The sequence below is a fragment of the Phacochoerus africanus genome, chromosome 5 (genome assembly GCF_016906955.1).
Source record: "Phacochoerus africanus isolate WHEZ1 chromosome 5, ROS_Pafr_v1, whole genome shotgun sequence".
Lineage (NCBI taxonomy): Eukaryota > Metazoa > Chordata > Mammalia > Artiodactyla > Suidae > Phacochoerus > Phacochoerus africanus.
The window spans coordinates 91,321,935-91,378,857 of NC_062548.1; the positions used below are offsets into that span (position 1 = coordinate 91,321,935).

Below are 56,923 nucleotides of genomic sequence, written 5' to 3' on the forward strand. Positions count from 1 at the left end.
AAACATCCTTATAAATATACCCTTCTTTCCTTTGTATAGTCATTCCTGTAGGATAGCTACCAAGGAATCAAATTGTAGGGTAAAAATGCATGTGCATCTATAATTTGGATTCTGTCAAGTTGCCCTTCCAAAGAGTTGTACCTATTTATACTCCCACAACATGTTACCTACCTCCCCCCTATCCTTACCAGCATTTCATATGGACACACAACTTTTGGCCCAACTTGGGTGAAAACCTGCATCTTGTCCTTAATTTATAATTATTTGACATTGTCTACACATTTTTTGGGTATTCTTTGAGTTTCCTGTTCATGCCCTTTGCCCATTTTCCTATTAATTTGAATGACTTTATTTTATTGATTTGTATGAATCCTTTACATAGAACTTTTAATATATTTATATGTTAGGGAATATATTAATATTTTATTGGATGCTACAAATATTTTCTCTCCTATTTATCCTTTAACTTTATTAGAGCTATATTTTTGGCCATATTAATATTTAACATTCTGCAGAAATTGACACAACCTGTAAATCAACTATCTTTTAATTTTTAAAAATACTTAACATTCTTTTGTAGAAAAATCTGATCTGTTCCTTCTGGCTTCTGGGCTTGGGGTCTTGTTTGGGATATTTTAAAAGTTCTGATAAGGTCACTTGAAAGCCTTGAGGAAAAGTCTTAAAAGTCTGGCTGACTAATGTCATAAAAAGATAGCCAGTGTTTACTTAATACTTTGCTAGATATTCTATTATGTATGGAAGCAAAATTTTTTTAAAAAGTTTTTTTTTTTTTTTTCAGTAAGATTAACAAATGTATTTTACAGATCAGGGAAGAAAATGAAGGGTAGAAAGCTGCACTGAGCCTTCTGTGCACTACAAACATGCAAGGGAGGGAGGCAAGCAGGGAATGGAAAGGGTGTCTTGACATGTGTGTTTCATCATTTGTTCTGGAGCCACAGTTTAGCATTGGTTTATCCTGTCTTTATTCGCATTTGAAAAGAAAAGAAAGGGTATTAGAAATCTGTCAAGTGCTCTGTGTTTGAAAAGTTACCATTATTTTCAAGGCCAGGCTTATCCCAGTTTTCTCTAACATGTGTTTTGGATAATGTGTATGACATTCCTCTAAAGGGACAAAAATGGGTAACTGGTTGATATTTAAGTTCTTTAAATGGAAACAAACAATGCTGTTATTTTGGGAGAAATTAGTTGTTCTCTGAGAAATTTAGGGCATATCTATTGGTTCTCTAAGCATTGTTTTTTTCTTTACTTAAAATCCTTATGCTCCTTTTGCCATGAGATGGTTTTTCTTTTTACTTGCCATTCCATTAATGACCAAAGGAACTGTGAATGTCCCAGCAATTATTAAAGATCATTTCTTAACCAGATAATGCAAACTTAATTACTTAAAATACCTTGTTTTAAATAGGACTCCCAGTACATGGGTATATAATTGCTTGAAACATCTCATAATAGAATGAGAAAAAAGAAAAAAAGAAAAGATGTTCATTTTCAGCATTTTAAGATCCCATCTGTAAGAATTAAACAGTGTGGAGCAAGAAATGCTCAGACAGAACTATACAACCAGTTACTATGGAGAGTATAAGAAAAGAGCACGGCAAGAGGCCTGTTGCATAGTAAAATGCAAGGTGAGATAATTGGAGAAGCAAAAGAGCCAATATGTAAAACAAATTTTTTATTGAAATATAGTTGATTCACAATGTTATGCTAGTTTCAGGTATATAGCAAATGATAGGTATATAGCAAAGTGGTTCAATTATACATATATGTGTATAAATACATATATTTTACATTCTCTACCTTTATAGGTTATTACAAAATAGAGTTCCCTGTGCTGTAGAGTAGGTCCTTGTTGGTTATCTATTTTATATATAATAGTGTGTATATTTTAATCCTAATATATCCCTTCTTCCTTTCCCCTTTAGTAACCGTAAGTTTGTTTTCTATGTCTCTAAGTTTATTTCTGTTTTATAAATAAGTTCATTTATATAATTTTTTTAGATTCCACATATAAGTGATATCATATGATATTTGTCTTTCTCTGTCTGGCTTACCTCAGTATCATAATCTCTAGGTCCATCCATTTTAACCTGATACTTCTGATGTCAGATGTCTATAAGCCATTGCCTTGGCAGTGGGCATTAAAGTGAACTTGCTGTCTGACATCCTCTTGGGCACTCCTGAGACTTGATATGGAGACTTGATGGCAGGAATGGAAGGATGAAGGATAGACATTGTCCAAGAGAAAGAGACTATCAGGAAGATAAATATATGAGTAGAAACTAAAAAACTGAGGACAGTGCCATTCTGGAGAATATGTGGGTACAGACAAGGGGAGAGAAGGTCAGAAGCAGAGGTGGGCAACACCCACCCAACTTAATGGGTAACTTTAACTACTCAGCCATTATACTAAGTCTCCTTTAGCCCACAGACATCCGTGTAGGCCATAGATGCCATGCTAAGGAGTTCTGTTTTCATTCAGTGGAGAGCCACCTATATTTTTGAGAGAAAGGTGGCCTGTTGGGGGCTGTATTTTAAGAAGACAAATTCTACTAAGGTGGAGATTAGTTTCTGAATAGGGGCGGCAGCAGTGGAAATCCTAGAAGTACTGATAGAGCACATATTGTATGCCAGGCAGGCGACACAGCAGGCCCTGGAGGTGCAGAGTGTAGAGACAAATAAACATCAAGTACCTGTTCCAAAGTGACACGCAAACTGGAAACTGGGATGTACAGGAAGGAACAGTTTGTTCTGCCGGGAGTAGGTGAAGGGGTTGCTTAAAGAGGGTGATATCTGAGCTAGGCCTTGGCGGGATTAAAAAAAATGTTACAAACGTGGGGGAGGTGTGAAGGCGTGGGCAGTCTGGGCAGAAGGAGCAATATGGGGTACAGGCACAGAAGCATGAACACACCTGGATATCCTGGAAAGAGTGAGTAGCTCCAGGTGTGAGCACAGGGCATTGGGTGGGGGCGTGGTTGGTTAGAGGGAGGCTGCCTGGCTGTGACGACCTTCTGGCAGCAGTGGGGAGCTTGTAGGTTTCCAGCTGAGACTCATCAGACTCAGAGGGGTCTGCAAAGAGCAAATCCAGCCGAAGTACAGAGAATGCCCAGGGTATGAGAAGCTACAGGCAGGCAGGTCAGTTGGGGACCATTGCCTGTGGATGAGTGAATGATGAGTCCTGAGCTCAGTAAAGCAGAGGCAGTGGAAATAGGAAACAGGAAACAGATGGATGAAAGAGAACTCATTGACTAACCGGAGATGGAATGTGAAAGTCTCTAGCCCATTGGGTAACCTATGATGCCATTAACTGAAAGGCAGAAATAAGGGATGGGGAACTTGGCAGGCAGGGATGAGTCTGATTTGGAACATAATGAGTGTTCCAATTATCTACTGCAGTGCAGTAAATGACCCCAAACTTAGTGGCCAGTGATAATGATCATTTTATTATACACAGTGGGCATGGCACATCTCTGCTCCCCAATCTGAGACCTCCTCTGGAAAGATGGGGATGACTTGGATGGCAGGGACTGGGAAAGCTGGAGTGGCAGGAGCCCCTCCCAAGATGTTTTTCACTCATCTATCTGGCACCTTGTAAGAGAAAACTGGAAGGCTGGGCTCAGCCCAGGAAGGGTAGGAATACCTGCGAGGGGCCTTCCCTGCATGGCAGCCTCAGGGAAGTCAAACTCTTTACATGGTGGCTCAGTGGACTATGGCCGTTTGTGACCTAGCCTTGGAAATCTGATGTCATCATTTCAGCCTTGGTCTATTGGTCTAAGCAGTCACAAGTCCACTTAGATTCAAGAGGAGGGGACACAGACTCCTCCTCTCAGTAAAAATATCAAAAAATTCAGGTCTTGTTTTAAAACCAGCACAATAAGTTTGAGAGGATAAAAATAAGAGCACATATATAAGACATTATTAGACTCCACAGATCACAGCAACTGAGGAAATACTAGGTTAAGGAGGAAGCCTTGAAGCTGAAGATGCACATGGAAGTTTCCCACATTATAATGTTATTGCTAAGATAAGAGGGCAGGCTTGGAATCCAACTGCGTGGGTGTGACCACCAGCTCCATTGCATAGTAACAGTTCAGCCAGAGGCGGGTTGCTTAATATCTCTGAGCCCTGTTTTCCTTATCTGTTACCCCATTTTAATAGATATAATAACAGTAACCTACTTCAAAGAGTTGGTGAGGATTCCATTAAGACGTGTGAAGTTCATGGAACAGTACCAGGTGCACAGCACCCTCAAACATGTTAGCAGCTCTTATTGTTTACCAAGCATGCTACATGCATTATCTCATTCGTTCCTCACTGTGACAGACTGATGTAGCTCTTCGTATTATCATCCTAGAGCAGATGAAGGAATGAGAGGTTAGGTGACATTCTCAAGGTCACACAGCTGGCAAGTGACTGAGCTGGAACTCGGAAACCTGCTTTCCTGCTTCCCTAGACTCAGCTTTTCCCATGGCAGCCAGCACAGCTGCTCCCCAGGCAGGAGGCTGCTTGGGCCCACACCCGTGCCCACCCACAGTGTGGGATTAGCTTCCTGGCAAAGCCACTGTATTTCTGGCACTGATGTTGTCCTCCCAAGAGACACCAACATGGCTGCCTCAGCCCTCACCCACCACCAGCATGTCTGAAATTTACTAGAGGCAAGAAGCAGACAACTGTGAAAGCAGGTGTGACTCCTGCAGGCCCCCAGCCTCTCTGCTCAAAATTTCCAGACTGTTGCATTTGCTCTGGAAGGAAGGTGGGGAGGGGTTGAGCCCTTTCCCCAGAGCCAGTAGGAACGTGGGATTGGACACATCAGTGCACCCTCTGCTCCCTTCAGAGCCAGGGCCAGAGCAGATGCCAGGCCCGGATGTTTCCACCCCCTTTCCCAGCCTAGATGGCTGTGGGGCTTTGAGGGTGTGAAAGAAGACAGGCTTAACTTTCCCCTAAAAACCCAACAGAAGCCAGACCCTAGTGAAGGCTGTCAGCCCCTAGGCCCTGCTGCATGGCACCTCTCACTCCATGGGGGCTCTGGCCCAGTTTAGTATTTTTCTCAATCACAACCCTCCCTGTTTTCCTATTTGGGAGGCTCAAAATCCAACAAGGAAATGTTCAGAACAGTGATGGATTTTCTTTCTTCCTCCTTGAATGGCCAAAACATGGATACATCTGTGAGAAAATGTATCTCTCCACCCATCAGAGACCATGAAACTATCTGAAAAGGAATAACAGTGTCTGCTGCTCTGTGTTAAAGGTCATCCTCTAGGCCCTGAGGAATTTTTCCTGAATTACAAAAGAGGCACAGATCAAATGCCTGTCATAACACACTTCAGAAAACAAGGAGCAATCCATTCATCTGAGGAATCTTTGAAAATCCTGCCTTGGGTGGAGTGACATTTGGGAACAATAAAAACAGTTCCCTTGGCAGGCAGCCCAGAGTGTGGCCAAAGCTGACCAGTAGACCGTCTCTCTGGGGATTGGGCCTCACCTCTTAAGGCTTCCAGGAAGTTCCCAAGAATGTCAGGAGCCCTGTCTGGTCTTGGTGGGTCCCAGCCCACCTTCCTCCCAGGCTTCCTCTCCACCCAGCCACAAGAGAAGAGGCCTTGAAAACAGAACTTTCTTCTTCTGAAGACCCACTGGGACTATTTCACCTTTCCCCACAGTTTAAGCTGACTAGGAGGACTCACCAGGCAGAACTACTAACAGAGTTGTGTCTTGCCAACAAGGTCTTTGGGTTCCAACCCCATTCAGATTCCGAGGAGTGGAATCCAGGATGGCAAAACCAAGAAACATCCCATCAGCTGTGCAGCAACAGGTCTCAGTTAATAAACTTGCTATTCATCTTTATAGGAGTTTATTTTTTTATTTTTTATTGTTTTTGTCTTTTTCTATTTCCAGAGCCGCTCCTGTGGCATATGGAGGTTCCCAGGCTAGGGGTCTAATCAGAGCTGTAGCCACCAGCCTACACCAGAGCCACAGCAACTCAGGATCCGAGCTGCGCCTGCGACCCACACCACAGCTCATGGCAACGCCGGATCCTTAACCCACTGAGCAAGGCCAGGGATCGAACCTGCAACCTCATGGTTCCTAGTCAGATTCACTAACTGCTGAGCCATGATGGGAACCCTAGGAGTTTATTTTTAAACAAAGCTTTAAAATAACTAATATTTTTACAAGAAATGGGCACTTTTAAAGAAATATGACAAGTACATTTTATAATTAATATCTCATGATTTCTACAAAATTTTAAAGAGGTAGTAGGGAATTTTACCTCCTTTCCCTCCTCCTTGTCTGAAAATGTACTTCTGACTTTTTTTTTTAATTGATAGCTGGCAGCACTGATATGTAATATCAGTTCTCTGTAGTACTTTTATTCCCATTAAAACAGCTTCACTATAACCAAGGAATTGTCCTAATTATTTAAATAACCATTTTAATTTGCCTATTAACATTTTCATAGAATCATGACTTCAAAGTATAGTTGATGTACAATGTTGTGTTAGTTTCTGATGTACAGCAAAGTGATTCAATTATACATATATACATATTCTTTTCTATTAGGATTCATTAGAGGATAGTGAATATAGTTCCCTGTGCTATACAGTAGGACCTTTTGGTTTATCCATCCTACATATAATATGAAAAACTGGGTTTCTAACCAAGGCAGATCTTGGAGCAGGTTATCGCATTTATACCAGCATCAATTTTCTAATCCATGGAGTGAGATTATATATTATATTTGGCTCTGCCGAAATCACAGGTGATTTTGAGGATGAAATTTGAAACAAAAATTGATTTGAAAGTGCTTTAAAATGTATAAAGCAACAGACAGATGTGGGATTTCATTATCACATCTTTGAAGTCATCATGGCTCAGCAGTTAGTGAATCTGACTAGGAACCATGAGGTTGCAGGTTCGATCCCTGGCCTTGCTCAGTGGGTTAAGGATCCGGCGTTGCCATGAGCTGTGGTGTGGGTCGCAGGCGCAGCTCGGATCCTGAGTTGCTGTGGCTCTGGTGTAGGCTGGTGGCCTAGGTCTGAGTCTGTCTTTATTTGGTGAGCCCTGTATATTTAATGTTTCTAAATTACATTTTAGAAAAGGCCTGGATTCCAGAGTTTTCTATAGGCTTAAGCACCGCATGTTGTCTTTTTTTGTAATAACAACTTTGTGGAGATATAATTCACATGCCATAAAAATTCACTGTTTTGAAGTGTAGAATTCAGTGCCATGCATTGATCCCCACTATCTAATTGCAGAACATTTTCATCACCTCAGAAAAACACCTCGTACCTTGCAGTCACTCCTCACTCTCTCCCTTTCACCTCCAACCCCTGGTAACCACTAATCTCCTTTTTGTGTCTACAGATTTGCCTATTTTGGACATTCCTATAAATAGAATCATACAACTTGTGGCATTTTGCACCTGGTTTCTTTCACAGCATACTATTTTCAACATTTGTCCATGTTGTAGCATATATCAGTACTTCATTTCTTTTTATGGCTGAAAAATCTTCCATTGTATGTATATACAGATGGTCCCCAACTTAAGGATTTTTTTAACTTTATTTGGTGTGAAAGCGATACATGTTCATTAGGAACCACTGGCCACATGATCATGAGGGTAAACAATGAACACAAGCATTCTGTACCCATATGACCATTCTTTTTTTCACTTTCAGTACAGTATTCAATAAATGGAATGAGATATTCAACACTTTAATTATAAGATAGGCTCTATATTGGATGATTTGGGCCAGTTAGAGGCTAATGTGCTGAGCACATTTAACGTAATCTAGGCTAAGCTATCATGTTCTGTAGGTTAGATATATTAACTGTATTTCTCCTTAAGATTTTTTCAACTCATGATTTGTTTATCAGGATGTAACCCCATTGTAAGTCAAGGAAGATCTGTACTGCATTTTGTTCATTCATACATTGGTGGACATTTTCATTGTTTCTGCTTTCTGCCTATTATAAATTATGCTGCTAGGAACATATGCGTACACATTTTTTTGTGTGAACACATGTTTTCTGTTTTCGTGAGTATATACCTGCGAGTGGGATTGCTGGGTTGTATGATAACTCTCAGGAGAACTGCCAAACTGTTTTTAAAATGGTTGTAGCATTTTGTAAACCTACCAGAAATGAATGAGGGCTCCAATTTCTCCACATCCTGCACAACACTTGTCTTCTTTTTGATTTCGCCATCCTTGTGGGTATGAAGTGGTTTTTCGTTGTGGGTTTTTTTTTTTTTTTGGTTGGTTGGTTGGTTTTTAAATTTGTTTGTTTTTGGGTTTTTTAGGACTGCACCTGCAGCATATGGAAGTTCCAAGACTAGGGGTTGAATAGGAGCTGTAGCTGCCGGCCTATACTACAGCACACAGCAACACCAGATCCTTAACCCACGAAGCGAGGCCAGGGATTGAACCTGCATCCTCATGGATACTGGGTGGGTTCTTGACTGCTGAGCCACAATGGGAACTCCCTCAGTGTGGTTTTGATATGCATTTTCTAATCCCTCAAGATATTAAGAATCTTTTCATTGGCCATTTACATAGCTTCCTTGGAGAAGTGTTTATTCAAATCCTTTGCTCATTTTAAAACTGGGTCTTTCTTATTGTTGAATTTATGAGTTGTTTATATGTTTTTGGATGAAAGTCTCTTCTATGATTTGCAAACTTTTTCTCCACTGTGTTGACTTCTTACTTTTTTGCTGGTGTTCTCATTTTAAATTTTAATTGACTGATTAGTCTATGTTTTCTTTTGTTTCTTGTGTTTTTGGTGTCATATCTAAGAAACCATTGCCTAATCCAACGTGATAAAGATTTATACTTATGTTTAATTTTTCAGAATTTTATAATTTTTGCTCTTACATTTAGGTCAGTGATCCATCCTGAGTTAATTTTTGTTAGATGTAAAGAAGGGGTCCAACTTTATTCTTTTGTCATTTTCTACTTATCTAGCACCATTTGTTGAAAAGAGTATTCTTTACCCTTTGAATTGTCTTGGCACCCTTCTTGAAAATCAACTGACCATAATGTATAAGTTTATCTCTGGAATCACAATTCTATTCCTTTGGTTTATATGTCTGTCCTTATGCTAGTATAACACTGACTTGATTTACTGTAGCTTTGTAGTAAGTTTTGAAACTAGGAAGTGTGACTACTCCATCTTTGTTCTTCTTTTTCAAGATTGTTTGGCTCTTCTGGGCCCATTGCACTTAACACCTAAATTTTAGGATCAACTTTGATTTCTGCAAAAAAGGGTACCCGGGATTTTGAAAGGTATTGTGCTGACTCTGTAAATCACTCTGGGAGATATTGCATTTTAACAATATCAATTGTTCCAATCCATAAATATGCACTGTCTTAACACTTATTTAGATCTTTAATTTTTTTTCAACAAAATTTTATACTTTTCAATTTAAAAGTCTTGCATTTTTTTGTTACATATTACTAAGTATTTTGTTCTTGTAGAGAGTGGGATGGGAATAGGGCAAGTGAAAACACCACAAAACTCACTGTTTTCACAGAGATTTAGTCATTTTTACTGAATAAATGCTCTTCCAATTGTTGTAAATTGTTAATTTGCAAAGTTTTGAAACAACCATTCTTGCCAGTGTTCTCACTTTTTTCATGGAGGAGTGGATTTTCTGAATTTTTTCTCTGACATACCAGAAATCAGAACTGTCTATTATCTATACCACTGTCTTATTTTAGTTATCTGCCTGGTCTCCAAGGACATTTGAGACATCAAGGCAGGTGACTCAAACAGAGAGGTATGACACAGAAGTTCATCAGGTCACCAGGCATCGTCATGGCCAACGAGGTTATATTAACAGATATATTGGGTTAAAGTTACCAATATGGAGGCCACAGGTAGGGTAGTGTCAAGGAATCATACTAGGAGTTGTTACTCAGTGAACTGAAAGTCAGAGAGCCATGAAGTGGCCAATAATCAGGTTTGTTTCTTGATAGAGGCTCAAACCAAGAGGAATATCATTACACCCCAAATCTAGGAGAGACAAATGCATCTCAAATGTCAACATTAATCAATTCATAGTTGTGACCTGGAGCTCGGTGTTGAGAAGACTCTAATCACGTGTGGCCTTAGTGCCAATCACTGAATCAATCAATCAGATCAACTAGAAAATAATGACCACTCAAATAGGGTGAAAGAGGAGATTAAAGGGATTATTTAGGGAACTGTGGACAGAGTTAAAGGAAGTTAATTAGGAGGGTCTTGTACTATAGGCCAGAAATAGTGATTACTGCTCTGAAGCCTGAACAACCTTCATTCAGCAGGATTGATTAAAGAAATGAGGGTTTTAGTGACTGATGTAGAGTGGTTTTGTTTTTTTTTGGGGGGGGGGCCGCACCTGTGGCATATGGAGGTTCCCAGGCTAGGGGTCTAATTGGAGCTATAGCTGCCAGCCACATCCATATCCACAGCCATGCCAGGTCCAAGCCATATCTGTGACCTACACCACAGCTCATAGCAATGCCAGATCCTTAACCCACTGAGTGAAGCTAGGGATCAGACCTACAACCTCATGGTTCCTAGTCAGATTCGTTTCTGCTGCGCCATGACAGGAACACCTAGAGTTCTTTTTTTGGCCACTTTTTGTACCATAACTGAGGTAGGTTGTAATAAAATCCATACTTTTCCTTAAAAATTTCAGAATCTCTTGATTGTAAATGCTTGGGTATTTTTTATAGCTGAACAAATGCAATTTATTATTAACTTCTATCAAACATTCCAACTCCATCTAATATATGAGAGATTCTAAATTACCAAGGAGCTGCCCTATAGATTTAATTATCTTGCTGAATCCTTACCACAAATAAATCAGCATTGCATTGTTTGAAAGCCCCCAAGACCACTCTCACTTCTGACACTAACTGCAAATTTGAGGGTACCCAAGATCCCCCTCAGGTTCTATAATTTGCTATGACCCACAGAACTCACTAGAAGCTCTTATACTCACAGTTATAGTTTACTACAGTGAAAAGATAGACATTAAAATTAGCAGAGACAAGAGGCACATAGGCCAGTGTCAGGAGAGATCTAAGCATGACCTTCCAGTCTTCCCAGTGGATTTGTGGACCCTGGTAGCTTCTCTTAGAAATGCATGATAGATACATGAGGTATTGCCAACTATGACCCTTACCTGAGTTTTTGTGTCCAGAGTTTTTGTTGAGGTTGGTTGTATAGTCATGGTTAACTGCCTGTATGGCTGACCTTAATTCTCCAGCCCCTTCAGAGGTCAAACTAATATTGCATGGTCCAAGACCTCCCACCATAAGTCATGTGTTGCATAGACCATCTGGTGTGTCTCCAGGTTCCCAAGTAAATAAAGACATCAGGCAGGATGTCCCAAGTATCAGAAGTTACGTCACAGGAGCCAAGGGCAGAGGCCAGCTCCTTAGACAAGTTTAATCCTTTACCACACAAGTATGTAGAGTTATAGAATTGTAATTTAAAAAACAGAATGGGGGATTCCTTCAAGCAGGCAGACATCTGATAGGGATTTTCCTATTGTCCTTGTAGCTCATTGATGTTTAGTGTATGTAAGAACTATTATACACAAAATTTTGCATTCTGGACATCCTGGGATATGTGAGGGAATTTCAAGGGACTTTTTACTTTACAGCTTAACTTATAAAAATATCTTGTCACTACACCTAATTCCCACTGCAATGAAATACATAAGCAGCTGCTGCTATAAAGAAATAAAAACAAAAGCAAACAAAAACACCCTAAATAAAGAAATTGTTTTTACAAAAGAATATAATCTGGAAATTCAAATTCTGTTACAGTTACAATTTACATTATAGCCATGAGCGAGTTCCTGTTGTGGCTCAGCAGGTTAGGAACCCAACTAGTATTCATGAGGATGCAGGTTTAATCCCTGGCCTCACTCAGTAGATTAAGGAGCTGGTGTTGCCATGAGCTGTGGTATAGGTCACAGATGCAGCTTAGATCTGGCATTGCTCTGGCTGTGATATAGCCTGTCACATCAGGTCTGATTTGACCCCTGGCCTGGGAACTTTGATTTGCTGCAGTAGTGGCCCTGAAAAGCAAAATAAATAAATAAAAAAAAAGATTCTAGCCATGAAAACTCCATGAGCTCATACATTTTTTTCAACTAATTTGCTTATAATTGTGAAACAAGGAGCTAAGAATTCTTGGGACCATTTTTGGGGTGTCTCCTGGTGCAAAATTGACTAAAGAATAAGGAAATTATGTGGTTACATAGGAGGAAAATATTAGTCATTCTCAATCTCCAGAATTAAAAAAGATAGTTGACCAAATCATTTAAAGATTTTATAACAAAGAAGTTAATATTACAAGTAGGTGAAAAGTAACGTATTTTCTCTCTGCCTCACAAAGTTCACTGTTGCAGAGATGTTCAGTGTGGTTATCCATCTTTGACTTTTGGTGGTATATAACAGCCTGGGGCTCTGCCTTTTTGGCTGAAATATTATAGGTCATCTTAATTTATCAGTCAAAAGCATTCTCTCTATAAATCTTAATAATTTAGCAATGAACTTCTGTGGTGAAAATAGGGTCCCCTCCCCCCTTTTTTACATTTTGATTTATAGCATGCCCTTTGCTAGGCCATGACTCTAAGAGAACAAGGATTCTCCCTAATGGTTACATGTAGCCTGTGGTCCTTACACCATGAATTCAAATACCCACAAAATATCCTTTTACCAATAAATATATTTTTTTGTATAACACACTGGTAATTAACCTTGCTAAGTTGATTTTTCAAAAAACAAAACCTTTGTTGCATGATAGATTAAGCCAATAGTTTCCAGACTTCAGAATTTCACAGACTAGGCAATTCTCAAAGATGGTTTTTGGGAATTTATATAATATAGAGTTGTCAAATGTTTTCTTTTGCCAAGTAAACATAATACAAGGGGGGAAAAATCCCCTAGAATCTAGTTTCAGAATTATTTTGCAAAAGAACATTTTTGTACTTAATATATGAGTTAGTCAATATGATTTACTAATTTGTCTACTTTTCTACTTACATCCTACTTTTTCTGTCCAGGTTCAATATCAGTATTTTAGAAGTAATTTCAGTGAGGGTCTATGAGTAACAAACTTCATTTCTGTAAGTGGTTAAAATCATGGAATCTGGGCAAAATGCCTGTGCTTGAATCCTCATTTGGCTACTGACTAGTTATGTGACCTTGGGCAAGTTACTTAACCTCCCTGTATATTAGTTTCATTATTTCTAATAAGGTAATGTTAATAATATATCAGGCTGTTGTTGTGGGGATTACTGAGTGAAAAATATATAAAGCACTTAGAACAGTGCCTTGTAAAATTGTATTATATTGCACTTGCTATATAATATTATTGCTATTATTATTAATCTGTAGATGTCTAAAAATGTCCATGTTTTGTCCTTAATCTTTTTTTTTTTTTTTTTTGCTTTTTAGGGCTGCGCTCACGACAGATGGAGGTTCCCAGGCTAGGGGTCAAATTGGAGCTGCAGCCACCAACCTATGCCACTGCCGTAGTAACGCCCAATCTGAGCCATATTTGTGACCAACACCATAGCTCACAGCAATGCCAGATCGCTGACCCACTGAGCAAGGCCAGGGATTGAACCTGCATCTTCACAGATACCGGTCGGGATCATTTCTGCTGAGCCACAGCAGGAATTCCCTGCCCTTATTCTTGAATTAGAGTTTAGTTAAGCATGGAATTCTATGTCGACCACAATTGCCTTCAGCATTTTCAAGATATTACCCCACTATCTTGCACCTATTGTTGTGGATGAGAAGTCCATTGCCATCATGATTGTCTTGCCTTTATAGGCAAGAATCTCTTTTCTCTATTTGCTATTAAAGCTTTTTCTCTTTACATCTGATGTTTTGTGGTTTCACTATTATGTGTCCATTTCATTTCATTTTTCTAGCACAAAATTGTTTGTTCCTTCAACTTGAAGGCTCTCATTTTTCTTCAATCCTAGAAAATTCTCAACCATTTTCTAGAATAAGGTCCTGCTGCAAGCGATACAAAGAAACAAGCAAAACCCAGAAAACCTCTAAGTTAGTGTGGCTTATACAAGATAGAAATTTCTTTCTCACATAAATTAGGTCTTCCAGGTAGTGTCTGATGGTGCCAGGGGTTCAGGGACTCTTCTATTTTATTCATCCACTATCCTCAGCAAGCACATTCTTTACTCAAACTTAAACTATAACATCTGCATTCCAGTTGCTAGGAAGGAAGAAGTACAGAGACGTGCCTACCTCCTCCCTATAAATACATTTCTGGCAGTTGTAACTGCTGTTTTAGTTACATCTCATACATAGTCATATGGTCAATCTAGATACATGGGAAGCTGACAAATACTGTCTTTAGTTGGGCAGCTGAATTCCCAGCTAAAACTGGGTGATTCTATGGATAAGGCAGAGGGGAAGGTCGGTTCCTGGGAACAAGTAGTAGTCTCAAGCATAGCCATTTTTATGATTGCAAATTTCTCTCACATATTCTCTATTATGTCTCTCTGAAACTCTTAGTAATGTTCTATTCTCTTTGCCTCTTTTTAATATATTGTTATTTTTGTGTTACTTTCTGTGAGAGTTCTTCAGCTCTTATTCCAATTTACTGATTTCCTTCCTTCCTTCCTTCCTTCCTTCCTTTCTTCCTTCCCTCCCTCTCTCCCTCCCTCCCTCCCTCCTTCCTTCCTTCCTTCCTTCCTTCCTTCCTTCCTTCCTTCCTTCCTTCCTTCCTTCCTTCCTTCCTTCCTTCCTTTCTTCACCATGCCTGCAGCGTATGGAAGTTTCCAGTCCAGGAATTGAATCTGAGCCTTAGCTGTGATCTACGCTACAGCTGTGGCCAGATCCTTTAACCCACTGCTCCAGGCAGGGGATCAAACCTGTGACTCCATAGCAACCCAAGCTGCTGCAGTCAAATCCCAAACCTAATGTACCACAGCAGGAACTTCAAATACCTTCTCTCTCTTTTTATTTTTGGCTGTACCCACAGCACATGGAAGTTTTAGGTTCAGTTTTTTTAGTATAGTTTTTATTCTCTTATGTCTCAAATCATTCAAGAGTACTTACTTCATAGTCTCTTTGCTCTGTATCTGTAATTCTTGGGGGATGAATTCTGCTAACTTCTTCCCATAGAAGACATAGATATATAGATACAGATATACAACATATACACACGTATGTATGTAGATATCTGTATATATGTATATGTGTGTGCGCACATATATGTGTATTTTTTCATCTCATCTTGGGTATTTCTATGTTTCATGGGTGTAGGATTATAAAGTTTATGATGGAGCAATTTTGTTTTGTCTCTGCCAGTATCCTTCACGTTTCCCTGGTTCAAACCAGTTTTTCTGTTGCTACCTCAGTTTGAGTTTCCTGCACTGTTCATGAATACACATTTGGCCCCTACTCTTGCGTATAGCTCAGTTTGGGAGGTATTTCATGTGGGTGGTAATCAGTCACTTTCTCCCCTAATTCTCAGGCTAATGGGAGGATATAGTCTAAAATACTTTTCACAGCACAAAAGCTATTCTGGAATCCTGGTTCTATGCTCAGCTCCAACTCCACTGCTCTTGGGATCTCAATTCCCCTTCCAGCTCAGCTCAGCTATTAAAATCCCAGGTCCTGGAGTTCCTGTAGCAGTTCAGCGGAAATGAACCCAACTAGTATCCACGAGGATGCAGGTTCAATGGTTCTATCCCTGGCCTCATTCAGTGGGTTAATGATCCGGTATTGCTGAGAGCTGTGGTGTAGGTTGAAGTCATGGCTCAGATCAAGCACTGCTGTGGCTGTGGCATAGGCTGGCCCCCAGCCTGGGAATTTCCATATGCCATAGTTCTAGCCCTTAAAAAAAAATTAAAAAAAAAAAAAGGAAAAAAAAAATCCCAGGTCCTACGATTCTAAGTTCATCTTCTTCTTCTTCTTTTTTTTTAGGCCACATGTGTGGCATATGGAAGTTCCCAGGCTAGGAGTAGAATTAGAGCTACAGCTGCTGGCCTAAACCACAGCCACAGCGACACCAGATCCAACCCACATCTTTGACCTACACCACAGCTCAGGCAATGTCGGATCATTAACTCAATGAGCAAGGCCAGGGATCAAACCCATATCTTCATGGATACTAGTCGGGCTCATTACCCCTGAGCCACAATGGGAACTTCTGTTCTTCTGATTCTACTTCTCCAGTTGCCTGTTTAGCCTCATCCCTTGCTCTCCAATTTTTAGTGTTCTCTTCATTTCTGACATTGAAGGATTTTAATTTATTTCTTGTTTCAGTGCTTAGTAGTATATTTCAAATGTTTTTATTACATTTTGCCAAGCATTTATCTTTGGTAGGAATGATGGGTGCTTTCCACATCAACTTAGTCCATCGTAGTGATAAAAGTCTGGCAAAGAGAGTTTTATTTTTTTTTATTTATTTATTTTTTTAATTATTTATTATTATTTTTTTTCCCACTGTACAGCAAGGGGGTCAGGTTATCCTTACATGTATACATTACAATTACATTTTTCCCCCAGCCTTTCTTCTGTTGCAACATGAGTATCTAGACAAAGTTCTCAATGCTATTCAGCAGGATCTCCTTGTAAATCTATTCTAAGTTGTGTCTGATAAGCCCAAGCTCCCGATCCCTCCCACTCCCTCCCCCTCCCATCAGGCAGCCACAAGTCTCTTCTCCAAGTCCATGATTTTCTTTTCTGAGGAGATGTTCATTTGTGCTGGATATTAGATTCCAGTTATAAGTGATATCATATGGTATTTGTCTTTGTCTTTCTGGCTCATTTCACTCAGTATGAGGTTCTCTAGCTCCATCCATGTTGCTGCAAATGGCATTATGTCATTCTTTTTTATGGCTGAGTAGTATTCCATTGTGTATATATACCACATCTTCCAAATCCGATCATCTGTGGATGGACATTTGGGTTGTTTCCATGTCTTGGCTATTGTGAATAGTGCTGCAATGAACATGCGGGTGCACGTGTCTCTTTTAAGTAGAGTTTTGTCCGGATAGATGCCCAAGAGTGGGATTGCGGGGTCATATGGAAGTTCTATGTATAGATTTCTAAGGTATCTCCAAACTGTTCTCCATAGTGGCTGTACCAGTTGACATTCCCACCAACAGTGTAGGAGGGTTCCCTTTTCTCCACAGCCCCTCCAGCACTTGTTAAAAGAGAGTTTTAAATTCCCCCAAAGCAGTAGAATGAAAATCTCAATGAAAGTGCTGAAATTATTTGCTTCCAGACTTCTTATCTTATCCTTGTTTATTCATTTGCAATGGGCCAGCATTACCCTGTGGTTTGACACTTGGGAATTAATGGGCAGAATACTGAGAAACTTAGGTTCAGGTCCTAGCTTTGTTGCTTGCTAATTGCAAACTTGGGGAAATGACTTAAGTTCTCTGAGCCTATGATTAGCCTTAAAATTGGCATATTATTATTTGCCCTGCTTCATAGGACTATTGTAAGGATCAGTTGAGATAATGGATTTGAAAATGTTTAAAAGCTTAAAACACATCATCCAAATTAATGGTATTATTAATAGTGATGTCAAAGGTTGAAAACTATAAACACATTCATTAAGATAGTTTTAAAATACTACACGAAGAATCCTGTGTCCTGGTAAAAGCTATCATTCTATGAAAATACCTAATAAGGAAACTATTTGGAAACAGTCAAATATTCTTGTGAACTTTAAGAGCAGCATTTGTACTTACAGGCAGTTATAACTTAAATAGACTATGGAGTTCATTGTGGAGAGATACACTGTTAGCAGTTAAAAAACAGAATTGAGGAGTTCCCGTCGTGGCACAGTGGTTAATGAATCCGACTAGGAACCATGAGGTTGCAGGTTCCATCCCTGGCCTTGCTCAATGGGTTAAGGATCCGGTGTTGCTGTGAGCTGTGGTGTAGGTCGCAGACACGGCTCAGATCCCGAGTTGCTGTGGCTCTGGCGTAGGCCGGTGGCTACAGCTCCGATTGGACCCCTAGCCTGGAAACCTCCATATGCCAAGGGAGCAGCCCAAGAAATGGCAAAAAAAAAAAAGGCAAAAAACCCCACCAAAAAACAGAATTGAAACTGGGAGTCATCATTGCATTTTGTTATTACGTGTTTTCTCAAACTCAATACTGAAAGTTAAATTACTATTTGAGAGGAAATATAAACTTTTTATTTAATGCAGAAATATGTCCTCATATTTGAAAATGTCAAGAACCACCAACCTAGCCTATGTAGTACTCCACTAACCAGGCTATTTGGCTCCAAAGCCTCCATCACTCACTAAAACATATTCTCTAAGACAGAAGGACTATACCAATGCTCAGTGATTATCAGTCAACTGTGTAGTCCATTGCAGAGTATCTGTGATTTACTAATGGTTAATGTACTAAGTTTGTAAATGATCCACTTAAAAGAAAATGAGAGATTGACTCGAGATGGCAGAGTAATCATACACTTCCACCACTTACTGTATACTCAATATCATAAAAATACATATAAGTATGTTTAGATAATAAAAGGCAGCTTAAAGTATTGGAAATCAGGGAAACTTCCTATCAGAAGAAATACTTTCAAATAAATTCTAAAAGATATTTTTGTTTGGCAGGGCAAAAATAAGTGAAATAAAAGCTCAACACGTGTACAGATGACTGCCATGGAGGTAAATCTGATCGAATTACCAGCTTTTAGGGTCCATGGATTTTAAGAAGTGGAAGGGCCCCTGGGGCATTTGTTGATGTGGAATCTTAGGGAACTGCATGTGGAACAAGCAGATCAGTTATCCCCTCCCTGTTCTGTGTGTGCTAAGTAATGGGCAGCTGTGGTGTGAACTGAATCATACACTGGCTCTGGAAAAGCAGGCCAGTGCCTAAGTAGCTAGTAACCCTCAGGATGATCAAAGAGCCCATCAGAAATCACCCTCAGATCCTATCTGATTATATATCCCAACTCTGTCCCAAAGTTAGGACACAGTAGACAGAAACAGCTTATACGAATAGAGATTTGGAAATACCATTATCAAAGAAGGGTGTCCTTGGAGTTCCCATCGTGGTGCAGTGGAAATGAATCCAACTAGGAAACATGGGGTGGCAGGTTCAATCCCTGGCCTCACTCAGTGGGTTAAGGATACGGCATTGCTGTGAGCTGTGGTGTAGGTCATAGATGCCACTCGGATCTGGCATTGCTGTGGCTGTGGTGTAGGCCGGTGGCAACAGCTCCAATTAGACCCCAGCCTGGGAACCTCCATATGCCGCAGGTGTGGCCCTAAAAAGACAAAAGACAAAAAAAAAAGTGTACAAAAAGGAATCACCAAACATTTGAGGAAAAAGCACAATACCAAGAAAGTGAGGCATCACACTAAACAAACAAAGCAAAAATTAATATAATTAAGAAAACAAAAGACTAAAAGCATAAGTATAACACGTTAAGAGATCGGATAAAAGAGGCTTTTGTATCCATAATATAGGAAAAGTCTTATGTATTAAGGAAGCATATATGGATCTCGCAAGTTTAAAATATAATTTAAAAAATTTAAATTAAATAGATGGCCTGGCATAACAATGGACATGGCCGAAAAGCAAATTAGTTAGTAGAAAGTGTCAGAGGATTCTCGTATTACTTCGTGGTAAAGTAATGAGAAGGATAATGAGAGAAGAGTTGAGACACAGAAGGCAGATCCAAGTGTTCATTCTGTTAGTAGTGGCTGTCTGAGAAGGAGAGAGGATGGAGGGGATGGACGTAACAGAAAAGGCTACAGAGTACAGTCTTCCAGACTGGAAGAAAGCCAGGAATCTCCTAATTGAAAGTGTTTTAATTCTGTTATCTCCAATTGTGAGGTTTTAGTTATTGTCTTTGTTGTACTGCTGTACTCCTGCTCAGTCTGATTTTCTTCTTTGTGTGATTTGTAATTTTTGCTTGTGACCTTGACTTTGTCAGGGACTTTTTTTCTGTGGATTGTGGAAATAGCTCTCCAGGGTGGGGGTGGGGGTTGCCTTTGCTTTTGTTAGGCACCTCAGTGGTATCACCAGTAGGATTATTTTTTTATGTTAATTTTGTGTCCAATGAGATGACTTCATGTAAACTCATATTCCAAACTGGAATGTGGTGCAACTTGAAGTTTTGCCTTTTTACAAAATAGTAAAATATAAAATAGATTTATTTACTATTTATAGCTTTAGGCAGAGGAAAACTTTCTTGCTGTCTACCAGTAAACTGAGTGGAGTTCTTCAAGTCTGGCTTGTACTAAAACACCAGCTATTCCAATGTTCTAGCTTTGTGAGATTTCTATTCCATCTCTCTACATTGTAGACCATAAGGTTCCATCTCTGTTACAATGTGAACTAAAATTCAAGTCTGTAGCCTTAAAAAAAAGTACACTTTTTTTTTTTTTTTTTGGTCTTTTGTCTTTTTAGGGCCACACCTGTGGCATATGGAAATTCCCAGGCCAGGGATCCAATCAGAGCTGTAGCCACTGGCCTACACCACAGCCACAGCAACGCTGGATCGAAGCTGCATCTGTGACCTACACCACAGCTCACAGCAACTCGGGATCCTTAACCCTCTGAATGGGGCCAGGGATCAAATCCGCAACCTCATGGTTCCTAGTCGGATTCGTTTCCGCTGCACCACCACGGGAACTCCAAAAAATATATACTTTTAAAAGAATCTTTTTCAAGTCCCTAGCCTGTAAGACCTCTCCCCAAATCTGCTAAAAGTTCTACTCACTTCCCCTAATGTACCAAAGCTTGCATTCTTACTGCTCCAATGATATAGCATATCTATACTACAGTAGATTATGCCACTGTTAAAATAATGAAAGAGTCCACAGATTAATTTATTTCAGAAACAGAAACAGACATACGGAGAAAACAAAATTATGGTTACCAAATGGGGAAAGGGGGCAGAGAGGGATAAATCAGGAGTTCGAGATTAGCAGATACAAACTATTATATATAAAATTGATAAAGAACAAGGTCCTGCTATGTTGAATAGGGAACTATATTCAATACCCTGTAATAAACCATAATGGAAAAGAATACGAAAAAGAATATGTGCATATATAGATGGCTGAATCACTTTGCTGTACACACAGAAACTAAACAACATTGTAAATCAAATATACTTCAATAAAAAAAATGATGAGGTTGTCTACTTGTGTTGACAAAGAAAGATCTTCAAGCAAGTTCTCTATTTGGGAAGTGAGGGCTTCTCTGTTTTGTGAGCTGGGCTATAAATTTGTTTATTGTTCCATTTTATTCAGCATTGCAGGGTGTTGGTAATGAAAGGGGTTCATTTTTTGCCTTAATCTGCCATGCTGTAAGAACCTGAGGTCCCCCAAACACAAATATTTAATAATGGCATCCATTTGTTTACAGTCTATTAAAATGTCTTTAGTGGAGAAATAAAGATACACCAGTAGTCTTACCAGTTCTACAGATAACGGTGTACAGCTGCTATGTTCTCATGGAAATTTGTTGGGCACGTGAATACTCTTTGGGGCAGCAGAGGAATATTTCACCTACTTCCACTGTGTGCAACATAGCACAGCTTAGAGTTGATACATTTTTGGCAAAGTGTACCAAATAGAATAACTGGTAGAATTAGCCATACTGCACTTTGATATGGTATGGTTGAGTTAGTGCTGGAAATAATTTAAGTGAAATAGAAAACAAGTTAGGAAATTTTTTGCAATTTAGGAGATATTTTTATATTCTAGGTACTCATGCCTTTAAATTGTGTGAGAGAAATGTGTTTAGTTTTCACACTCTTAATTGTATATAGAAGGGTTCAAAGGTTTAGACTAAGGAGGAAAATTCAAGTTTAGAGGAGAATATTATCCTTAAATTGAAATTTTAATTATAGTAATAGTGATATGATCACATTGATGATCAATGTGCATGATCTCATGCGAAATATCCTTATGAAGTGACTCTTATCCTAGTTTTATAGATCAGGAAACTGAACAGAGAGTTAAGTAATTTATCCAAGGTCACACAACTTAAATGTGGTGGAGCCAAAATTCCAACCCCAGTTTGATTCTAGCGCCAGGACTAATGACTTACCTAATGGGGCCTCTCCACTAAAAGTTTTATAATATTTGTTAATTACCTCCAGTGTTGTGCAAAACAAAGTTGTTATATGTATAAATATTAAGACCTAGAAATATGTCACATATCCATCACTCATTGGAGACCACACTTAAATTTTGGTGTATTTTATTGTCTTTTTTTCATTTTCCCATCTATGTAAATTGTAACTTTTTGAGATTATCGATAACAGAAAAAGCGAATGTGCAGGCCTGTATGATGATTCTGAAATTTCTCTACATTCCAAGGATTACGTTTTTTTATAAAGAAGGTGATTTACCCCGATTTATCCTGACATTTTCCTGGTGGATTTAAAGGGGCATGGCTGGTGAGAAGAGCATTTACTGCAGTTATTTGATAGGGGTCTGCAATCTTCTCCCGTCTCTCAGGACTCTTGGGGCATGCATTGGCTGCCTCTCTGACGTCTGTTTCTGATAAGTGAGTTTTAGTCTCTAACAACTCCTGGGAATTTTGTCGGCAGAGACCGGGTGAGATCATTTTGCTTTCCGCTGAGTTTCCTTTCTCTGTTTTTTTGGACCATTCTGATGAGCACAGCCCTGGAGCATTCAGTAATACCTCTGTTCTCTTAGGAACTATTGGCCTACTCCCTGGTTTTATCTCTGTCTGCACAAAAACTCCATGTCGCTGGAAAGGAAAACAAAGTTGATATTAACCAGGGCACATGGGTCTCTGGAAGATGCAGCTGTAAACTGAGTTTATGTATTAGCTCAAGTCCTGTTTGAGGCAGGCACTTATTTCTCTGCCTCCTCATTAGCTGTCACTTTAGTCCCAAACCAAGGACAACAGCATAGTAATTATTGGTGAACCTTTTAAACAAATTATGAACTAGGGTGCACCAAAAAATGAACAGGAAGGGAAAAACAAAGTCAAAGGAGCAGCTTCTCATTATCTTTCATTCTCAATTTTTCTATCATTTGGATTGTCTGACTATTCATATCAAATTTCATTTCTTGCTTTATAGGTTGCTATGGATACAAGGGAAACAACAGTTCATAGAGCTAAAGATTTCTGATTGTGTCACAAATGTCTCTTAGTTCCAACAACTAACAGTTGTTATGAAATGTTATTATTATTAGCTATAGTGAAATATGAAAACAAACATCTGTAGCTGGAAAAAAAAAAAACCTAGGAATTTCCATTGTGGCGCAGCGGAAACAAATCCGACTAGGAACCAAGAGGTTGCAGGTTCAATCCCTGGCCTAGCTCAGCTCCGGCATTTCCGTGAGCTGTGGTTTAGGAAGCAGACGTGGCTTGGATCTGGGGTTTCTGTGGCTGTGGTGTAGGCTGGCAGCTGTAGCTCCTATTCAACACCTAGCCTGGGAACCTCCATATGCTGCGGGTGCAGCCCTAAAAAAAAGGCGGGGCAAAAAACCTAGCAATTAAATATTACATTACTGTTTCAATTTATAAATCTTATATGTAGTCCCTGCCACACACATAAATAAGCATATAAAAATTTTTATCAAATGCTTGGTATTACCTTAAGTGGATGATTTTAATAATTTGGACCAAATTCCAAGGACTGTGATCCAAAATTATGACATCATTCTTTAGTTTTGACTATGACATGTGGTTAAGATTTTATCCTCCTAATAACCATGTTTGTTTAAATGAACTTTAAGATGATTATGACTTGAAAAGGCTTAGAGTTCCACTATAAATCTATCCTATCATAAAGTATTAAGTAACTGATTCTAAATATTTCTCACCTTTCCCCGGATGGGCTCATTGGGTGTTTTCCTGGCATCATATTGGTGTATAAAAGAGATGCGTTCTATAAAATTCTTTTGACATTCTGCTGATGTATCAAGAGAGGCAAGTGGAACTAAGGGGGAAAAAAAGAGATTTTGTAAGCCGGGGTAAATAGGAGATTTGCATATCTAAGTGTAATCAGTATTCATAACATTTATGCTATTTCATAAATGCTAATAAAACTAAATTATTTTAGTATGGAAGGTTACTTAAACATATATAAATTATAACATAATGAATTCATCATTCTTTCTCCATGAAAAGAACCAAATCAAAACAATCAAATTAGTTTCATATGTGGAACTGCTAATAGTTTTTAAAACTAATATTAATGCAATAACGACTTTTAAAAATCTCCTGTTAGATCTGCTTCTTGCACATAGTGTTAGGAAAAGCATAAGTATAATTCATTTGTCAATTTATTTTTTACTACTAGAAAGGCTCTGAGACATTGATGTGTAAATCATTCCCAGGTAACATTGACTGTTGAACTGGAAGACACAAGGGCTACTGCAGTCGTAGTTGAACACATAATTGTTTTCATTTCCCATTGACAGAGGCTCTGAAAATTTGCAAGAGTATTAAACCCTCTATAAATCACTTTTAGGAGTTCTCATTGTGGCTCAGTGGGTTAAGAACATGGCATAGTGTCCATGGGGATGTAGGTTCGATCCCTGGCCTCGCTCGGTGTTAAGGATCCATCATTGTGGCAAGCTGCAGCATATGTCACAGATGTGGTTCAGTTTCTGGTTCCAATGTTGCTGTGGCTCTGGCATTGGCTGGCAGCTGTAGCTATAATTCAACCTCTAGCCTGGGAACTTCCATGTGCCACGGGTGCAGCCGTAAAAAGAAAAACATAAAATTTAAAAATCACTTTTAAATAATCTTTCAATCTGTGTGGTAGGTACATAGGGGTTCATTATATTTGTCTCTGTGTTTAAAATTTGTAATACTTTTTAAAACTCATTTTATTTTTGCTTTTAGCACACAAATTTATGTAAGGAGTCAGAGTAACTCCCAGTTTAGTCACATAAAATTCTGTCAAGGAAAAGTTTAAAATGTATCCCTTTTATAAAAAATAAATACATAAGATAATATGTACACCTATCATATCTATTATGTACACCTATCATATCTATAGAATGATAAAACTGATAACAGTGGTTGTTGCAAAGAGAGAGTAGTTGAGTGAAGGACAGAGGTGGAGAGAAGTGGATTCAGTTTCACTGTTTATCCCAGTGTACCATTTGAATTTTGTACTGTACTGTATGCATGCACTAACTGCTAAAAAATAAAATTTAATTTTTTTTTTTTTTTTTTTTGCTTTTTAGGTCTGCACCTCTGGCATATGGAAGTTCCCAGGCTAGGGGTCAAATCAGAGCTACAGCTGCCGGCCTACACCACAGCCACAGCAACACCAGATCCAAGCCACATCTGTGACCTATACCATAGCTCACAACAACACCGGATCCTTAACTTACTGATCTAGGCCAGGGATCAAACGCATATCCTCATGGATATTAGTCGGGCTCATTATCACTGAGCCACAACAGGAACTTCCAATGAAATTTAATTTTTAAAAACTACGCCTTTAAAATTAGGGAGGATAGAGAAGGAAAACTATGTTAGTAAATTCATGTTTATTGAGCATTCATGATTTCAATTCAATATTCCTCGATATAAACTAATTTTACTAGCAGAAACGATGAGTATTCAAATATTTATATATACATGATGTGAAATGGCAATCTTTTCTGGCTAGCAGGGAAGAATTCTAATTGATTCTAATTTCTTGATTTCTAATTGAAATCAGACACTAAAAACTCATTTTCTACTTAGTCATTACCTTTCCTTTAGTAATTTGCTAGCACACAAAAGAATACCAGGTGCCAAAAATGTAGCAAGAATTTGTGGACAACTACTACACTGAAAAAAATACTAATCATAACATATTTTTTCCACCAATTCAGAAAAGCCTACCAGATTGGGGCGGAACACCATGGTCCAGCTCACAGAAGGTTAGTGTTTTCAGGACTTCGATAGCTTTATGAGTAAAGTGAAGCAGCTCTAAATTTAGGCATTAATCATGTGGGGTTAATGGAGTATCCAAAGCATGTGCTTCAGGATACAATAGATGTGTTTTCAAATTCAGGCTCTACCATATTTCCTAGTTATGTCACTTTGGACAAATCACTTAACTGAGATTTAGTTTCTTCCTCTCTAAAATGGGGATGATAATAATTTGCTTTCGGACTTCCCTGGTGGCTCAGTGGGTTAAGCATCTGGCATTGTCACTGCTGTCGTGGGGGTTCGATCCCTGGCCTGGGAACTTCCACACGCCATGAGGGCACCAAAAAAATAAGTAAAAATAATTTGCTTTCAGAGTTGTGAGGATTAAAGACAATGTTTATAAAGTCTGTAGGATTCCAGGGCAAAATAGAAAGGGACTTCCAAGTTAGGAAGGGGAGAGCTCTTTTGCATCCTGACAAAAGGGGAAACCATGGAAGAAAAGAAGCATGATGAACTAATAAAAAACTATGAGCAAACCAAAGGGTTTGGTGAACTGGTATTAAATGTTGGTAGCAGCTTGGGCTGGAGATTAGGGAGATCAGATGTAGCCAGAAGAGAATAGGTTGGGGAGAGCTTTTAAAATGTGCTCTTGACTTTCACCTACATTGCCTTGAGAAGATCACTGCTTGCCTCAGGGTGGTAGAAAGTGGCAGCAACAGTCTAGCCATCTGTTGTCAACCTAGTAACACTGGAACAGCACTGAAGTCCCTCCAGGGCAAGGAGCTGATGAAAATGGATGCATGAAGCCCCTTTGGGCATTTCCTCCTCCACCATTCCCCTAGCAACTGTCATTGCTGGTGGATTAAAAACATCCAGAGATTGCCTTCTCTCAGTGATGCCTGTTTTTCGGAGTTGAAAGGGGAAATGAATGGAGCTGCGACTAAAGGAATGGTCTCAAATAGCGACAACAAATAGAAATGGTCAAAACTGATTTTGTGGGGCCTGACACGCTTCAGCCTAACCTGCATTTTCTTTCCTTAAATTCCCTGGGAGGCACAAAGACAGACCCTGGTCTCTAGCCTTTGCCCACACAGGGCTGATAATTCCCCTTGGGGAACATGACTTAGATAAACTAGGGAGACAGTGTTAAAGAAAGACAGCAAACTTAAAGTATATGCTATGTACCGTAGAATTTTTAGAACCTATGCACCAAGGATAAAATAAACATGGCAAATATCCTCAAAGTCATAGAAGGTGTTATTAATAGAGAATAAGAATAAGGGGTCATAAATAATCATCACATAAAATGTTGGAAATGAAAAAATATAATAGTTGAAATAAAAGAGATGAGATAACAAGATTTATGAACTAGAAAATTAGACTGAGAAGCTCTCCCAGAAGACAGCCAGAAAGGATAAAGACATAAAAATATAGAAAAGCTACAAGACATGGATGATACAAATACCAACACTAGAATTCAGGAAACCTAGAAGAAATAAAGAAAAGGAGCTGTATAAAGAAATGAGATGATAAATATTTAAGAATTAAAGAAAGCCCAAAGACCTCAGATTGAAAGGGCTCACAGATTATCAAACAGGTAGCAGGGCCATTAATAAGATGAGACATGTGAGACCCATGGAATGCAAAAATGTAAGGAGGCACGTGCATGATCCTGGGAGAGGTCCCTCTTTACCTTACACAACTTACACCTCTCACTTGCTTCACTCTCTTCCCAATCCTGTATGGTAAATAAGAAAAAACTCATACTTTAAGATACTGTATAGAGAAATTTAAGGTCATCTGAGACAAAATATATACTAAATGTTTTCAAAGAGGAGAAATAGATTACCTACAAAGGAGTAAGAAGCAGATTTATATCAAATTTCACAGTAACAACATTGGAAACATGATGACTGATTTTTTTGTAATATTAAAGTGAAAAACATTTAAGTTTGGAATTATTATATCCAATAAAACTGTCATTTCACTATAAAGCCAAAAAAAAAAAAATCGAAGGCAAGGAAGGCCTGAGAATGTTTTCCGATAAAACAGACTGTTTCAAAAAATTCCTAGAGGAATATTTCTTTTCTTTTTCTTTTTTTTTTTTTTTTTTTTGCTTTTTAGGGCCATGCTAGTGGCATATGGAGATTCCCAGGCTTGGGGTCGAATTGGAGCTACAGCTGCCAGCCTACACCACAGCCATAGCAAGGCCAGATCTGAGCCATGTCTGCGACCTACACCATAGCTAACAGCAACACCAGATCCTTAACCCACTGAGTGAGGCTAGGGATCAAACCCACAACCTCATGGTTCCTAGTTGGATTCATTTCTGCTGTGCTATGACAGGAACTCCCCCTAGAGGAAGATTTCAAATAAGAATAGAAATAAATCAAGGAGTGTATCTAAGGTACACAGAAGAAGATAAAATTTTTTGTTGCCTTAAAAAGACAAAAACTAAGGAAAAGAAAAATTATTACACCCATAATTACTCACAACTAAAATTATACTGTTTAACATATTAATGGAGAGTCTGGTGAATATTGTACAAGATGAAAAAAGTAGTATAATGATTGTAAAGGAAAAGAAAAAAACTGTTATTATTTTCAGATAACATAATTACCTGAATAGAAAAAACACTAGAATTGATAAATAATAATAGGGTGTGGCAAGGCAAGCAGATACTTTTACTACTTTGTTATAGTAAAAACAACCTACTAGAAAACAAAATGAAAAATAAAGATACAGTCCCTATAGGAATACAACTATACAGTATAACATTTCTAGAAATTAGCTAAGACTTCATAAGACCTCTACAGAGAAAAAATTTTAGCTCCCTTAAAAGATAAAAATAGAGCTGAATAGACTTTCCATTCTCTTAGGATGGATAGTGTGTTACTATAAAGGTGAAATTTTTTCCTGAATTAATCTATAATTTCAGCACAGCCCAATCAAAATTCTAGCTGGATATTTTGACAAATGTCCTAAATTCCAAAGTTGAAATGGAAAAGTAAAGGTCCATAAATAGAGAGGTTACCTGTGAAAAAGAAGAGCAAAGAATGGGGAATCTTCCTATTAGATAGTAAGACAAGCTAAAAATATACATAATATTTTAATAATGATTCAAGGACTGAGAATTAAGAAGCATAGCAGAGAGTTCAGTGACAGACATTTATATAGGGAACCCCAACATAAAATTAAAGAGGTCCCACAAGCCACTGAGGAAAGTGTAGATTGTTTAGTAGATGGTAGATGGTATCCAGAAAACCTGTTCACTCCATGGAAAAAAACGGAATAGTTTTCTTATTTAACACTGCATATAAAGGTGGGCTCTAGGATTAAAGATGGAATTATGGAAGGTAAAATGATAAAATCAAGAGAAGAAAATACAGGAAAATACCTTTGTGACCTAAGGGTAAGAAAACTCATCATAAACACCCAATGTACAAACCATAAGTGAAAACTTGATAAACTTGATTTATATCAAAATTAGGATTTCTGTTCTATGAACAACATCATGGGCAAAGTTAATAGAGAGATGGTAGGTTGGGAAAAAATACAACATGTAAACTACAAGAGATAGGACATCAGTAGGAATGCTTCTCTATAAAAGTAATGAGAATATTGGCAAAAATAAGCAAAATCAACTTTTTCAGAACTCTGGAAATTAACCAAAGGCTTACAAATTAGAAGCATTTATTCAGGAAAATAGTTTAGTCTCTAATAAAAGCAGGTCTTTAACTGGCCCACTTTTCATGTCCTTCTCCCTACCTCTGCATATGTCTTGGAAATAGCCCTGAATTTATGGTGAAAATCAGCAAGAAGCTTAGTAGCCACAGGAAAGAACCACTGGGTTTGGAACTTCCCAGAAAACCAACTCAAAGAATTATTTTTTAACCTGGCTGGCATTTCTCTGGAAACCCCTTTCAGAGGGCTTGTCTTTATAGACATGACCTCAATGTCTCTTATTGTTAATAGCCTTTTCCCCAGAGGCATTTGTCAAAAACAATCAAGGGCAATTGTTTAACAGTGCAGCTGTCCTTAATGGCAATAACAGTTGGGGCAAACAAGGATCTGCTGCAAACTAGAAACATATATACTTCCCACCTGCTTAAAATCCAATGCCAGCAACTTTCCACACATGAAACTATCCTTGGACAATGCAATTCACATCCCCTTACTGTAAAGAAAACTTAAAGTATGATGAATTTAAGTTACCAAATTGATGTTTTAGTAAAAGAACTGCATAGAGCAAAAATCTTTATCATTATTAAAAGCCCTCTGTAATGATCACAAAAATACCTAGCCATTAATGAGATTTAATACAAATAGTATATTGCACAATTTTTCCTATGGGGTAATAAGTAACGATTGGTCACAGAGTAACTTTTTTTCAGAACAAATACTTTAATACTTTACTAATATTCAAAACCAGTATTCTACCAGCCAAAACACTTCTAAAAGTGAATCTTTTCACTTTGGGAAGGTTTGGGATTAAATATAGAGCTGACAAAGCAAACACGTTTAATTATATAATTAGTTATATAATATACTGTGTCAGAAGAAAATATGATCTGACAGTTTGCTGGTATTGACAATTTTAGGGAGATATAATTAAGTTTATAAACCATATTAAAATGTTTGATATGTTTGCATTTACTATATTTATAGGTTTAATTTGTTAGATTTATAAGAATCCTTTATTTGGCAGAGTTTAGATTGTCAAAGTTCTCCACTTTCCCTGTTAAGTATTTAAAGTGTTTAAGAAGAAAACAGAATATAATTAAACAACAAACTTGCAGTTTAAAATATTAATAAAAAATAATAAAATAAACTATTAATAGAATTTAATTGACTTATTTGTAAATGAATCATTAAGGAGTATTTCATTTGTTCAACCTGAGATAATTAAATATCAAAGAACAAGTGAAAGTTACTATTTTAATGGTATACAATATTTTAAAAGTAAAGGCTTAAAGAAATATTTTAAAATTTATAATATTAAAACTAGAATATTAATTTAAATCACATATAACTATAAATAACTTTCTGTATACAAAGACCCTCTTAGGACATGAAAAATCTTTTACTAAAGATCAACAACTGGACTATATGCAGACTTGATATAACAATAGAATCCTGATGACAATGGAATATCTTTCTAGTATCAAATGTATGTAACCATGAATCTAGAATTCTGTACCCAGCTGTACTTTCCTTCATTAAAAAGTAAGGGCAATTTAAAGACATTTTCAGAAAAAGGTGAAGAGTTGGCCATTCCTAAACTCTCATGGAAAGAACTATTTAAAGTCATTAAGATAATCTGTTACATTGGTGGCCCTACAGAGTCAGGCCTCTCAGTATTCATATCCTTGTACAGTCCCCTGGTGAATATGAACTGGCCTTGTGATCAGCCTCAACCAATAGGATGTGGCAGAAGTAACACTGTGCCAGTTCCAGGCTTAAACCTTAAGAAAGATTTACAAGTTCTGTTTTTGCATTCTTGGAAGGCCTAAGCTGCCATGTAAGAAGTCCATCTACTTTGCTGGAGAAAGCACATATACAGACCATGGAGCATAACAGGCCCAATCATTCCAGCACCCTAAATGAGGCCTGTCCTTGTATGACCTGCTATAAATTTCAGCCACTCAAGTGCTCACCAGCAAGACCAGTCAAAGAACTGCCCAGTTGAGCTCAGTCCAGATTGCAGAATCATGAGCAAATAAAATTTTTGTTGTTTTAAGCAACTAAGTTTTGTAGAGGCTTGTTATGCAGATTAACAAACAAATACTTCTGAAGGAAGTCAATTAAATCAATTAAAACGGATCATCTTTTATACAGTGACCTAGAACCTCTCAGAATCTTAAAAATAATAACAGAAGGTTTCATGGGCACTAATAATGGGATATGAAAAGAATTCTGGACTATTATAGAAAGAAATTCTTTAGCCAGAAATTATACCTGTTAAAAGCAGACATAACTTTCATGTTCATTTATGCAAATATAAGAGATTTTTAAAAGAAGCCCATAATAGTGGACATCATCTAAGTGGGAAAACATCAAAGAAGATATTCAAGTTCTTAGTGGTTACTCAAGAATTCAAATTGGACCCAAAAGAATTACTTAAAAGAAGCTTTGTTAGATGAGGCTTACAAAAAATAAGGCAAAGTCTATAAAGAATGTTTGAAATCCACTCTCTGTTTCTTGGAAACTTGATCTAATTAAAGCAGGAATTTTCTAAACAAGGATACACCAAACAAGTTGGTGTCTGGCCATCTATATTTTATCAACAAAACACACAACTTGCTCCTCATACTGATGGGAACGCAGCAGATTTTACTTCAAGAAATTTTCTTAACTTTTCATTTGTATCTCCTTAAAAAACATTCATCACTATTATTTTTCTATTAGAAACCTCATTCTTCTAAATAATATTTATTTTCATCTTCTATGAAAAGATTTTTAATCTAAAAGTAATAGTACAGATTTTCAAAATACAGTGGGAAAAAAAAGAAGCCTAACATAACTATAGCAAGAAATCATTGTTGTTACACCCTGGTATAAAAGAAGCACCACAAACTAAAACCTACTTTAAAAAATAATAGCACTGTATCTGAATTTGCAATTGGAAAGAACATTAAAATATTGAATAGTTGATAAATAGCCAAAGTTTCACTGAAATATGAAGAATTCCCTCACAAATTAGATCAGCTTTTCCAATTTATAAAGTTTTATTATATAAAACCAAAAGTGAACACTTATTCTTACAGGGACTCAGATATGATGGAGCATAGCCATTTGTTGAACTGACCATGGATGGTAGCCAGGAAATTGTGTGGTGGTCAAGACATAAAGGGCACTTTCATTATCGGTACAAGATGACATAGCTGAAATGCCAAAAACCAGGCGTAATTAAGTGGGCTGATGGAACAGAATGACTATGAGATGACTTTTGTTATTAATGAATGTTTATATACACATTTTCTTTGTCTATATGCATATATATATATACACACACACACACACATTAAAAACCTGGCCTACACAGACGAGTTTATATCCATATTTTAAAATTTACATAAAATATTTTCTTTTAAAAATCTTTCTCATCTAATAGTGAAGCACCATTTAAATATGAATAAATTGTAGGCCTATACTGCAGTGTGTATATTTATGTTATGACTTTAAAATGAATAATCTATTGAATAAAACATAATTATCATTAAACTAATTGATAAATATTTGTTGAGTCTAGGTATTGTGGTAGGACCTGGAATATAATAATGATCTTGGCAATGAAAAATATCAATAAAAGAACAGAGAGAGAAAGAGGAAGAAGGAGGGGGAGAAAGGAGGAGGAAGAGGGGGAAAGGAAGGAGGGACAGAAGGGGAAGGAGAAAAGGAGACCTCCAGGCCAGGTTCCCAAAGCTAGATTCCAATCAGCAACTAACTTAGTACAATGCAATAATCAATAATACTAGTTCCTTGGTAGCCTAGCATTGGGGATTCTGTGTTGTCAGTGCTGTGGCTCGGTTGGATCCCTGGCCTGGGCAATTTACATGTTATTTATTTCTCATGACAATCTTGCAAAACAAGAATTATTATTCCCACTTCATAAACTGAGTAAAACAAGATGATGAAATTGAAATCATGGGCCTAGAATCAAACAACTCTATGTGCTGAACCAATATTAAAATTCCAGGGGGAGTTAGTGTTGATGGTGATTTCCAGTTAAACATTGCAAATTCAACATGTATATTTACCCAAATTCCCTCCCCAAACTCTAGTACAATGACAGTAAAGAAATTAAAAGGGCTTAAAGCCTTAAGAGGAAAAAAAAAAAAAGAGGACTAAATGTGAGCAAAGATAGTAACAAATTTGAAAGCTGGAAAGCAGATGAGTAAGTGGCAACTGACTTGAGTAGAGCCCAGAAAACTGGAAGCTAAGTGCTTGAGGAGGGGGAGGTGGGGTGAAAATCAAGCCAATTCATGCCACGGCATTCCAGTAAAGGGAATTGGAGGCAGCTGATGCCTCTGAGTCAGGGAACAGTTGAAACTGTGAACTGAAGATTTTCTGTCCCCAACTCCAGGCAGAAGCTTGGAGGATTCCTCTATGGGAAAATTGACAAATCTACAGATGCTGATTTGGGGGGCTCCCTTATGAAATTGCTGGGCCCTGCCTGATCACCCAGAACAAAGCCTCTTTCTCTGTCTCTTCCACCACATCCCGTATCAAACTAGAGAAGAAACAACTGCTCCTTATGAGAAACTACAGGCCTGATTGGTTAACAAAAAAATCAGTTAAAGCAAAGAAGCATAGAAAATTACATATAGCATACTTATTTTGCTTTTAACTAGTTCATTCACCAAATTTTTATCAGGGTGCCAAGGCATTTTCTCGGAGGAAGTGTCTGTTGGTTGGAATTCTACTTTGTATTTCTTGCACAAACACACCCTAATGCATCCCTTTCAGTTTCTGTTTCTTTAACAGAGAATGGAAACTTAAAAATGCGTCTGAAGGAAAATGAGTACAAAGTCCTTTAAGATTTAAAAAAATTCACTCCAGCTCCTCTTTCACAGTTATTTTACCCACACTTAATTAGCATTTTTAAAGTTAGTGATTGACCTTTTAGCAAGTCTTTCTAAAGTATTCGACTTTGAACGTTTTATAGAAGCAACTGCTTTTTTATGCTCAGATTTAATTTATTAGACTATGTAATTAAGTTACAGAAATATAAAAATAAGTACCTAAATTGGTTCTGAAACAAGCATGACTTTCAAAGAGTATTCTCTACCTCCTGGGGCTGAGTTATATGCCGTTTGTCTAAATCTCCACAACATGACGTCAGGAGCAATAGGAAATAAAGTAGGTAGATTTGGCAGGTCAAATAGGACCATGTAGGCCATGACAAAGAATTTGAAATTTATCCTACAAATAATGACAAATAACTGGAGGCTCTAAAGGAGGAGAGTGATATCATTAATCAGTCCTCTGATTATGGTGTGGAAAACTTTATGGAAGAGAAAGAAAGGACGTGGGAAAATAGTGGCTGTACTACATTGGCAAGATGATTTGCTGATGGAATGGATATAGAGGGAGTTTTTGAATGACTTCAAGGTTATTGAAACTTGAGTATCTGGGAGAATAGAAATGACATTTATTGAGATGGGGGAATAGATTTGAAGGGGGGAGAATGAAATGTACTGTTCTAGCCAGGTTAAACCTGAAAAGGAAATTAGTTACCCCCAAAGAGACGATAAGTAGTTGCTTGGATATGTAAACTTGATGCTCGGTGAAGAGGCCAGGGCTAGGGAGAGAAATTGGTTCTTGTATTAGTTCCTTTGACTGATCTTAATCTTCTACTCTGTGTTTCATCTATTTTGGGTAGTATCTCTTGAGGACTCATATGTTAAACAATGATGTTAGCACCCTTCTCCTCTGCTACTCCCCATCTTCTGTCAACTGTATATTTTTCTTAAGACCCACATAATTCTGATCTGTAATCATATTTAAATTTTTATGTTGTGTCTATAGAATGATGCTAAATTCGAAAACTACTAAATAGCATTATAATATAATTACATGAATTTGTTCCCTTAGGGGCCAAATATTTTGCTAAGTCTAGATCTATTTCTCAGTAGGTCCAATGCTCAGTGCCACTTGGGAAAAAAAAAAAAGGGTTCTAGGGTTCATGTCAAAATAAATCCTCTCCTCTAGGTTAGAAACGGTTTCTCTTGAGAACTTTGAAGACATTAATTCCATTGTGCTCGTCCATACTGCTTGATTCCATATTCTTATTTCTTAGATGGTGACTTGTTTTTCTTTTAATGGAAACTTTTAGAATCTTCTCTTTATAATTGTTTTGCAATTTCGTAATGACGTATAAGCATGTACCTTTTTTCCCTTCATACTTTGAAGCACTCAGTAGACCATTTCAATGGCTCCCTTTTATGTTGGAAATCTTTCTTCTTATTATTATTCTGGAGGCCGTGTAGACTACTGGTTATTTTTATAGGTACTAGAGTCAGACTTAGTTCAAACACCAATTACTTGCTGTGTAGCTTTGGGCAAATTAAACTCTGCACTTGCTTTCTTATCTGAAAAATGAGACTATTAAAAGTATTACCACACTAGTATATTCTACAGGGTTGGTGTGAAAGTTGAGTGAGTAAACATTTAGAAAGTTTTACAGGAGTTCCCTTTGTGGCTCAGCAGTTAACAAACCCAACTAGGATCCATGAGGATACAGGTTAAATCCCTGGCCTGCTCAGTGAGTAAGGATCTGGTATTGCCGTGAGCTGTGGTATAGGTCACAGATGCGGCTCAGATCCCGTGTTGCTGTAGCTGTGGTGTAGGCCTGTGGCTGTAGCCCTGATTTGACCCTTAGCCTGGGAACTATGCCGGTGATGGTCCTAAAAAGAAAAGAAAAGAAAGTTTTACAAAGCGCTTGTAAAAGTTTAATGTATGTTTTATGATGATAATTATCTCATCTTCATCTGTACTCTTTTCTGGAGCTCCAGAAAAGTGGGGCATCCCAGACTGATTCCCCATTCTATTCGCTCATATTTTCTAAGTTTTTGTTGTTATTGTTCTCTTATGCTGTGATATTTTCTTAACTTTATCCTCCAAAAAAAAAAAAAACAACAAAAAACTTTGGCATAATTCTAATCTTTAGTTGTCCATTCATAAATTAAGAATAGGATAGGAGGCCAATTTGAAATGCTAAAGTGACTACTGTGGTAGTTGATATCTAGCTGGAAAAGTGGGCTCTAGCAATTTTAATGTTAGCAATGGGTAGAGTGCTCATGACTGGAGCAGTTATTTAAGAGACAGACTTTCAAGTATCTCTCTGATTCTCCCCTTCCTCTTTTTGTTCTGCTATATCTGCTAAGCCTACAAATTCTTAGTTTTTTGTTTTTCCGCAGGCAGACTGGTTCTTCTTTGCTGCATCTCCTTCTATACATTCTAAGCTGTTGCGTCTTTGCTCTCTTTCATCCATCAACAGACTTCCGTTCCTTCCCACATTCCAGAAAGGTCTTCCTCCCATTGTTTCCAACTTTATGGGCTGATTGCTTTGCTGTCATTTAATAGGGTCTTGAGGGGCAGGAGATTTAGATATGTGTGCCCAGTCCGGCATCTTGAAACAGAAGATGCTACTTTTCTCAAGAAGAGGTAGATTATCTAATATTTAGTTCTCTGTACTTACCACCATTGAGGTGGAAATCATATTAAATATGACCATTTTCAAATGTCCTGACCTTTGGTCTAGCTGCCTTTGGTATCCTTAACTAGACTGGCCAATCACAGAGGCCAGAAGGCTAAAACCAAGGGACTGTTGACCTTGATAAGTAATCCTATGCTGCCTACTGTCATGTTTAGAAAATTTGAGGTTTAGTTTATGAACTTTTGTATGGGGTGAGAACCAGAGGGGGTAGTCAATAAATACATTTTTGTTCGGACTTGATCCTGAACTTATTTTCTTGCTAAAAATCCTACTTTTGCAGTGGAGATGAGTAAGACATGGGTTCAGAAACAGATACAACTCGAAAAAATGTGAAAGACTTCAATTATTATAATGATATTTTAAGGTAAAACAAATTTAAGATCTCAAAATGTATTAAGAACGTATATAAGAATATTTCCCAAGTTATGTTCTGTGGGATACCAGTCATGTGAGATGGTCTGAAAAAGGATGAAGTTGTCGATATTGAAGAAACCCAGCATTCTTTATTCTTCTTCTCAGAAATACATTGTGCTTGCACTTAGAATAGGATTTTAAGAGTTCTGTAGTAAGGAAAGAAAGAAAAAACCCTCTAACTTTGTAAATTCAGTTTTTGCAAAACATTTGACCTCCTCTGTTTTTCTGAGCAGTATCTATAAATGTCATAAAAACTAGTGTCCCTCAAAGTGCATTTTGAGAAACATTATCCTATGGTGTTGCCCACTATTTTAACAGTTACAACTTTTAAAGTTCGCTGGCAATAATGAGCAGAATGCTACTAAATTTCTGCCTGGGAGTATCGTATTGTCAATGATCATTATAATTTTTATGTTATATCAAGCATGTTTGAAGCTATGTTGGTCCCCCAGGAGGGAACAAAGAATAAACTTGTCAAGGGCTGCATTTTCTGCATGTATATTTTCAACTCCTATAGAGGACAATTTTCTCAGGTAGTGCCGGCACATCTAATACATCTTAATTTGATAGCAGGAACTGGAGACAATGGAGAAGAGGTTTTACCAGTGCTGACCTTACCTATTCCATAAGAAGGCTTTTGCAACTTGCTATGTTTGACTGGTGAAACCAGTGGACATGCTGGTTTTTGAAAGTCGCTCCTTTGGGTGCTCTTAGTGTCATAAGGTGGTTGGAAGGGATTTTCTAGTCCTTTACCATGTGACCACCAGTCACCCTTCATGGAAAAAAAAATGGAAACACTAAATTATATACCGTAGGACATTTTCATGTGCTGCTTCATATCTATGAATGTCCAGTAATTTGATTCAACCACTTATTGGATTTTCTAGTACTAAAATAGAGTTCTAATATCTAAGAATAAATCCATTTCCACAAAGACAGTATTTCTTAAGAAGCACCTAAAAATGCATTATCATATATTATTAGCTAAAATAAAGCTGCTAGGCTCTTAAACTATCTTCTATCAACAGATGGAGTGGTAGAAGTCATTATGTTTCTATGTTTTGTACTATAATTTTAAAATGTATATATACACATACATGCATATGTGCATAGTTTTATATTTTTATACTTTTCATTATGGCAATACAAATAATGTATCTAAGGTCATACAATATCTAACATATGGATTTTAAAAGTTTTTAGTTCATGACCCACACTATGAAATACATTTTATGTCATGCAAGAAAACACACTGTATACATACATAAAACTAGAAATTTCACAAAAATAGTCTCCCTACATGCAGTGCACTTGGCTGTTTTTCCTATTCTATTTTATTGCTTTTCTCTTATGTTTCATTTCATAATAGTGGTTGCAGCCCACATTGACTTATAAGTTCCTAATGATTCAGTATGAAAAGCTTTGTTCTAAGCAGAAATATCTCTGATATTACTGAGTTTTTTTACAATAAAACTGGCCCTAAGGAGTTCCGGTTGTGGCTCAGCAGGTTAAGGACCCCACATTGTCTCTGTGAGGATGTGGGTTTGATCCCCGGCCTCCCAGTGGGTTAAGCATTCAGCATTGCCTCAAGCTATGGCATAGGTTGCAGATGTGGCTCAGATCTGGCGTTGCTATGGCTGTGTTGTAGGCTTCAGCTGCAGCTCTGATTCAACCCCTAGCCTAGGAACTTCTGCTGCAAGTGGAGCCATAAAAAGAAAAACAAATGAAAGCTTGTGCAAGAAATGAAGAACATACAAATTATTCCTTGGCATGTATGACAATTTGCTCTCTTAGATGTTCAGAAAGCAGCGAGTGGAATTGTTACTCACCTTAGTATTAACCAAAAAAAAAAAAAAATTTGTTACCTGGTTCATCAGGTAGAAGAGAACCTTGGGAGAAAAGCAACTGTGACACCTAAGAGTTCTTGTATATTATTAGAGAATAAAAGCAACCTTGTGTATATTCAAATACCTACCTGGAACTTGGAAAGAGATGGGCCTTTTAAAAAATCAACGATGCATAGTCAGAGACTTTAAAGTATGATCCAAGGGGGATAAACATAAGAGTCTAATAAGTTAGATTCTGACAATTGAAGCTACATTGATATAAAAAGAAGGTGGCATCTAAAGAAATCTATGTGGCTGCACATGGAGTCAGTTTTCAAATGAACTTGGTTTCTAAAGACACAGGTATGTATAAAAGAAATGTACGATATTAAACTCAAAAAGAATTTAATGAAGTCTTTTCAGGAGATTGTCAAGATGCTTAGAGAGAAGAAATCCATGAAATATACCAAATGCAGCAAAAATAGGATATCCTGAGGGAAAATATTCTTCTGTAGCAAGAAATCAAGGAAAGGCTTAGAGTTTGGGGAATTTGGGGAAGGGTACACTGTTTAGACCTGAAAATCAGAGCTATTCAACTTTAGGTTCTTTGTTTTTTTGTTTTTGTTTTTGTTTTGTCTTTTTGCTTGTTCTAGGGCTGCTCCCATGGCATGTGGAGGTTCCCAGGCTAGGGGTTGAATAGGAGCTGTAGCCGCCGGCCTACACCAGAGCCACAGTGACGCGGGATCCGAGCTGCATCTGCGACCTACACCACAGCTCACGGCAACACCGGATCCTTGACCCACTGAACAAGGCCAGGGATCAAACCCACAACCTCATGGTTCCTAGTTGGATTCATTAACCACTGTGCCACGACGGAAACTCCCAACTTTAGGTTCTTGGTTAAGGGAAAACATCTTCAAACTGAAAAAGATGGGAGGAACATGGACCAAAGAGGGCACTAAATCCTGAATAGTTGAAGACAGAGTTAGACCTCACTTCTCAAATGGACATGAGGGCTGGTTTCTAGGCCAATGACAACCTATAACTGGGGGTAAAAATAAATAATAATTCGGAGTTCCCTGGTAGCTCAATGGGTTGAAGATCCAGCATTGTCACTGTTGTGGCTCAGGTCACTGAAAAAAAAAAATTACTTTGCAGAGATCAAAGAAAGGTAGTAATTGGGAAATTTTGAAGAATAGGAGAGCAATGAGGTAATGCCTCACTTTTCAGAATGGGTTAAAAGGTGAATTGCAGAAATTAAGTCTATTTGATGTAGATCCTAGGAATTCTAGAACAGATCACTACACAGATGGTGTCTTCTCACTCTCTGGCTCAAAATAGTCATGTCTTACTGTCGTCAGAGCCTGCTTCTTGCAGCTCTTCTCTACTCTGTGATTACAGTGCCCCAGGTCTAGGCCTTCTCTCATTTATTCTCGTCACAATTCCGCAAGGTCCACCCACTCTACAGAGAGGACACTGCTGGGAGTTGAGATCACTTCCTAAGGTCTGCCACTCTCAGAGCTGCCCCAATTCGGTGCCCCATCTGTATGTGCCTCTAACCTTCGTGCTCCACTGCTATAGCAAATCTGCTGTGGAAGGCAAAGCCAGATGAACACAAACATTATTTCAAAAGTAAAAATGAATAGGATCTAAGGATACTGAGAAAGATCCTCTCCATTACAGTTTTAAGGAATACAGTTTATATTATCTTCTTTTGTTGATCAGAAACTTATTTCACTAACAGCCAAGTTATGGGAAGTTACTAGAATAAGTGAACCAGTATGTCTGGTAGACTTCAATTTTTTTCTTAAGAATGCAGTAAAAAAACAAAAAACAAAAAAACTACCCTTAAAACAGAGATTATTCACCTTTCAAGAAGACTTTGAATGTAGAATTTTACCAAAATGGTCTCTCTGGTTTCCCAAGTACATGGAAATGAGCAATTTTTCCTGAAGTGTGGTTGATGACATTAAGATCTCTATAGTTGGTGAGTGTCCTGATTAGTGTTGTGAATTGGATAAATTGTTCACTTCAGTAGAATTAAATCCTATGGTTCAAAAAATGTTGTTTTTATCTTTCCTATTTCTGGATAGTCTGTCCTGTGCCTGAAAAGTCTGGCTCCTTCCTGGAAGTGTGAGTATGTATACCCCATGCACACATGCATGCCTTTTAGAGCCAAACATTTGCTCAGAGAGGTTATAGGATTAAAGATAAAGGTAGTAGCTTATATTTTCTTATTCACCTCACACTGAAGGGAAAGATTGAAGAATAAAAATTTACCACTCTGCATACCATAATTTACACTGGATTTTGAGAGGTTAGTGTGGGGTTATGATGAAATAAACCAAACTTGGAAAAGTCTTCTATGTGATTGCTTTGTCTAGGTTTTCTTGGGGGGTGGGGGCAGACCACATCTTTCAGATTGTGGAGAGGCTTCTGCCTAAAGAGAGAGTTGTTCCCAAAACTTTGGACCCAGAGAGAGGATGAAGTCCTCCCTTCCAGTGCAAGGCCTATCTCTTCTTGCCCCAGGAGGACTGTCACTGGGGCTCCATAGTAGAGAGGTGCCTGGAGAGTCCTGATGCCAAGGCTCCCTGTAACCTTGGCTGCTGGAAGGCCTAAAAGCCATTGTGCTGTGGGCACTTAGCCACATTTGAAATGACTGTGAGACAGTCTCTCTGTTATTCTTCTGTCAGCCCTATGCCTTCAGAACTGCATCATTAAACATAACTTACTTCCATTCTTTGGGGAATTAAGGGAGAATCCTAGGGGGGGGGAATGTAATAAAAACAAGAGGAGTATCCTGGAAATATCAGTTAAGAGAACATAAGAGGTGGTAAAGCCAGCTCCACAGATGCCTGGCTGAGACGACTGCTGGTGTTGGTGACCTGTGGAACGTAAAATTATACCTCAGGGATTCCTAGGCAACTATGGGTTTTTGACACCACTTTACACATAATCATCTATTTTAGTAGAGATCAGTGGCTTGAAAAAAATTTGGTGTTATCGCAAACACTAGAGGTACACTGCATTTGTGTTTCCCTCTATCTTGCAGTGGATACCAGAAGAAATGCTGAAAAAAAAACCCTCATTTTAAACAATTCATAATGTCTCCAATAACAGTTATACCTGAATTGTGTTCTGTGGAACTCTAGGTCTGCAGTGTACTAATGGGTGTTATACAAAATAAATTTCCATATTTAAATAAATTTGAGAAATACTGAGATATGCAAGTTCATCACAGGATTTCTCAGAACCCCTATCTAGTGAGATGAATTGTGAACCTCTGAGAAGACTGTAGACAGCTTTTCAGAGTTTCTGTTGTGTGGCTCAGCAGGTTAAGGACATAATGCCTCTGTGAGGAAGCAGGTTTGATCCCTGGCCTCGCTCAGTGGGTTAAGGATCCAGCACAAGCTGCAGTATAAGTCACAGACATGGCTCAGATCTGGTGTTGCTGTGGTGTAAGCCAGCAGCTGCAGCTTCAATTTGACCCCTTGTCTGGAAACTTCCATGTGCTATAGGAGCAGCCATTAAAAAAAAATAGCTTTTCTAAAATAAATTTGATTTCGGAACTTTATTTTATTGAGCACATAAGCAAGGGCTAGTGCTCCGAAAAACACACTTTGGAAAATACTGACCTACTATAATTTTTTTAAAATATCAATATTTACCAATATTTTAAAATAGAAGAAAACCAAATTAGTTTTCATTGGAAATGACAAAGCTAAAAGCTCCTTATTAGTTTTTCTAGCACCACCACTGTTATGTCCCTATGTAGAACTGTAGAACTGAGTAATTCATTTATAAATCTTGTAAATAAATGAAGTCAACCAATCTAAAGATATTATCTTAGCAAAATACTTAATAGATATACGTCACTTGAACTATTAATGCACTTTATTTTCTTTACCCTTATGTTAAGGCCAGTATAACTATAAACCAGTCAATTTTTTTTAAAACCAAGCTAACCTTTAAAAAGAAAACCATCATCTTAAATGAAAGAACCAAGTTTACAAACATGTGAAATAGGCAGTCTTTATTATTCCTCAGGTACTTGGAAATGAGTACATTTAAGGGTTCTTATTGTTGTTGGTGGTGGTGGGTTTTGTTTTTTAAATATGAACATTCCCAAGATGGGATTAAGATGGTGGAATAGAAGGACTGAAGCTCAACTTCTCTCATAAAAACAACAAAATTACAACCAAATGCTGAGCAACCTTCAACCAAATGGACTCAAAACTTTGAAGAAGATATCCTACTCCAGAAGACAAAGAGGAGACCACACCAAGAGGCAGGAGGAGCAATTATGTGATATAAGCAACTCCATACCTCCTGGGTGGGAAGCCCCACAGACTGGAAAGTAACTGGTTCACAGAGACTCACCTACATGAGTGAGAGTTCTGAGCTCCACATCAAACTCCCATGCGTGGGGATCTGGCACTGGGAGAAAGAGCCCTGGAGCATCTGGCATTGAAGGCCAGTGGGGCTTGTGCACAGGAGCTTCACGGGACTGGGGGAGATGGAGACCCCATTTTTAAAAGGCACACACAGATTTCACATGCACTGGGTCCCAAGGCAAAGCAAAGTTTCCATAGGAATCTGGGTCAAATCTGACTGCAATTCTTGGAGGACCTCCTGGGAAAACAGGGGTGAATGTGACTTGTGGTGGGGGAAGGTCATTGGAAGCAAAGCTCTTGGGAATATTCATCAGCCGTGCCTTTCTCTGGAGGTGGCCATTTTGGGACTATCTGACCCCACCCATCAGTGCTGAGAAGACCCAGACCAAACAACAATCCAGGTGGGATCACAGCCCCACCCACCAGTAAAGACCCCCTGCCCCAGGCACACAGCCACCTCTAATCTCACCCCGAGACAAAGTCCCACCCATCAGAAGGATAGGAATCAGCCCCACCAACCAGTGGGAAGGCACCAGTCCCTCCCATCAGGAAGCCTACAGCAAGCCCCCCCATACCAACTTTAGCCACAAGGGCAGACACCAGAAGTAAGAGAGGTTACGACTCTACTGTCTGCAAAAAGGTCACCACACCAAAAACCTATAAAAATGAAAAGACAGAGAACAGGAGTGAATGTGGCTTGTGGTGGGGGAAGGACATTGGAAGCAAAGCTCTTGGGAATATTCATCAGCATGCCTTTCTCTGGAGGTGGCCATTTTGGGAATATCTGACCCCACCTATCTGATCTCCTAAGTGATCAGGAGATTCTCAGCCTCCAGGAAAAAGACTTTAGACTGTTGATGCTGAAGTTGATGCAAGACATTGGAAATAAACTGGAGGCAAAGATGGATAATTTAAAGGAAACACTGAGCAAAGAAATAAAAGATATAAAACTTAAGCAAGAAGAGATGCAAAATACAATAACTGAAATAAAAAATTCATTAGCAGCAACCAATAGCAGAATACAGGAGGCAGAAGAACTAATAATCAAGGTGGGGGACAGATTAGTGGAAATTACAGATGCAGAACAGAAAAGAGAAAAAAGATTGAAAACAAATGAAGAGAGTCTCAGAGAACTCTGGGACAATGTTAAATGCACCAACATCCATATTACAGGGGTGCCAGAAGAAGAGAGAGAGAGAAAGGGACAGAAAAAATATTCGAAGAGATAATAGCTGAAAACTTCCCTAACATGGGAAAGGAAGCATTCAGTCAAATCCAGGAAGTGCAATGAGTACCATATAAAACAAACCCAAGGAGGAACACCCCAAGACACATATTAATCAAACTGACCAAAATTAAAGACAAAGAGAAAATCTTGAAAGCAGCTAGGGAAAAGAAATAACATACAAGGGAACCCCAATAAGGTTATCGGCAGATTTTTCAGTAGAAACTCTGCAGGCCGGAAGGGAGTGGCATGATATACTTAATGTGATGAAAGGAAAAACCCTCCAACCAAGATTACTTTACCTAGCAGGGCTCTCATTCAGATTTGAAGGAGAAATCAAAACCTTCACAGATAAGCAAAAGCTAAGAGAACTCAGTAACACTAAACCAGCTTTACAACAAATACTAAAGGAACTGCTCTAGGCAGAAAAGAAAAGGCCGCAACCAGAAACAAAAATACCACAAATGATAAGGCTCACCAGTAAAGGCAGATATACAGTAAAGATAAGAAAACATCCATGCACAATTATGCTACCAAAATCAGAAATTGTGAGAAGAGAAGGGTACAAATGCAGAACATTGGAGATACATTTGCAATTGAGACAAATAACTTAAAACAATCATATATATATAGACTCATATCAAAACTTCAGAGTCACTGCAAACCAAAAATCTACAATTGATACACAAACAAAGAAAAATCAACTCAAATACAACACTAAAGATAGCCATCAAACCACAAGAGGAGAGAACAAGAGAAGAAGGGAAGAAAAAAGAGCAATAAAAACAAATCCAAAGCAATTAATAAAATGTCAATAAGGAGTTTCCATCATGGCACAGTGGTTAACGAATCTGACTAGGAACCATGAGGTTGTGGGTTTGATCTCTGCCCTTGCTCAGTGGGTTGAGGATACGGCATTGCTGTGAGCTATGGTGTAGGTTGCAGATGCAGCTCGGATTCCACGTTTCTGTGGTTCTGGCATAGGCCAGTGGCTATGGCTCCGATTAGACCCCTAGCCTGGGAATCTCCATATCCTGTGGCCCTAGAAAAGACAAAAAAAAATGTCAATAAGAACATACATATCAATAATTACCTTAAATGTGAATGGACTAAATGCCCCAACCAAAAGACATAGACTGGCTGAATGGATACAAAAACAAGACCCATATATATGCTGTCTTCAAGAGACCCACTTCATTTCCAGGGACACATACAAATTGAAAGTGAGAGGATGGAAGAAAATATTCCATGCAAACAGGAATCAAAAGAATGCTGGAATAGCAATACTCCTATCAGACAAAATAGACCTTAAAATGAAGAATATTTTAAGAGACAATGAAGGACACTACATAATGATCAAAGGATCAATCCAAGAAGAAGACATAACAGTTTTAAATATCTATGCACCCAGCATGGGATTACCACAATATATAAGGCAACTGCTAACAACCTTAAAAGGAGAAATCAACAATAATACAATAATAGTGGAGGGCCTTTAACACCCCACTTACAGCAATGGACAGATCATCCAGACAGAAAATCAATAAGGAAACACAGGCCCTGAATGAAGCATTAGACCAGATGGATTTAATAGATATTTATAGGACATTCCATCCAAAAGCAACAGAATATACATTCTTCTCAAGTGCACATGGATCATTCTCTAATATTGATCACATCCTGGGCTGCAAATCCAACCTCAGTAACTTTAAGAAAATTGAAATCACATCAAGCATCTTTTCTGACCACAAAACTATACAACTGGAAATCAACAACAAGAAAAAAACTGCAAAAAACACAAACATGTAAAGACTAAACAACATGCTGCTAAACAATCAATGGATCACTGAAGAAATCAAAGAGGAAACTAAAAAATACCTAGAAGCAAATGACAACAAAAATATGACACTCTAAAACCTATGGGATGCAGCAAAAGCTGTTCTAAGAGGAAAGTTTATAGCAATACAGGCCTACCTCAGGAAAGAAGAAAAAGCTCAAATAAACAAGCTAACTCTACATCTTAAGCAGCCAGAGAGAGAAGAACAGACAAGACCTAAAGTTAACAGAAGGAAAGAAATCATAAAGATCAGAGCAGAAATCAATGAAATAGAAACAAAGAAAACCGTAGAAAAGATCAATGAAACGAAAAGCTTGTTCTTTGAAAAGATCAACAAAATTGATAAACCTTAGCCAGACTTATCAAGAAAAAAAGAGAGAGGACTCAAATCAAAATTATAAATGAAAAAGGAGAAGTAACAATGGACATCACAGAAATACAAAGGATCACAAGAGACTACTATATGCAACTATATGCCAATAAAATGGAAAACCTAGAAGAAATGGACAAATTCTTAGAAAGGTGCAATCTTTCAAGACTAAACCAAAGTGAACTAGAAAAGATGAATGGACCAATCACAAGTACTGAAATTGAAACTGTGATTAAAAAACTTCCAGCAAACAAGAGTCCAGGACCAGATGGCTTCACAGGCAAATTCTATCAACATAGAGAAGAGCTAACACTGATCCTTCTGAAACTATTCCAAAAAATTGCAGAGGACAGGACACTCCCAACCAAACTCATTCTATGAGGCCACCATCGCCCTGATACGAAAACCAGACAAAGATACCACACACACCCACACACACACACAAAAAAAAAACCCAAAACTACAGGCCAATTTCACTGATGAACACAGCTGCAAAAATCTTCAACAAAATAGTAGCAAACTGAATCCAACAATACATTAAAAGGATTATATATCATGACCAAGTGGGATTTATCCCAGGGACGCAAGTGTTCTTCAATATCCGCAAATCAATCAGTGTGATATAACAGCATTAAAAAACTGAAGAATAAAAACCATTCAATCCTCTCAGTAGATGCAGAAAAAGCCTTTGACACACTCCAACACCCATTTCTGATAAAAACCCTTCAGAAAGTGGGCATAGAGGGAACCTATCTCAATGTCATAAAGGCCATATATGACAAACCCAAAGCTAACGTCATTCTCAATGGTGAAAAGCTGAAAGTATTCCCACTGAGATCAGGAACAAGACAAGGATGTCCACTCTCACTACTACTATTCATCATAGTTTTGGAAGTCCTAGCCATAGGAATCAGAGAAGAAAAAGAAATAAAAGGCATCCAAATTGGAAAGGAAGAAGTAAAATTATCACTATTTGCAGATGACATGATACTATACCTAGAGAATCCTAAAGACTCTACCAGAAAACTGTTAGAGCTCATCCATGAATTTGGCAAAGTCACAGGATGCAAAATTAATATGCAGAAATCGAGCATATTTCTATGTTCTAACAATGAAACATCAGAAAGAGAAATTAGGGAAGCAATCCTGTTTACCATCACATCCCAAAGAATAAAATACTTAGAAATAAACCTACCTAAAGAGACAGACAAAAGACCTGTACTCTGAAAACTATAAGACGCTGATGGAAGAAATCAAAGATGGCACAAACAGATGGAAAGACATACCATGCTCTTGGATTGGAAGAGTCAATATTATTAAAATGACTATACTACCCAAGGCAATCTACAGATTCAGTGCAATCCCTATCAAATTACCAAGGACATTTTTCACACAACTCGAAGAAAATATTTTATTTTATTTTATTTTTGTTATTTTAAATTGATAAATATTTTATTAATTATTTTATTTTATTTTATTTATTTATTTTAAATTTATTTTTTTCCCACTGTATAGCATGGGGATCAAGTTGCACTTACATGTACACGTTTTTTTTTTTCCACCCTTTGTTCTGTTGTGATATAAGTATCTAGACATAGTTCTCAATGCTACTCAGCAGGATCTCATTATAAATCCATTCTAAGTTGCATCCGATAACCCCAAGCTCCTGATCCCTCCCACTCCTTCCTTTTCCCCCCAGGTGGCCACAAGTCTATTCTCCAAATCTATGATTTTCTTTTCTGTGGAAATGTCAAACAAAATATTTTAAAGTTTGTTTGGAAGCACAAAAGACCAAGAATAGCCAAAGACATCCTGAAAAAGAAAAATGGAGCTGGAGGAATAAGGCTCCATGACCTCAGACTATACTACAAAGCAACAGTCATCAAAACCATATGGTACTGGCACAAAGACATAAATATAGATCAGTGGAACAGGATAGAAAGCCCAGAATTAAACCCACACACCTACAGACAACTAATCTACGTCAAAGGAGGCAAGAATATACAATGGAGAAAAGACAGCCTGCTCAACAAGTGGTGCTGGGAAAAGCTGGACAGCCACATGGAAAAGAATGAAATTAGAACACTTCCTAACACCATACACAAAAATAAACTCAAAATGGGTTAAAGACTTAGATATGACCAGATACTTTAAAACTCTTTCAGGAAAACATAGGCCAAACACTCTCCAACATAAATGACAGCAATATCTTCTCAGATCCACATCTTAGAGTAATGACAATAAAAACAAAAATAAACAAATGGGACTTAATTAAACTTAAAAGTTTCTGCACAGCAAAGGAAACCCTAAACAAAATGAAAAGACAACCCACAGAATGGGAGAAAATATTTGCAAATGAATCGACTGACAATGTATTAGATAATCTTCAAAATTTATAAATACCTCCTCCTGCTCCATACCAAAAACACAAACAACCCTATCAAAAAATAGGCAGAAGATCTAAACAGACAATTCTCCAAGGATGACATATGGATGGCCACAAAACACATGAAAAGAGATGTTCAACATCACTCATTATTAGAGAAATGCAAATCAAAACCACTATGAGGTACCACCTTATACCAGCCAGAATGGCCATCATCAAAAAGTCTACAAACAATAAGTGCTGGAAAGGTGTGAAGAAAAAGGAACACTAGTACACTGTTGGTGGGATTGTAAATTGGTGCAGCCACTGTGGAAAACAATTTTGGAGATTCCTCAGAAGACTAAAAATAGAATTACCATTTGATCCAGCAATCCCACTCCTGGGCATCTACCCAGAGAAAACCATGACTTGAAAAGACACATGTACTCCAATGTTCATTGCAGCACTATATACACTAGCCAAGACCTGGAAACAACTTAAATGTCCATTGACAGAGGAGTGGATTAAGAAGATGTGGTACATATACACAATGGAATATTACTCAGCCATTAAAATGAACGAAATACCAACATTTTTAGCAACATAGATGGACCTAGAAATTATCATGTTAAGTGAAGTCAGTCAATGAGACACCAACATCAAATGCTATCACTAACATGTGGAATCTGAAAAAAAGGACACAATGAACTTCTTTACAGAACAGATACTGACTCACAGACTTTGAAAAACTTATGGTTTCCAAATGAGACAGGTTGTGGGGTAGAGGGATGCACTGAGGATTTGGGATGGACATGCTGTAAAATTTGATTGTGATGATTGTTGTACACCTATAAATGTAATAAAATTCATTAAGTGTTAAAAAATAAATAAAATTAAAAAACTAAAAAAAAAAAGATGTCATTCCATTATGAAAAAAAGAAAAAATATGAACATTCCCTTCACTCCATGCCCAAAGCAAACACTTAATTCTGTGATGCATCTTTGGACTTTCCTTGTAACTCCTCATTCATATCCGTTATCAGCTTCTCTTATCTATCCTCTTACTTCATTTCAAACTTATTGTCACCACTGCTTTAAGGTAGCTTTTAGTGCTAACAAAGATTTTTCTGTTACCCAGTCTTCCTGATAGCAGCTCCTAACACTGCCACACATTAATTTTTTAAGACACTTAAAATGTATGAACAAGAGAAAATTAGATCAATTAATTTTTTCATTTTTTATATTTCATATTTCTATTCTTAAATCAGCCTCTTTTCCTTATTGTCTGCAAGGTAAGGATGTGTTCTGTTAATAGTTTGGTTTAAATTCAGCCTTGAACTCAAGCTCAGGAGAGTCATTCATTAACCATTGTAAGAATTACCATTCAATAACCTGGATTTCTGTACCAAATTTATTTCTCCAGAGGCACGGTGTATCAATATCTTTTAAATCCCCAATAATTACTTACTTATAAAACCAAAGAGCCCTAAAACTATCCTTGTAAGGGTTTACTTCATGATATTAAAGCTTATTTGACTACAGGAATTTCCACCCCTAAGATCTCACATTCACACAGGGCCATGGAGTGCTGTTTTATGACAGGAACAGTTGATGTGATCAGGGTAAAGAGAGCTTACTAAAAGCAATCTCCATTTAAGGGTTAAATCACAGCTACACCTAACCCTACATGGCAAAAAGGACTTTGTAGCTGTGATTAAATTAATGATCAGTGATAAGGGGAGATTATCCTGGATTAACTTCATCCAAGGACTCCAATGTAATTATGCGATTACTTAAGGAGGAGGCAGGAAGGTCAGTTACAGATTTAGAGAAGCCATGTTGCTGGCTTTGAAGAAGGGGCCCTGAGCCAAGAAATGCAGGCAATGTCTAGAAGGTGGAAAAGGGAAGGGAATGGAGTCCTCCTCAGAGCCTCTTGAAGGAACCAGCTCTGCCAATAGCCAGCAAGATCGATTTTGGACTTTTGAGCTTCAGAACCTCTGAGAATAAATCCGTGTTGCTTTAAGCCACTGTTTAAGTTTGTGGTAATATGTACAGCAGCAATAGGAAACTAATACAATAAATTATACCTCAACAAGCCTGATTTTTTAAAAAAGACAATAGAATATATCTAATATGATAGTGAGTAAAAGGGTGATTTGGCTAAACCAACAGTTCTGGGTCAGAAATATGACTGTGACGTTTGCTTACTATGCCATCTCAAGTATGTTAATTTTGTATTTTGGAGCATGTTATCATCTGTGAAATATTTCCAATAATACCTCTTAGAAACTGTTGTGCAGATTAAAGGATATAACTTATGTAAAACACAGCTCATTCCTAGCGCTTCATACACTTTCAATAAATGGTAGCTATTATTTTATAGAAAGTATCTGAATTATGGAGTATCATGAGAAATTTTTATATTTCAATATTTGTCACAAATATAATATTATAAAAGAGATTTCTTCAGTAACCATCTCCCCACCACCAGCACTGCTGAGTGACCATAATCTGACCCAATTCCAGAAAAATTAGGAATATTTGTATTCCTTCCCTATATAAATGTGTGTGTAGTTTTGTATGCAAAAATTATCTTTGTTCCAGGTTACTGTTTTTAACTATCAGGTTATAAAAAATATTAGCCTGAGATATGTCACATCCTTTGAGTAGTCTGTGACGAAATTATCCTACAAAACAGTTAATCTAAATCCATAATTGTATGTAATGAACATCCAACCTGATTTTCTGGCTCATTTTTGGGATCCATGTAAGGAACTGGTTCATTGCATGTTCTTGCATTTGTGTTAATGAACTTAGCATAACAGACACGTCCTCTCCTGACACATGGTTTTGAATGTTGTATACTTTTTCCAGGCTTTTTTTCATCATTGATTTCTTCTTTTTTTTCAGTTATATATGGTATACCAGCATCTTCTATTTTATGCTGTCTGAAAAACAAATAGTATATCATTTATCCCAATGAGTATTTCAGTGCTGAGTCATAATTCCATAAAATAAGGTTTAAATATATTTCAAGTGTCAAGACAATTTAGGATTTATTAATAACTATTAGGGGATTGTGCAATTAAAACTTGAGAGGGTGTCTTCTCATTTGAAATCATCTAAAAGATAATGAGGCTTGTGTTAATAGTGGTTATTCATTACAATACAGCAATGTAGTATATAGACGTTCATTTGTTTGGAGTAAAGAAAGAGTAGTGATTTGATCCTGCTAACAAATCATGTTTACTGTACTTATTCATGTGCCTAAATTACATGCTCATCTTAACTCATCTTTTTTTTTTTTTTTTTAAATTTTATGGCCGCACCCATGGCATACAGGAGTTCCCAGGTTAAGGACTGAATCTGAGCCTCAGCTGCCACAATGCTGGATCCTTTAACCCACTGAGCCAGGCTGGGGATGGAACCAGCCCATCTGCAGCAACCCAAGCCACTGCAGTCAGATTCTTAATGTACCGTGCGACAGTGGGAACTCCTTAACTCATTTTCTTTAAAAGTTAGTTACCTAGTACATTTAGCCCCCTAGACATGGATAACTATTTAACTTGAAAGGTCCACCTGGCAAACTTACAAAAGCTACTAAATGACCATCATTTATATTTTCAGGAAAAGACCACTGTGCAGACATCAAAACAGCTAATTCTATCTCATCATTTTTTTGCTTCTAATAACTACATCAGAACAAAAATAAAACATTGAATTTTTAAATGTTAAAAAATATTTTAAAAAGAAACAGCTTCTAAAATTTTCCTCCTTTTAAGTATGGAGTAAAAGACGTTATGAAAGGTGCTATTTTAGGGAGTTCCCTTGTGGCACAGTGGGTTAAAGATCCTGCATTGTCACCACAGCAGCTTGGGTTTGATCCCTGGCCTGGGAACTTCCACGTGCTGTGGGTGCAGCCAAAAAAAAAAAAAAAAAGTGCTATTTTAAAATTTCACATACTTGAAAAATAAAGTTAAGAACAAAATATTTGAATTTGGATTTTGGATATATTTTACATAAAAATTTAAAAATCAAAGCCCTGTCCATGGAAGGTGAGTGAATAAGGTTTGAAATTTATATAGAAAGTAAGTGGTTCTGTTTAGCCTTATCCATGGCCCTACCTTAGTTCAAAGCAATGGTCCATGTTAAAGCCCTCCAGATACTTTCAATTAAAACCCTCCAGATACTTTCCACTGCATTTCCTATGAAACACACCTTCTGTATCGTAGTTTTGAGGTCCTCATGTGACCGTGCTCAGCTAATCTCTTTAAGGCACTCAAACCTCTCTTTCCCATCCAGTCTTCCTGCTTTCGGTTCCTGGAACACACCAGTCTGCTCTCCCCTGGGCATCTGTGTGCTGCCTTTCCTCTGCTGGATGACCACTCTTCTCTAGCTCCCTGCACAGGGCTCATTATTACCACACAGGTCTCAGCCAAGACATCCCCTCAGAAGCTTTTCCCAGATTTCCCCCTCCCCACCCTATGTATCTTCTATTTCTGTACTTCGTTCATTTCTTTCATAGCACGAACCCAATTTATCATTTATGTACCTAATTTTTTGTTTGTTTGTTCTACTAAGCACTGCAAATACCCTTCACTAGCCAATCAGTTCCGTGAAGGGGACAACAGGGTTTCATTTGTACCCTTTGTGTACCCAACATCCAGACAAGTGCCCTGTTTGTGGCAGGTAAAGGGACTGCCATTATAGCATTTCCATATCCCTGGTGAATCTGCTGGACTTGTTTTTCACTCTGGCTTTGTTTTAGCTATACACACCCAACCCTCACTCCAACTCACACACCGCATTCCAAACACTTGGGTTCTAGTTCCCTGCACCCCAACAAAAATTGCTCTCTGCAAAGGATTTGGAAAAAGTAATTGTTGGTAAAAAGTAAATTACTTTGAAATCTTTTTCAAAGATTTCCTGAGATGTATTTATTTAAAGGCCATAATTATCATTTATTATTGTAGACTTCTGGTATCAGGTTTCTTTTTTTTTTTTTCCCATATGCTTCTCATAGCTGTAACCCAGCAATACACTTGTCTGCTGTAACTGGAATCAGGTGCTTAAGGAAAGGGATGTGGCTATTTGCTTGCATACTGACACACTGATTTGATTAAGTACTTGTGGTGTGAGTGGTTAGAGATTGATTCATAAATGTGAAATACATGGTTCTATAGTACTCTCTTACTAGAAGAAAAGCACAGTTAAAAATACTAACAGGCTAGTGTAGTAAGTCAAACCTGGGTTGGAATCCCAGCTATGCCATTTACTATCTGAGCCTTTGTTTTCAATCCTTTGCATAATAAGGACAACAATATCTATTGTGAGAATAACATTAGATAATTCACTCTTTCAATAAATATTTATTGAGTTTGTACCCAGTGCTGTTTGAGGCACTGAGGGTAGAGGAGTAACAAAACAAAAAATTCTGCCCTCTCAGAGCTTACATTCTAGTGGGAGAAGGCAGATGAGAAATAAAAGGTAAAATATATTGTCTGTTAGATGGTGTTTAAGTGCTAAAGACAAAAATAAAGCAGGGAAAGGAGGAAAGAAGTGCATGTACTTGGGAGGTAGGTGGCATTTTTAGATGGGGTGGAGCCTGGATTGTGAAGGTGGCAACTGAAAAAAAGGAAAGAGGTGAGAGAGCTAAGTGGATATTTGAGAAAGAACATTCCAGCAGACAAAGCTTTGCAGCCGAAGCACTTGACCTAAGGACAGTGCTTCTCCTGGAGTAACAGCCCTGGTCACTTGTTAGCTTGTTAGAAGTACAAATTTATGGGACCCATCCCAACCTGCTAAATTATAATCTCTGGGGCAGGTTCCCAGGAAACTGTTTTAACCAGTTCTCTTGTTGATTCTCATATATGTTAAAGTCTGAGAACCACTGTTTTAGTGACTTTGGAAGCACATATCCCTGGCTCCACATCATAATGAGCTGTAACATCTCGATTCAATAGCTCCCAAAATTTAGGGTATATCAGAGTCACCTGGATGCCTTGTTAAACCCAATTATTGTACCCCTCCTAGAGCCTCTGATTTGGTTTATCTGTGGAGGGAAGGCCCCAAGAATCTGCATTTCTAATAAGTTCCCAGGTGGTGCTGATGCTGTCCTGAGGACCACACTTTGAAAATCCCTGCAGATGCAGCAAGGAGGCCTGGGTGCTGCTGTAGAGCCCTGTCAGAGGGAGGCAAGTAGCAGACAAGGCCAAGTAAGGCCTCTGGAGAAGCCTTGGCTTTTTCTCTTCAATGGCCAAGGGAGAACAGTGATCTGACATTATGTTGTAAAAAGACCACTCAGATGGCTGCATTGAGGAGGCTGCAAAGGGGCAAGGGGAGCAGCAAAGACCACTGCAGTATCCAGCCAGGTAAGATGCTTGTCCTTGAGTCAGGATGGGGATGATAGCAGAAGTGATGAACTGTGGTGGATTCTAGATATACTTTAAAGGTAAAGCCTACAGAATTTGCCAATGAATTAGATGTGGGATGTGAGGAGTGAATGATTCAAGATGACGTCAGGAATTTTAGGCCAAACAGTATGTGTAAAGTGCCTGATACACAGCAGGTGCCCAGTAAACCATTTTTTTTTAATGGAGCAAACTTCAATTTTATTTATAAGTGAATGAAGCCAATCTACATGTTGTTTCATTAAAGCATCAAATAGTTTTCCCGCCCTAAAAAATCTGTGCTCCTTCGATTCATGCCTCCATTTCCCCAACCTTTGGCTACTTCTGACTTTTTTTACTATGTCCATAGTTTTACCTTTTTTTTTCCTTTTTAATGATTTTTATTTTTTTTCCATTATAGCTGGTTTACAGTGTTCTTTCAATTTTCTACTGTACAGAAGGGTGACCCAGTCATTTTAAAAAGTACTATTGTAAGCGCTCAATGCTAGAAATGAAAGGTAGGAACGGCATTGTTAGAGGGAAAGCCCTGATGGCTAGAAGACCCATCACCTCGGATCTCACATAACCCTCCCCTGAAGGAGGAGAACATTTTTCAGAAGGGGAAATAGAAAAACCAAACCCCAGCACTTACTGCTGCTTATCCTCCTTTCCCTCCATGAACTCCTACGGCCTGACCCGAGGCAATGAGGAGCCTCACGGGGAGACAAGGGACTAAGCCCTGCCAGGAAAGGGGCGCGTGGAGAGCCGCGACTGTGACCTGTGCGTTGCTAAGCGACAGCAGTTTCTGCGCTCAAGGCCTCAGAAAAAGGCTTGGGGGGGAGGGGGACGCGGAGTGCGCAGGCGCAGTAAGTAACAGAGGCAGCTAGGTGGCTTGCTGTGCTGCTCCTCCGCGGGGAGCAGGCGGCTGCCCGGGTCTCTCCTAGTCCTTCCCGGGTCTACCTAGGCTGCACATCCTGCGTTTGA

The 56,923-nt window shown here is 38.1% G+C and overlaps 1 protein-coding gene across 1 annotated transcript; it reads right to left on the reverse strand.

The window, feature by feature from the left end:
- Positions 1 to 22,346: 22,346 nt before the first annotated feature.
- On the reverse strand, positions 22,347 to 56,718 carry C5H2orf73 (chromosome 5 C2orf73 homolog). The gene is made up of 5 exons (XM_047779222.1): positions 56,592 to 56,718; positions 52,288 to 52,498; positions 38,152 to 38,305; positions 23,846 to 23,961; positions 22,347 to 22,760 (listed from the first exon to the last, which is right to left on the reverse strand). The coding sequence occupies exons 1-5, from the start codon at positions 56,615 to 56,617 to the stop codon at positions 22,392 to 22,394; spliced, it is 876 nt and encodes a 291-aa protein (XP_047635178.1). The 5' UTR covers positions 56,618 to 56,718; the 3' UTR covers positions 22,347 to 22,391.
- Between the last annotated feature and the right edge of the window lie 205 nt (positions 56,719 to 56,923).

Bases quoted from the DNA above. Each gene is read 5' to 3' on its own strand.
- C5H2orf73 (XM_047779222.1), bottom strand. From the start codon at position 56,617: ATGGAGGGAAAGGAGGATAAGCAGCA. The intron at 38,306-52,287 runs GTTGGATGTTCA...TTTTCCATGAAG, and splicing joins AAAATGAGCCAGAAAATCAG to GGTGACTGGTGGTCACATGG. The intron at 23,962-38,151 runs GTAAGGTCAGCA...TTTCCCCCTTAG, and splicing joins AAAGCCTTCTTATGGAATAG to TTCCACTTGCCTCTCTTGAT.